This window comes from Silene latifolia, chromosome 9 (genome assembly GCF_048544455.1).
Source record: "Silene latifolia isolate original U9 population chromosome 9, ASM4854445v1, whole genome shotgun sequence".
Taxonomy (NCBI): Eukaryota; Viridiplantae; Streptophyta; class Magnoliopsida; order Caryophyllales; family Caryophyllaceae; genus Silene; species Silene latifolia.
This window is the reverse complement of record NC_133534.1, coordinates 201,442,574-201,514,662: the sequence shown is the minus strand read 5'-3', so window position 1 is coordinate 201,514,662 and position 72,089 is coordinate 201,442,574. Positions and strand designations below refer to the sequence as shown.

General features: G+C 38.4%; 2 protein-coding genes and 1 non-coding gene across 5 annotated transcripts; 2 read left to right on the top strand and 1 right to left on the bottom strand.

Moving 5' to 3' along the window:
• Window positions 1-38,415: 38,415 nt before the first annotated feature.
• LOC141600352 (ABC transporter C family member 2-like) lies at window positions 38,416-62,683 on the top strand. 3 transcript variants are annotated; one of them, XM_074420573.1, is made up of 28 exons: window positions 38,416-38,599; window positions 38,823-39,216; window positions 40,188-40,366; window positions 41,032-41,071; window positions 42,981-43,137; window positions 43,745-43,859; window positions 43,932-44,012; window positions 44,548-44,572; window positions 46,743-46,799; window positions 48,323-48,388; window positions 49,664-49,738; window positions 50,270-50,377; window positions 50,778-50,912; window positions 51,240-51,346; window positions 51,438-51,531; window positions 52,426-52,593; window positions 52,929-53,069; window positions 53,770-53,973; window positions 54,565-54,663; window positions 54,785-54,937; window positions 56,496-56,881; window positions 57,706-57,886; window positions 58,040-58,363; window positions 58,452-59,208; window positions 59,662-59,783; window positions 59,974-60,219; window positions 61,363-61,789; window positions 62,315-62,683. In XM_074420573.1, the coding sequence occupies exons 2-28, from the start codon at window positions 38,884-38,886 to the stop codon at window positions 62,410-62,412; spliced, it is 4,878 nt and encodes a 1,625-aa protein (XP_074276674.1). In that variant the 5' UTR covers window positions 38,416-38,599; window positions 38,823-38,883; the 3' UTR covers window positions 62,413-62,683. The 3 variants fall into 3 exon arrangements, with proteins under 3 accessions (XP_074276674.1, XP_074276676.1, XP_074276675.1); XM_074420575.1 differs by having other exon boundaries at window positions 38,587-38,729; XM_074420574.1 differs by having other exon boundaries at window positions 38,591-38,736.
• A 423-nt stretch (window positions 62,684-63,106) lies between these two features.
• LOC141600351 (putative zinc finger CCHC domain-containing protein At4g19190) lies at window positions 63,107-65,935 on the bottom strand. Its single transcript, XM_074420572.1, has 4 exons — window positions 65,304-65,935; window positions 65,021-65,222; window positions 64,343-64,457; window positions 63,107-64,249 (listed from the first exon to the last, which is right to left on the bottom strand). Exons 1-4 carry the CDS (start codon window positions 65,828-65,830, stop codon window positions 63,651-63,653), a joined length of 1,443 nt encoding a protein of 480 aa, XP_074276673.1. The 5' UTR covers window positions 65,831-65,935; the 3' UTR covers window positions 63,107-63,650.
• A 4,664-nt stretch (window positions 65,936-70,599) lies between these two features.
• On the top strand, window positions 70,600-70,706 carry LOC141604018 (small nucleolar RNA R71). Its single transcript, XR_012525845.1, has one exon. It is a non-coding gene; the product is annotated as a small nucleolar RNA R71 (small nucleolar RNA).
• Window positions 70,707-72,089: the final 1,383 nt, after the last annotated feature.

The window sequence follows — 72,089 nt, the reverse complement described above, 5'->3', positions numbered from 1 at the left end:
TCTCTTTTTCTCATTTTTTCATTTTTTTTCACCTTTCTTTTTCTCTCTTTGAAAATGATCTTCTATTCATTCTCTTAGTCATAAATGGATACACCTTGAAAACTGGGCTTCGCCAACTAATTTGGGTAAGAACTAACAATTTCTTGTTAGAACGGGTTGATATCTTCTCTCTTCGAGATGGGATGATTTTGTTGGGGAAAAGGCTTGCCTTCCATCATCGATAAGGGAAACAAGGAGTTAGTCCGGGTTCGTCATAGAATCATCTAAAAGCTTGTCACAAACATTGGTTCAGATGGAGGTTTTCTACCACCAGACATGGAATAGGTAAAGGAATCAAACACGAGATCCTAGTGTACCTTACATTTTGAAACGGGACATGATTCTACCCCAGGGATGCCTTTGAGTGTGTTGTGCATTTTATCATGTTTTCGGAATGATTGAGGATTGAAAACAAGAGATATTTGGAAATGAAACTGCAACTTTTTATTGGAAAGACAAATGCCTAACAGACTCGAAGGAACGATTCCTAGGACACACCCTAGGTCATCGTGGAACAAACGACTCAACTTCAAGAAAAGAAAGTCCTAGACTCGACTCGACTAAGATAAGAAAACAGATCCCGACTCATAATTTTCAAACATGGTCATGAGCTTTCCCTTGTTCAGCTGTCAGCTTAAATGCTCGGTTCTAGTCCTTGATCCCTTTGATGGTCTGCCTCCATCCTGAGGTAGTCCTCTGAGGATCTACGCCAATGATGAGGGTTGGTGAATTGAATTGTCCTTTATTAACTTCGTTAATGAGACGAGTACATTCTGGAGCAAGACTCCCGACTTGAATTTCATTCTTCGGGTTTGGCAAGAATTCAAAGCAATCCACAAATATTTTCCCGATAAACACCCCTTTCAAGTGACATGGGCGGATAAGATGAGAATAATCGACATTGTCTTCGACAGAAACAAAGTTAGTGTGATCGCCAAATGGATTGGTGATGTTATTAGGTTTAACAGCCGGGATCGGGAGCGTTCCGTTCTCAATCATGTCTTGAATTTCGTGCTTCAGTCGATAGCACCTTTCAGTATCATGGCCTTTCCCTCGATGAAAGGCACAGTAGGCATTTGGTTTATACCATTTACCTTGTTGTTCAGCAGGTGGATCCGGAGTTGGACCAATGGGCTTCAACTTTCCTTGGGCCATGAGCCTTTGGAGAGCATAGGCGTAAGTGCACCCAATATCGGTGAATACCCTCGGAGCTTGGCGCGGAGGCCTTTTTGACTGTCCATCTAAGAGATTGACAGTTTCAACAAAGTGGGCCGCTGCGGGCGCTTTTGCTTTAGATGACGAAGCCCCTTGGTACCCTTTTGGCTTCTCGGCTTGAAAGAATTCGGACATCGTCCTCTACCTTTATCCCGATCCTTATCAATTCTTTGAAAGAACCAAAATTCTGGTATTTTAGAGCATTACGGTAAACAGGTCGTAAATTCTTCACGAACTTATCTACCATTTCAACTTCATCAGGCTTCTTAGCTAGTTTTACGCTTTCAGCGCGCCATCTTGCGAGGAATTCAGTAAAGCCCTCTTTCTCCTTTTGTGTCATAACCTCCAAAGTTCTTATGTTGGTTTGAATCTCAACATTGTCCGCATAGTGCTTACAGAACTCCACCGTAATATCTTCGAAAGTGGGGAAGTTCTTAAGGTCAAGATTGTAGAACCACGCCTTCGGGTGTTCTCCCAGAGATTGGGCGAAAATTTCGAGAGAGCATATCATCGGCGGTACTCCCTTCAGTGCTAAGTACCCTTTATAGGCTTTAACATGGTGAACTGGATCTTCGGTGCCCTTGAACTTTGGGATGTCAGTGAGTACCATGTTCGTGGGCAACTTATCCTGAACTGGGGCATAGGCCCTAGCATTCTCATAGTGAATGTTCTTCCCCTGGGAGAGCTTCAAATGGTCTTCGATGAACTTGAACCGTTTTTCCAGATCAGTCAGTGGTGGAGGGGAATCTTCACACAGCTTGGATTCGATTGTATCCATTCGGGTCATCATGAGGTTCACGGCCTCAGTAAGCTTGTTAACAGCATCTTCCATTGCTTGACGTCGGGTTATTGGCGGCCTTTCTACAAGAAAACCCCGTACTGAGTCAATATTTAAAGTAAGAGCCCCTGTACACTTAAGGACACGACCCCAACTTGACTCAAACAAAGACTCGACTTGAGATTGATTAACAAAGATTCGATTCACGGTTTGATTTAGACATCGGTTCATTTTAGACTCGACAAAACGACATGACTCCAACTGTCATAACCCGATTCTAAACTGGACTTGGTGTGACTAAACCCGTGATTGGGCTAACATAGCCCATGGGTTCGTGTGAAACGTCCATAAGGGCCTAGCTTGGACGTTTTTGTGGACTATTCTAGACCAAAAGGTCGACCAACATGACTCGAAGCCCAAGAGGTGAGCTTGGGTGACCCAACAAGGTCGTGTTCTAGACTCTTGGAATGAAAAAAAAAACGTCTAGCCTAACACGGCCAGGACCCGGACACGACTCGACGCATTTCATGCTTGGTTGAGGTTCGAGAGACATTTTGGATCGGATTTGGAAAAAAGGAAGGATTGATTTGAAAATGAGATTTGAAATGGGCAAAGATGCTGCTATAAAAGCTCATTTTTGGGCCGAAAATTCTAGTCCTATTTGGGCAGCATTCCGCGTTTTTAAAACCATGCTATTTTGAAAGTAAGTTGTTCAAAAGTTCGGTTTTGAAAAGGACATGGGGATTTTCGAAAAAACAAGACTCGGAAAAACAAATTGCACATTGTCATTCTCATGTTATAAGGATGTATGCTCCTAGACATCTCTAAGTCTCGGCAAGTCTTCTATAAGAAGGTCTATGCCCTCCATCCTTTTGCGGTCTTATAAAGCAAGGTGTCTTAAGGTAAAGTACCTAGAAGATCGTCCCCACTCCCAAGAACCGCGCGAGGCGAAGTGGAAGCGAGCAATGTGCAGCTTCCTGGCATAGTGGGACGTCGCCCCCCACGCATCACGAAGAAACGCTGGGACGGCCCGGGTAAGTCCTTAAGGGTTTATGCATGAATCGTAGCACTATGAGTAATGTTTTACTTTCCAACACTTTTTTTTCAAGTTTCACCTCGGAGGAAAATACCCTAGAAACACAGTGTAACTAGTCCTCTTTTCCCAAATGAGTCGCCAAATGGACAAGGCCCTCGGGAACTGCGTCCGAGGGATCCACACCCGGCATAATCGACTCGAGGTTCTTTCGAATCGAATTAAGACATATTAGAGTCGCCACCAAGTTTTTTGGGAACTTGGAACCGTTCAAGTCAACTTTACACCTTTCATCGAAAAGCATAAAGCCAATCGACTACGAGTGATTAAAGATAAAGACTTGTACCCTATATCACTCGATTTGAATGACTCTCGTAATCCAATGGTATTTAGACGGATCCACAAACCATAGATCTTGAGTAAGGGGTGAGGGTACGTGTTGGGAAGCCCATAAGGACACCCAACCCCGCCCGTCAATAACGGCCTCTACTAAGTCAAGTGTCGGATTTCAAACAAGGTCATAGCTACTGCGATGTATGATATGCAAACGTTGTTTTAACCCTATCATGTGACAACAATTTCTATGTCGTTTTAGATGCAACTAAACTAACTTTGTCAAAGTTGTAATTTAGCATGTGGGTTGATTGATCTAACAACATACAAAACAAAGCAAACAAGGCTTAAGGGGGAATAGGGGAGCCGTTGGGATCTACCTATTACAAACCAGGCATTTCATGCCGACACAACAATAAATTAAAGATACAACTCGATCTAAATACAATTGCTACATACAACACTATACCCGACAACACACACGGCCAATCGGCCTAGAAAAGCGTGCACAAGAGGGGTGGCCCACGGCTTACATGACTCACGGCCTTGGGTCACTCCTCGTGATGCGTGCTTTCACTTAATCTCATCGAATTAGACATAGGGCTATGCACCAAAGCATGCATTAGCATAAACCGGGCCATGTTGCTTTAGACAACATGCGGTTTACTACGCTCCTACAAGCATTGGGGAACAACCGTCTAACCAAACAAGACAAAGGTTTTTTGAAAAGGTTTTGACTCAATAAAAGAAAACCAAATCGAAAATTACAACTCGATAAACAAACGGTAAATTACAAACAATGAAACAACGAGAAAACAAACGGTATAGAAACAAAACGAGAAAGGTAAAGAAAACGGCCACCTCACGGCCCAAACCAACGGCCATCCTCACGGCCAAGACAAGGCCAACCTAGTTCCTAAGTTAGGTTCATTAGTTAGATCGAATGATTGCGAAACGGATTAGATAACGAGTTAGAAAACAAGTTGATCGATTGAGAAGAAACGCGCGGGTGTGTTATTCTACACGGCCTAATGGGTCCAATTAGGTCAGATATCTTAAGATTAATGCTTACTCGTCGAGTGTTAATAGGGAGGTGCTAATCACGCACTCCTATGCTAGCGAGAAATCAAGTGATAAGAAAGATGCGTTCAATTATTCACGCGAATTGTTAGTTGATTTTTAAAGCTACGTCGATGTATCCTAATGTGTCTAATTAGGTTATTAAATTAATTTAATGTCATCTAAATACGTCATAGGTTAACAATCAGAGGTTAAACTAACATACAACGGGTCCTAGGGTATGTCGAATTGGCCGAAATAACAAAGGGGTCAAAAGCGAAGAACGAAGTTAAAAACTTGTTTTATTTATGCCCTACCTTGAACACGAGGATATGTAAATGAGACGGGGGTGTACGACCGACAGAAGTAGCGGTTTATTTTCCCATCTCAAGTCAACGCGGGTGTTCATGGTGGTACTTTAACTCATACTCGGACTAACTAGTTTCATAATTAATTAAAACAATTGATAAACAAAACAAAAAACAAACAAAAACAAGACAATAAAAAAAGCATAAAACAAACGAAATAAAAGGGAAAAGAAGAGGATTTGATGCACCCTCAACCTACATGTATCGTTGACACCGTCTTGGGTCGTAATCGATGGTAGATTTTATCTCGAGAGGCCGTCGTCGACGAAGAGCAAAGCAAACACGCGTTTTGGAAACTTTCTGGACAGCGATTTTCAAACAGTGATATCTCCCTCGTTTCACGACGAAAATTTGATTTAAAAGATGTTTTGGAAACTAGAAAGAGAGTAGAACAAGGATCTTAAAGCAACCCCTGCTCTTTTTGGGTTATTGGGCACGAAAAACGAGCACAAACAGAACTGGACAGACAAGAAGAAACCGCGAAAACAGAGTGTTATTTCACTCTGTTTTTCGAGGGATTTCGTGTACTCTCAAGGGCAATTTGGCTCGTAAATCTTTGTCTAATGTGTATATGGATGTTATGTGGTTAATTAGGAACAAGAAACTCGAGTTTTTATGAAGGTTTGATGGAGGAACGAAAGGGTTTTCGAAGAGGACACACAAAACAGTTTCAGTTTGTGTGTCGGTTTTGTTTAGGGTTTTTGGGAGGCAATTAGGGTTTGTTTCTGAGGTTTAAAGCTTGTGTGTGATGCTTGGATGTATGGAGAACTTAGAGTAATGAATGTATGGTGAAGGGGTGGTATTTATAAGGAGTTAAAATAGGTTAAAAGAGAGGAGGAGGCAGTCGGGCTCAATCCCGTATGGCTGCTGTCCATCGATTTTTGTGAGGGTTTGAGGAGGGTTTTCTTGGTGATTAAGCTAGGATAATATGGGTAGGATACTAGGGTATGGGTTAGGGTTAATGGGTACGGGTCTTGGTAGTGTTTGGAGCGGGTTTTGGGCTCGGGATTGAGCTGCCAAAACAGGGGGCTGCTCGGTTTAATGCGGGCTGTTTGGGGCTTGTTTTGGACGAGAATTTGGGCCGTGGTTGGGGGGTTCGAACAAGGGTGGATGGGTATTGGTCTAGGTTGGTTAGTGTACTCGAGATTCGTGCCAATTCGTAAAGGAAACGGGCTCAAAAACCGAGCTAAAATCGAGCTTAAAAACACATGGTTGAAACGAGTTTTCTTCGCTTTTAAAATCGATTTTTCAAATCAATTAACACATTGAAATAAATGATTTTTCAAACCAAATATATTCATAAAATGATTTTTCAAGTCAAATATTTATTTTATTTTCAATAAAATAAACTTGGGAAAATAAATTCAAAATAAAATAAATTAAATTGAAATCACTTTAAAAAAGCTTTAATTTAAATATCATTTAAATTAATAAAATGAACTCACTAAAAAAAACATTAATTTAAATATCATTTAAATTAATAAAATACTTCATCGACGACGCCCATTCTACCTCGTAAAACGAGCTCCAAATAATGACAATGACAACTAACGAATACATGTGTCCTATCATCATCGGGTGTTTGTCGGGTTCTCTATAAATTCCAATATCGACGGATACGGGTATCTACACATGTGTTGCCTATCAAAATGGTTAGGACAAATGCAATATATATAATATAAACAATGCAATATTTTTGAATTTCTGAATTTTTACGCATTTTTGTAATTTTCTCAAATTAACAAGCAAATGTATATACGAATATAAACAATATGCACAAAATGGGTATTTCCCTCCCCACACTTGTAATTTACATTGTCCTCAATGGAACAAAGTATAGGGAGAGAATGGGAAATTAAAGAACATATTTTTGTGTTTTTCAAAATAAAAAACTTGTTTTTGTATTTTTGATATATTCAATTTTTTTGTATTTTTTTTATTTTTTTGAAAGGAAGGTGCAATAAAATAAATAACATGTTTTTTGAGTGTTTTCAATTTTTCAAATTTTTATGGTTTTTATATAATGAATCCCCTCCCCACACTTAAAATGTGACATTGTCCTCAATGGAACAAATGTAAGGAGTGAACTAAAATGCAAGTAAAGTATAAGTAAGTAAGTGAATAGAATATATACAATTTAGTGGTTCTTGAGGAACTCCACCGAACCTCTCATCCAAAATTGTCTTGCTTGAATCTCCAAGTAGCATGGTCCATGTCACTCAAGGCACAGAGTAACCGGTCAGAAGCTTTAGTAAAACCCTTAACTAGATACAAGTAGTGCCACGCTATCGTGAACCACACCCGACTTCTTTTCCAACGCTTCTTCCCGTTCTTTCTCTTACTCCGCTCGGTAGTGTTTCTAGGATCCTCTTGGTGACTAGGATCCTCCATTTCAATGTAGTAGCGAGAAGGAGAGAGGGACGGAATCTCATAAACTTTATAGAATGAGGAAACCTCCTCATGGTCATCAAGATAAGGAGAGTGGTGAAGAATAAGAGGTGGAGGAGTCAACCTCTCAACATTGAGGTTCATAATATCATCATTTTTATCCAAATTCTCTTGACTCTTCAATTGAACCGAATCACTACCAAAGATGAGAGCTTCAATTTCTTCTAAGCTAGAGTCAAAACTACAAATGTCGTATAATAAATCTAGAGAGGCTCATTTCAAGCTATTTGAATCTCAAATAGCTCAATTAGCTGCCGAGTTGGATTTTAGGCACTCAGAAACGGTATATGCTATCTGTACCGAAAGCGGTCTTTCCTATGAAGGACCTGAGTTGCCTATTGACGATGAAGATATGTATGACTCGGAAATTGAAGATGTTATTGAAAACGAAGCATTTCTCAAATACTTTGGTACGGCTCAGCATCAAAAATTCAATCGAACTAGCTACAGTGTTCGATCGAATGGCTTATATGAGGAGGAGCTTGATCGAACAGATTACATCATTCGATCGAACAGTTTACATCATTCGATCGAACAGTTTGTACGAGGAAGACCTCGATCGAACTAGTGCGAGTGTTCGATCGACTAGTTTTGGTGAAGAAATCACTCGATCGAGCACTATTCATTCTCGATCGAGTGATTTAGCTATGAACAACGTTGACTCGTCATTGACGCTTATTCTGGATGACGATAAGAAGGTAATTGAAGACCAATCCTATCAAATTGGAGGTAATGTTATTCCTTCTATTGAGCTTAAAATGTGACATTGTCCTCAATGGAACAAATGTAAGGAGTGAACTAAAATGCAAGTAAAGTATAAGTAAGTAAGGGAAGAGAATAAATACAATTTAGTGGTTCTTGAGGAACTCCACCGAACCTCTCATCCAAAATTGTCTTGCTTGAATTTCCAAGTAGCATGGTCCATGTCACTCAAGGCACGGAGTAACCGGTCAGAAGCTTTAGCAAAACCCTTAACTAGACACAAGTAGTGCCACGCTATCGTGAACCACACCCGACTTCTTTTCCAACGCTTCTTCCCGTTCTTTCTCTTACTCCGCTCGGTAGTGTTTCTAGGATCCTCTTGGTGACTAGTGATGCGTGTCTTTTATATAAGGTTTTTTACCTCATTTTACACGCATTTCTGTACTTTTTATGTAGCATCTGGCTACAAATACCCCCGAATATTCTACTTTGGTTCGTTTTATGTAATTTGCAGGAATTAACCCAAGAGGAGCTAAATCGAGCCTAATTTGTCCCAATTGTATGCATTCATGGAGAATAAGGAACCAGAGCTTGGAAATCCAACACTTGGAAGACGCGTGAGCTAGATTCGGGAAGCATTTCAAGTTTAACGTGCCTATATAGCTCGATCGAGTGGTTTTCTACTCGATCGAATGCTCTATATACTCAAGACTGGTCGATCGACCAGTTTAAGGAGCCAATCGAGGAGTTTTTGCAGGAAGTGCTCGATCGAGAGGTTAGTTCTCACTCGATCAAGTGATTTGGTGATGATATTGTTCGATCGAGTAGATTATTCCTACTCGATCGAGTGGTTTCGTGTGCTTTAGCTGATTTCCGCCTAATCATATTATGGGCCTTTGTAATTAGTCCATAGATTAGGTTTTAGGATGGATTTTTAGTTTAAGACTGAGAGAGTGAACTACGTTACTTCTCTTCTTCGCCTATTACGTTCGTTTTTACTCTAGTGCTTGTGACTGTTCTTTGGATTTACTCTTCCTTTACACTTTACTACTCGGATTTGGATCTCGCGATTGGTACTATCATTCGACTTTTATTCTTAATCTTATTTATTGCTTTGAATTCCTCTCTATTCTTCGTTGTCATAATAATTGCTTTGATTCAATCTTATTTAGTTGTTATAATGTTTAATCCCAATTACCTATTTATCATTATTGTTAATTCAATGGTAATGAGTAGCTAAATTTCCTTGGCTAAGACTATAGGGGATCCATAATCAGGAGGGAACAGTAATCGATTTATTAGGTTAATCTTTGATCTTGTCTTTGTTGGTTAAATGCTACAATTAATTGTAATTGCCTAATTGAGTCGATGCAATTAGACCTTTAATTCTTAGTGATCCTTGACATGGACCGAAAGGTTGGAAAGGGTAGACTAGTAGCGAACAATAGAGTATTGCAGTGAGGGCGAAAGTTAAGCTGTTTACACTTTAGGGTGAATTAAGGACCGAAAGGTGACGTTCGCTACCCCTTAGACCGTGTTAGCATTGACCTGAGACCTAGATTACTTGACCAGATGATTATAGTGAACCGTTGTCTTGGCTGTTTTTCTCTATCTGTTATTTCCTCCCTTTTATTTCTCTTCTCCTTATTCTCTTAGTTTAGAAAATCACATTTATAAACCCCCAATTTGGTTACCTTGACGAACCTAGTTTTAGCCGATAATTTCCTACCTCTCTGTGAATTCGACCCGACTTCCCTAGCTATATTAGTTAGAGCCAGTTGGTATTTTTGACAGGTACGCGACAGACGTGTCAAATTTTGGCGCCGTTGCCGGGGAGGTGGTGCAATTTTGTTACTTTAATTAAGTGTGTCCCTCGTCTCAAGGAATTTATTCCTTGAGGCTGATCTCATTTCTGCAAAGTTTCGACTAGTTTTGCAGGTTAGCTGTTGCTTTGAAGGTTTATTTGCCAAGATGCCTACGATTACAGAGCATACAGAGCCATGTGGTAGATGCGGCATGGAGGGGCACGATCCTATCTTGTGCATGGAAAGTATAGAGAGCGTTCTAGCTTATCAGAAATACAAGCAGGGAGTTCCTTTCTCTCAGCTATATGAAGAAATAAAGAACGTCTTTTCCCCCTCCACGCCAATTCCACTACCGATTCTTCCTTCTGCAAGCGAAGAAATCGCCGAATTAAAATCCATTATGATGAGTATGTCACGGCAATCCGAAACGGTTATATCGGAATTGAAAGAACAAGTCGCGCAGTTAACACTCGCGACAGACCAAGCCAAGCTTCTTCCAATATGCGATCCAGTCAGTGCAATGAATTTTCAAAATGACCTTACTCATGAAGAAGACGAGGTTTTGATAGCTGACGATAACTCGGATGATGATTTAGACGAGTTTTTGGAGGAAATATTTGCTGCGTGTGCTGTAAACACTCGATCGAGTGACTTTTCTACTTGATCGAGTAGTTTAACTCATCCTTTTACTCGATCGAGTAAAAATAGTGGTCGACCGAGAAGGGCAGAATTCAATGTTGGTCGATCGAGTGACAATCTTACTTGATCGAGTAACTATGCTGAAGAAATCACTCGATCGAGTGATAAACAAGGTCGATCGAGTGAAACAGAAGAAGCAATTGGTCGATCGATTGATAAAAGTACTCGATCCAGTACTTTAAGTGGCGGGGATCCTAATTTACTGTCTAATACCGCCACCGTGTCATCTTCCCCTGCTGTGAAGATGACACGCATTGATAAGGGTAAAGAAAAAGTTGCGGGGCCACTAATCGCTACCAGGGTGCCCTTCCCAAGTCATCTGAAGGACGCAAAGATCGAGAAACAGTACGGTAAGTTTGTGGACGTCGTGAAGAACCTCCAGGTAACTGTCCCTTTTTCCGAACTTGTTACTCAGATACCCACTTACGCCAAGTTTATGAAAGACATTTTGACGCGTAAGAGAAATTTGAGTGAATTTGAGACGATTTCACTCATGGAAGAGTCCAGTAACTTACTTTTGAATAAGAGTCCACCTAAAATGAAAGACCCGGGCAGCTTTACTATTACTTGTGTTATAGGCAACATGGTTATTGATAAGGCCCTTTGCGACTTAGGTGCCAGTGTTAGTGTCATGCCCCTTCTTGTCTGTAAGAAACTGAACATGAGTCATCTTAAGGTGACTAACATTACCCTACAGATGGCCGATAGATCTGTTAGGAGGCCTTTAGGTGTCTTAGAGGACGTGCCTGTGAAAATAGGCAAGCTCTTTATCCCAGTAGATTTCGTTGTTTTGGATATAGCTGAGGACACCCGGACCCAAATTATCTTAGGAAGACCATTCCTTTGTACAGCTGGGGCCGTGATCGATGTCAGACAAGGCCGTTTGACTCTTGCAGTAGGGGATGACGCTATCACCTTCAGTCTGCCTAGCACTTTGGCTCGCCCAATGATAGAGGACACTTGCTATTCAGTCGATATCATTGACGAGTCTATTTATGACTTCTGGTCGGGTTCTTTTATGAAGGACCCACTAGAAGCTCTTATGCTTTTTGATGAGTGTGCAGATAGCCCAGACGACGATGACACTGCATTGGATTTGCTTGTTGATGATTTAGATGAGCATGAGGGAGAGCAAGTGGAACAAATGATTAGCACTCTTTGCTCCATTGAGGTAAAGGTACCGGAACGTAAGCCTCTCCCTTCTCATCTTAAATATGTTTTCTTAGACGATACAGAGCAATATACAGTCATTGTTAGTGCCAAGCTTAATGATGATCAGCTGACCTCTTTGTTAGCTGTACTTAAGAAAAACAAGAAAGCAATGGGCTATTCACTGGACGATATCACGGGGATTAGTCCCGATATTTGTATGCACAGGATAGAGCTGGAGGAGGATCACAAACCTTGCGAGACGGGTCGGCGCAAGGTGAACCGAAGATGCGAGGATGTCGTGATGGCCGAGGTAATGAAGGCTGCTGGATGCAGGTATTATTTATTCTGTCGGTAATTCTAAATGGGTGAGTCCAGTACAGGTAGTCCCGAAGAAAGGAGGGACAACTGTAGTTAAGAATGAGAAGAATGAATTAATACCTACTCGAGTAGTGACTGGTTGGCGGATGTGCATAGATTACAGACAGCTGAATGCCGCCACTAAGAAAGATCACTTTCCCCTTCCTTTTATTGATCAAATGGTAGAAAGGTTAGCTTCTCATAAATTTTTCTGCTATTGAGACGGGTATTCAGGGTTCTTTCAGATCCCTATCCACCCAGACGATCAGGCTAAGACTACATTTACCTGTCCTAAGGGCGTTTTTGCGTATCGCAGAATGCCTTTTGGTTTGTGCAATGCCCCTGCCACCTTCCAAAGGTGTATGATGGGGATATTTTCAGAGTATATTGAGTCTATCATGGAAGTTTTTATGGACGATTTCAGTGTATATGGAAGTGATTTTTCTAACTGTCTGTCTAACCTTGAGAAAGTGTTGCGTACTGTATTGAGGTTAACCTTGTCTTTGAATCGGGAAGTGCCACTTTATGGTCAACGAGGGAGTTGTCTTAGGGCACTTAGTTTCTGATAGGGGAATAGAAGTTGACAAAGCAAAGGTGGAAGTGATTCAGCAATTACCACCTCCTGTTAATGTTAAGGGGGTGAGGAGCTTCCTTGGTCACGCCGGCTTTTATCGCCGGTTTATCAAGGACTTCTCCAAAATTGCTAAGCCACTTACACAGCTGTTGCTTAAAGATGCCCCTTTTGTGTTTAATGATGCTTGTCTTTCTGCTTTTAATAGGTTAAAGCAGGCTTTAGTCTCTGCGCCGATCATACAGCCTCCCAACTGCGACTTGCCGTTTGAGATTATGTGTGACGCGAGTGACTATGCACTAGGAGCGGTGCTAGGCCAAAGGAAAGATAAAGCTTTGAATGCTATCTACTATGCGAGCCGAACTCTGGATGAGGCTCAAGTGAAGTACACTACCACTGAGAAGGAGCTGTTAGCTGTAGTTTATGCCTTAGAGAAGTTTCGTACTTATTTAGTTGGGTCGAAGTCACCGTTTTTTCCGACCATGCAGGCTTTGAGGCATCTCCTTGCTAAGAAGGAGGCTAAACCACGGCTATCGAGATGGATACTCCTTCTTCAGGAGTTTGATTTGCAGATTAAGGATAAGAAAGGAGCCGAGAACGTTGTATCGATCACTTGTCGCGATCGATGCGACAAGAAGGGAAGATTCTCTACCCATTGATGATTCTTTTCCGACGATACTTTAATTGTCTTTGTTATTTCGTCTATTGTTAACCAAGAACCCTGGTATGCGAGATATAGCTAACTTCGTTGTCGGTGGAAAGCCGCCGCCGACCTTTCTCATCGCCAGAAGAAGCGTTTTACGTATAACGCTAAGCGATATTTCAGGATAATCCTTACTTGTTTAAGGAATGTGCAGACGGTCTCTACAGACGGTGTATTCCGCAGTGGGAGACCAAAATAGTCCTGGAAGGCTGTCACTCCTCTTCATATGGTGGTCACCACGGTCCATCGCGCACCGTGGCTAAGGTACTTCATCTTTTTACTTGGCCTTCTTTGTTTCTTGACGACGCTAAATCTTTTGTTTCAGCTTGTGATGCTTGCCAACGATCAGGGAACATTTCAAAGAGACATGAGATGCCACAGAACGGTATCTTAGAGGTTGAGGTTTTCGATGTCTGGGGCATTTATTTCCAAGGACCGTTCCCCTCCAGTAAAGGTAACAGGTATATCTTAGTAGCTGTAGACTATGTGTCAAAATGGGTTGAGGCGATTGCTTCACCTCATTGTGATGCTAAGACCGTGATAAAGATGTTTAAAAAGATCATATTCCCCCGTTTTGGTGTCCCTAGGGTCGTCATTAGTGATGGGGGGATGCATTTTAAAGAAAAGAAACTAACTTTCATACTGTCTAGAGTTGGTGTCCAACACCGGCGTGGTTTGGGGTATCATCCCCAAACTAGTGGTCAGGTAGAGGTCTCTAATCGCGAGTTGAAAGAGATCTTGTCTAAGGTAGTTTCTAAATCACGGAAGGACTGGAGTCTTAAGCTAGATGACACATTATGGGCTTATAGAACTGCCTTTAAGACACCAATTGGTGCATCACCTTATAGGCTAGTTTATGGGAAATCGTGTCACTTACCTGTTGAATTGGAATGTAAGGCCTGGTGGGCAATTCGTGAGCTTAATTATGATCCTAAGTTGTGTGGTGAGAATCGTCTTTTGCAGCTAGATGAATTGGAAGAATTTAGGCTTAATGCCTATGACAGCTCGCGCATTTACAAGGAAAAGACGAAGAGATGGCATGACAAGAGAATCTTACCTCGTGAGTTTCATGTTGGGCAAAAGGTGTCTTGTTCAATGCCCTATTGAGATTATTTCTGGCAAGTCAAGTCCAGATGGAGTGGTCCTTATACGGTGACAGCTGTTACCAAATTTGGATCCGTGAAGCTTAAAGATTCCGAGGGTCATAGGTTCAAGGTGAATGGCCAATATGTGAAGCATTACCACGAGGCGAATGAAGCAGACAATCGTGTTGAAGTCTTGCGCTTCGACGAGCTTGACGCGCCAGTTAATTGATGCCAGAAAGGTCGTGCGGGACCTCTTAAACCAGCGCTCTCCAGGAGGCAGCCCGGACTATTTTATTGTACTTTTGTTGAACTATTTATTTTTCCTTAGCCTTACGTTGAACTTTAGACGCTGTTTTACGAACTTCCCATGAATTTCCTTGCTTTATATGCGTGTTTTGCAGGTCAAAGTACTCGATCGAACAATATTATGCTCGATCGAGCGCTTTTTGAGGCAGATTTCACTCGATCGAGTGATATAGTTCTCGATCGACCAAAACCGAAACCAAGCTTACTCGATCGAGTGGTGTTTTGCTCGATCGAGTCCTTCCCTGCAGCAGTTCACTCGATCGAGCTGTTCCAAGTGCTCGATCGAATGGTTATGACCTCCAGCCACTGTTTTACGTCTATGGAGCCACTGCTTGACTTTTCTTGACCTCCCATGTTCATGGTCGGTTTGGGGAGGTCCCTCCTTATGACGTTTTGTAAGTTTTCCGACTCCATTTATCCTTTTCTCCTTAGTTTGCATTTCTTTCCCTATTTTTGGTACAATGAGGGCATTGTACGGTTTGGTTTGGGGAGGTATGCATCCATATCTGTTCTGCATGTTTTCTTGCATTTCTGCTTGCACGTTTATTTATCTCCGCATGCATTGTTGTTTTAATTAATTCCAAAAATCATAAAAATCAAAAAAAACTCAAAAATTTCATGTTTAATTTGAGTCGGAACGTTTGAACATTGACGCTACTTTAAACCCTCACTTGAGCCTTGCATATTCTTGACATTTAGTTGGCATGATTATGTGCACAATCTACGAGTTTTTGTTTCTCTCTTATCTGAACGAATAGACTTGATTCCTTATGTCGGCAAGCTACATTACATTCTGAGGTTAGAGCTTATTAAACTGGTGACATTCATGACCGGTTTCATTTAGGATGTGAGTAGTACTCTCTTTAAGACATGTAACATCAATTTGCATAAGCATGAGTCTAGTCTTCTTAATACCTGTATGCATTCGGTCTGTGGATGGTGACACATGTTAGGAGAGGCAGTCCTCTTTATTTCATTCTACCCATGAGCCTCACATAGCCAAATTGCCTTTTTGTCCTGTCAACTACTTTCTATAATACTTCCTACCCTAGCTGAGCTAGTAACGAGTAGTTCTTGGAAATGTTTTATTGCAATATGGTTATTTCATCTGATTTCAGAAGATGGTGGAAGAATTGAAGGGAAAGAAAGAAAAAATTGTTGAATTGTTGAAAAAATGAGACGAAAAAAAAATGCGAAAAAAAAAGAAGAAGAAAAAGAAAGAAAAATCACATATGAAAAAAATTGAATTGGATAATGATTTTCACTCCCATGTCTTATTTATATCTTATGGGGAGTTGACGATTTTTGGTGTTTCGCGAGCTTAGTGCATGGTTTTGCACCGTTTCATCTTGCTTTATTGAGTACGAAGTTGGGATGCAGTTTATATTTGGATCCGTTGTTGCTAGCCTAGCTATTAACTCCACATATCCAAATTCATTTTAGCCCCTTCTTACCCGTTACCTCACTTACCCAAATGTAAGTCCTCGGCACGTGTCTTGGTCATTAGTATGGTTGGAATGCATATGTACAGTTGTAGAGACTTTATTCATGTTAACTGCATGCATGTTCTTATAGGTCGAGTTAGGTGAGTGACTTACTTCTTCCTATCTTTTACATATATACTCACCTTGTTCCTGATATTGAGTGACGAGCGACCCGTGAGAGTCCGACATCTTTTGAGTCTTGCAAGGTCAACGGTTCAGTAAGTTTGAAACATTGATTTAACTCGTTTGCACTTCTCATTTGCCACTTCGTCATTTTGTTGCATTAAATTGGTTTTAGTTGGTGATTTGTAGCTGATGCGTTAGTCCCGTTCCACTGTTATTTCTTAGTTGCATTCATTTTTTGCTTGGGGACAAGCAACGGTTTGGTTTGGGGAGATTTGATGCGTGTCTTTTATATAAGGTTTTTTACCTCATTTTACACGCATTTCTGTACTTTTTATGTAGCATCTGGCTACAAATACCCCCGAATATTCTACTTTGGTTCGTTTTATGTAATTTGCAGGAATTAACCCAAGAGGAGCTAAATCGAGCCTAATTTGTCCCGATTGTATGCATTCATGGAGAATAAGGAACCGGAGCTTGGAAATCCAACACTTGGAAGACGCGTGAGCTAGATTCGGGAAGCATTTCAAGTTTAACGTGCCTATATAGCTCGATCGAGTGGTTTTCTACTCGATCGAATGCTCTATATACTCAAGACTGGTCGATCGACCAGTTTAAGGAGCCAATCGAGGAATTTTTGCAGGAAGTGCTCGATCGAGAGGTTAGTTCTCACTCGATCGAGTGATTTGGTGATGATATTGTTCGATCGAGTAGATTATTCCTACTCGATCGAGTGGTTTCGTGTGCTTTAGCTGATTTCCGCCTAATCATATTATGGGCTTTTGTAATTAGTCCATAGATTAGGTTTTAGGATGGATTTTTAGTATAAGACTGAGAGAGTGAACTACGTTACTTCTCTTCTTCGCCTATTACGTTCGTTTTTACTCTAGTGCTTGTGACTGTTCTTTGGATTTACTCTTCCTTTACACTTTACTACTCGGATTTGGATCTCGCGATTGGTACTATCATTCGACTTTTATTCTTAATCTTATTTATTGCTTTGAATTCCTCTCTATTCTTCGTTGTCATAATAATTGCTTTGATTCAATCTTATTTAGTTGTTATAATGTTTAATCCCAATTACCTATTTATCATTATTGTTAATTCAATGGTAATGAGTAGCTAAATTTCCTTGGCTAAGACTATAGGGGATCCATAATCAGGAGGGAACAGTAATCGATTTATTAGGTTAATGCTGGTACTGTCTTTGTTGGTTAAATGCTACAATTAATTGTAATTGCCTAATTGAGTCGACGCAATTAGACCTTTAATTCTTAGTGATCCTTGACATGGACCGAAAGGTTGGAAAGGGTAGACTAGTAGCGAACAATGGAGTATTGCAGTGAGGGCGAAAGTTAAGCTGTTTACACTTTAGGGTGAATTAAGGACCGAAAGGTGATGTTCGCTACCCCTTAGACCGTGTTAGCATTGACCTGAGACCTAGATTACTTGACCAGATGATTATGGTGAACCGTTGTCTTGGCTGTTTTTCTCTATCTGTTATTTCCTCCCTTTTATTTCTCTTCTCCTTATTCTCTTAGTTTAGAAAATCACATTTATAAACCCCCAATTTGGTTACCTTGACGAACCTAGTTTTAGCCGACAATTTCCTACCTCTCTGTGGATTCGACCCGACTTCCCTAGCTATATTAGTTAGAGCCAGTTGGTATTTTTGACAGGTACGCGACAGACGTGTCAACTAGGATCCTCCATTTCAATGTAGTAGCGAGAAGGAGAGAGGGACGGAATCTCATAAACTTTATAGAATGAGGAAACCTCCTCATGGTCATCAAGATAAGGAGAGTGGTGAAGAATAAGAGGTGGAGGAGTCAACCTCTCAACATTGAGGTTCATAATATCATCATTTTTATCCAAATTCTCTTGACTCTTCAATTGAACCGAATCACTACCAAAGATGAGAGCTTCCATTTCTTCTAAGCTAGAGTCAAAACTACAAATGTCGTATAATAAATATAGAGAGGCTCATTTCAAGCTATTTGAATCTCAAATAGCTCAATTAGCTGCCGAGTTGGATTTTAGGCACTCAGAAACGGTATATGCTATCTGTACCGAAAGCGGTCTTTCCTATGAAGGACCTGAGTTGCCTATTGACGATGAAGATATGTATGACTCGGAAATTGAAGATGCTATTGAAAACGAAGCATTTCTCAAATACTTCGGTACGGCTGAGCATCAAAAATTCGATCGAACTAGCTACAGTGTTCGATCGAATGGCTTATATGAGGAGGAGCTTGATCGAACAGATTACATCATTCGATCGAACAGTTTACATCATTCGATCGAATAGTTTGTACGAGGAAGACCTCGATCGAACTAGTGCAAGTGTTCGATCGAGTAGTTTTGGTGAAGAAATCACTCGATCGAGCACTATTCATTCTCGATCGAGTGATTTGGCTATGAACAGCGTTGACTCGTCATTGACGCTTATTCTGGATGACGATAAGAAGGTAATTGAAGACCAATCCTATCAAATTGGAGGTAATGTTATTCCTTCTATTGAGCTCAATGGGATTCCTTCTATTCCTTCCGTTAAATCATATACTGATGTTGATTTGACGCCTCCGCTCCAGTTTGGGAGCAAGTTGGAGGAATATCGTCTTGTTTCTTCTTATACAGGTCTTGATTGGTTAGAAGACCCGGGAGGAGGATTTGAAGATTCCATCCCACATAATAGGAGGGCGTGGGATATGGCCAAGAGAAGACGCGACATAGTTGATGCTGTAAAGAGTCGATGTTCTTCCAATGCTTTGTTGTGGAGGCCGAAGGTAAAAGTCATGGATGGTGAGGGGACTTCTTTAGTCAGAAGCCTTGTTGTGGGCCATTAATTCTTGTTCGTGGATGAAGAAAAGAAGGTCGAGCTGAGACCTATCTGAAACTAGCGCTGACCGGAAGGCAACCCGGAGTTTAAAACTTTTCAATTGATTTTCAAACATTTTAGTTTTCGTTGTGTGTGTACTAATTGGTTTTTACAACCACAGACTGCGAAACAACATAGGCTTGGTTTTTGGTCATTTTTGTGGTCGTTATTTGCCTCTTTTCAGGTGCTTCACTAACGCCTAGAAGTTTGCGCAATAAGGAGCTCTCGATCGAGCACTATTCTACTCGATTGAGTGTTTGACTCCCTCGATCGAATGCTTATCTTTCTCGATCGGGCACCCACAGAAGTTGACATCTCGATTGAGTACCTTTGTCCACTCGATCGACCACTTTCGAAGTCCATTGATCTTGATCGAGCACTTTACCCTCTCGATCGAGTGGGCTTGTTTTGATTCGCTTCCAGTAACGTTGTTATGAAGCTACTAGCGACCTCCCTTGTTGATGGCTGGTTTGGGGAGGTCCCTACTTCGCGTTATCTTGTAAGTTTTCCGAAGCTTCACTCTTCTTTTCAGTTTGCATTTCCTTTCCCTATTTTTGAGTACAATGAGGGCATTGTATAGTTTAGTTTGGGGAGGGTATGCATCCAAATCTGTGTCTGCATATTGTTTTTTTTTTTGCATTTATGTCTGCTTATTCATTTTCGCATACATTGTTTATTTTAATTACAAAAATCCTATAAAAATTGAAAAAATATCGAAAAATTCAAAATTTCACGGTTATTTTTGCATTTAGGTTGAGTCGGAAAGTTGGAACTTTTATGCTATTTTGCGTCTTTTACCCTTCCCGTGCACATTCTTAACATTTTGTTGGCATGGTAATTTGCATAATCTACGAGTTTTTGGTTTAAAGTTATCTGAACAAATAGACTTGACTCTAATATTGACAAGCTACATTTACATTCTAAGATTTAGAGCTTGATAAACTTGTGACATTCATGACCAGTTTCATTTAGGATGTGAGTAGTACTCTCTATAAGACATGTAACATCAATCTGCACGAGCATGACATTCTTTTCTTAGTACCTGTATGCATTCGGTTTGCGGTGGTGACACACACGGAGAGGTAACTTACAACCCTTTTTTCTTTACTACCAATTAACTTCACATTAGCCAAATTTGCCTTTTAACCCCCTAACTACATCCAAATTTAGCCTGCCTTGTCAAGCTAGTTGAGTGGTTTTTGTGGGTATGCTATTATCCATGTCATATTTGTTCGCTTTGAAAGATTTGTAAGTTGGTAGCACGAATGAAGAAGAAAAAAATGAATTGGAAAAATGAAATGAATAAGTTCAAAAAAAATGGAAGAATGATGAAAGAAAGAAAGAAAAAGAAAAGAATCGTATGAAAAAGTAATAGATAATGACTCCCATGCTCTTCATTATTCTTTATGGGGAGTCTTTCGATGGTGTGAGTGATGTTTTGCCACAATGGCACGGTTTTACGTTTTGTATTTAGTAGTGAAGCGGAATGAGTTTGCTATTTGGTTATGGTTGTACTAGCTTGGCTTTACCTCCACTTATCCAAATATATTTTGCCCCTTCTTACACAATTGCCTCACCTCACATTATATGTAAGTCATCGGCGTGTGTCTTGGCCCTGATAGGTTGGAATGCATATGTACAGTCGGTAGAAATCGGTTTCATGTTAGCTGCATGCATGTTCTTATAGGTGGAGTTAGGTGAGCGTCTTTACTTCTTCCTATCTCATAAATTTATACTCACCTTATGCTTAATTTGTGTGAAGAGTGACCCCTGAGAGTCCGATGTATATGAGTCTTACAAGGTCGACGATTCAGTAGTTTAAAACATTGATTTAACTCATTTTCACTTACCCTTTGCCACTTTGTTAGTTGTTGCATTAAATTAGTTTGGGTGGACAATTTGTAGCTGGTAAGTTGGTCCCGTTCCACTAGTTCTCTTTAGTTGCATTTATAGTTTGCTTGGGGACATGCAACGGTTTGGTTTGGGGAGATTTGATACGTGCATTTTATATAGTCTCTTTGAGCCTCTTATGCACGTATTTATATGCGATTCTCATAGTTTTGTGCTACGAAATGCCCCGAATATTCGACTTTGGTTCGCTTGGCTTTAATTGCAGGAATGGACCTGAAAGAAGCGGAATTGAGCTTGGAACTGTCCCTTTAGCTTGCATTTAGGAGATGAGCGGAATTGGAGCGGAAATACTGATGCCTTGGGATGCGTGAAGTCGCTTTGGAAGTAAATCAAACGTCCGAATGAATTGGTGCAGTGGTAGTTGATCGATCGAAGGCTTTTCTGACATACTCTACTCGATTGATTAGATTTCCTGTGATAAGACCTCGTTCGAATTCTTTTCCTTGCTCGATCGAAAGATGGAATTTGGAGGTTCCTCGATCGAGTAGTTTATCTACTCGATCGAGAGGTTTTTGGTTGGAGTTGCTCGATCGAGGAGTCTCAAAGTACTCGATCGAGTGTTTTGTTATCTGACGTGAGATTTTCTCGCGTAAACTTATTTGCTTAATATCTTAATTACGTTTTAGGTTAATAAAATATCTTCACTATATAAAGGGAAGACAAAAACTAGGTTTAATTATCTTGCACTCAGCACTAATCAGTTGGTTACTTTCATCCTCCGGATCTGAACTTTTGTAATTTTCTTTCTCTCTTTTATGTTATTTCTCTTTTACACACCTCTTTGTATCGTGTTGCTTATTATTTCTTTATCTTTTATTGTTTTACTAGTTATTATGCATAGTTAATTCTCTAGTGCTAGGATTAGGGTAGCCATGATAGTAAAACAATGATGCTTTAATTGGTTTAGGAGGTTTCGTTGTGATAATTGTTGCATAGCAATATAACTGTAATTATTAGGTTGAATGCATGCAACTGAATTAATTAAACTGGTAAAATTCGGACCTAGATCGAGAGATTGGAATGAATAGGCCTGTTATGAACAATAGACTACACTAATGAGGGTGAAAGCTAAGTTAGTAGTATTTTAGGGCAGATAGCGGACCGAGAGGACCTTTCCACTACCCTTCTCACATCAGACCAATTGACCTACCTTTAGCTGATTTGTGTAATATCATGGTGAACCGACATCCTGGCATCTTTCTCTCCTTTTTTATTTTAATCCTTTTCGCTCTTGCCTTTTTAACTTGTATTGCTTTAATTTAATTAAACAACTCAAACCCCCTGTTTTGTGACCTTAGACAGACTAGATAACGAGTAGATAGTCACCGCCTCCCTGTGGATACGATACCCGACTTACCTCTGCTGCATAAGTTAGAGCCAGTTGGTTTTATTTTTGATAGGGTTGCGACAGCCGTGTCATAATGCATGATATAATGTGTTGTTTTATATGAAGGAAATCTTTGTTGTATTTGTTGTTGTATTTGTTGTTGTTGTTGTTGTTGTTGTTGTTGTTGTTGTTGTTGTTGTTGTTGTTGTTGTTGTTGTTGAATTAGATTTAGATGAAGGAAAATATCAAATTTTGATGAATATTTGATTAATGTTGGAAACTTAAATTTAAAACTAATGTTATCAAAATATTCCTTGCATATGTTTAGGGTTTTTACACATTAACTTAAACTTCAAACAACTTCAAACAAATCTTATCACAGATGATCAATTATCAACTTTGTACAAGGTTTGATTATTCAATGCAAAGCAATGGTTTATTGATAAATATACAATATGTTCAATGCAAAGGAAAACTGACGTACACTAACCATATGTTAAATGGGTAATGTCAATTTAAATGCCAACTGAAAAGTTTTTACAGTTATTCAGTAATATATGTGACCATTTTAGCTTACAGTGTGACCAGTTTAGAGTTTATGTTACCATTTTAACCAAAGCTATAAATTTATTGATTGTCAGGTACTGATCTTTTAGGCAGTTTACTTGAAATAAAAGCTACAAAATGGGAACACATTTACAACTTGTATCAGAAACATTCGTAACTGAAGGGATTCAGCATCAAGAAATCTACATCTCATAGGGCCGACGTGAAAGATAGACCTTTGATTGAGAGATACTTTAGATGCTCTTGCAAAGGCGAACATGGGAACGGGAGTAGAGTTGTTTTGAATGGCGTCCCTGAAGTCTCTAATAGCAATGTCAGGAATGCTTCAATTACTCGATGTATATGCGAAGCTTGTGTTAGGACGCAAGTAAATAAGGACAGAAATATGGGAGGTAGTGCAGCATGTTGTCGAACATAATCACCCTTTCACCCCCTCTAAGTGGCATCGTCATCATATATCGGAGCGAAAAATTACAGAAGCGGAGGGTTAGGTAATAAAGGCAATGACTGAAGCGCATGTGCCCCCTTCTGTCCCATTCAGGGTTGTTGCGGCATGGGCTGGTGGTGATGCGTTTGTCGGGCACACAAAGCGAGACCATATTAACTATGTTAACAGATTGAAGATGAAATCAATAGAAGGTGGTGATGCAGCAACATTAATCAACCTCATGACCAGAAGGCAAACGAAGGAGCCGGGGTTCTTATTCTGTGTTCAATTTGACAAAGAAGGGCAACTAAGTAACCTATTCTGGCGGGATGAGATGATGAGAGAGGACTATTTGTTATACGGATATGTTAAATTATTTGATACGACGTATCGCACAAATAAGTACAATCTTATATGTGGAGCATTTGTGGGTATTAACAATCATTGGTCGAACGAATGTTTGGTTGTGCTTTCCTGTCGAACGAGAAGGAAGAATCATTTGAGTGGTTGTTCAACATTTTCAATGAATCCAGAAGTGAGGATGTCCGCTCTGTCTCAATTTTCACTGACCAAGACCAAGCAATAGCAAACGCCATTGAAAAGGTTTGACATTTGTGACTAAATTATTAAACAATCTGCGGGAATCACTATGTGACCATATTTGAGCATATATGTTATTACTTTAAGCTAAGATGATATAGTGATTATTTCTACTGTGACCACCTTAGCTGACAACTGTTATGTTTTCAATTTTTCTTAACATCTAAACATAACAAAAAAACATGGTAACATTAAATTGAATTTTGATAATGTCATCACCTTAACAAGGATATGTGACTGCTGAAAATGTAAACATGGACACTTATATATGACTATTGAAAATGTGATCACCTTATCAAAGATATGTAGCTATGTTTGAGGAATGTACCAATATTATTAACTTGTTAACATAATTGGTGAATGTGACCACCTTATCATACATATGTACCTATCTTAGTGTGATTATACAATTGTTTCTACTGTGACCACCTTAGTCGACAATTGTTATGTTTTAAATTTTTCTTAACATCTAAACATAATAAACAAAACATGGTGACATGTAATTGGATTTTGATAATGTCACCATCTTAACAAGGATATTTGGATAATTGGTGAATGTCACCACCTTCTCATACATATGTACCTATCTTAGTGTGATTATACAATTGTCACCATAACAACATATTTGCATTAACTAACATATAAACATGGTTACTTACTTGGTTAAACATGGTCACATATTTGTTTAAAGGAGAACGTGTCACAATGTTACCATTTTAGTGTGTAGCAACATAAGCTAACATGGTTGCATTTGTCATATTGTCTTATGTCACCAGGTTCCTACATCAATGTTGCCTTTTAGTTTGTAGCAACATAAGCTAGCATGGTTACATTGTGTCATATTCTCTCAAGTCACCACATTCTTACATAAATGTTGCCATCTTACAGTGTACCAACATAAGTTAACATGGTCACATTGTGCTATATTGTCTTAAGCCATATTTATCCTTGTTATTATGGATACATTTTCTCCTCAGGGTGGTAACATTTAGGACATATAGTGTATATGTTACCATTTATTTTCATGCAGAAATGCATATGTTTTAATGCTAATAATGGTAAACTACTGACAAGTTTATCCAGAAACGAGACATCGTCTATGTTAGTTACACATTCAACAAAACGCCATATCTCATTTTGGGAAATTAAAGGGTGATCAGCCATTCCAAAACTTATTCAACAAATGCCTCAACGGTTGTTATAATGAGACTGAATTTGAAGAAACATGGCAGAAAATGTTGACAGAATATGGGTTAGTGAACCATTCATGGTTTAAGAGATTGTACACACATAGAGCAAAATGGAGCACTGCCTTTAACAATCAATACTTTTCAGCCGGGATTTTATCGTCCTAGAAGAGTGAGAGCGCAAACCATGTGATGGGTTTCCAAGCTTCAAAGACAACCTCAGTGAATTCTTTTTTTGGAATATTTGAAAACACGGTCAAAAGATAGAGAGGTGAGGAAGAGTGAAAAGAATTCAACGGTATAAGCTCTACACCCACCTCTGTGTACCCTCTAGTGGATTTGATACTACACGCATCCCAGGTGTACACATTGGAGCTCGTTCGAGTATTTGAGAAAGAATTCGCTGCTACCATGGGAACCCGTGCTCTGATCCTCCCGATTGATGACCCCGAGGTTTGTATCATGTCCATCTTGCGGGGCACGAGGAGGACGCACATCATGTGATGTACTCTTGTAACAACACTTTAATAGAATGCACTTGTCGAAAGTTCCAGGTTATGGGTATGCTTTTTAGTCACAACATCCGTGTCCTTCACATGCATTCTGTTGTGGAGATTCCGGACAAGTACATACTACGGAGATGGACCAAATTTTCAAAAACCACAGTGTGGGAGAAGTTCCTCCCAAGCGACATCCGCAGAACCACCGCTCACGACGCCATAAATTAGCGTTGTTCAATGTTGATAGCTATGAACTATCTTATCATAAAATGTCAGGATGTTGCTGATGCAAGAGTTGTTGTGGATAAGCTGTTTGTTAAGGCTAATGAAGAGGTAGCATTGTTGCTTTCTAATATTAATATGGAGGAACAGCAAACAACCATAGATGTCACCGTGCCTCCTATTCTTGACCCCTTACGTTGTACGACAAAGGGCTCCAGCTGTGCCACAATAACGTTATCAGAACCACTTCCTCTCTTACTACCTCTGGGGTTGCCATACTCAGCTGTGTGAGTAGCTATTTGATCAATCAACTTCCAAGCATTACCGTCATTATTATTATCCTGGAATATTCCAGTGGCAGCTGAATCAAGCAAAGCTCTGTGATCATCATACAACCCGTTGTAAAACTGGTTGCAAAGGAACCAAATCTGAAAGCCATGATGGGGGACGGATTGAACTAGCCTTTTGAAACGAACCCAGGCTTTATTAAAATCCTCAGTAGGACCTTGTTTAATACTTGTAATCTGGCTTCTAAGAGCATTAGTCTTCTGCGGTGGAAAATACCTCTTGTAGAATGCAAGAGCTAGTGAAGTCCAGTTAGTGATTGAATCAGCCTCCATATCTAAGTCACGTAGCCACTCTGCTGCATCATCTCTCAAAGAGAAAGGAAAGAGAGTCTGCTTGACTTGATCTTGGGTCACCCCAGCTGTCAAAGGAATAGAACAACAATATGTAACAAATTTCTCCATGTGCTTGGAGGGGTCCTCTCCAGCTTTTCCTCCAAATAAATTTCTCTGTACTAGGATTATATAGGAAGGTTTGATCTCAAAAGTCCCTTTATCAGTGGTAGGGAGCTTAAATCCTTTAGAAATAGAATCAACCGTGGGTTCGGAAGGACTTGCCAAGGTCGGCATCTTCAGTGTTGTAGGAGTAACTGGTGCATAAATAAGTGTGTCCTCTTTTAAGGACGAATCTTCTGCGAAAGTATACCGCTCGTAGTCAAGTGTACTCAAGTCTTCCACCTGAGTTACTTCTCTTTGAAATTTTCGTCTGTAGCGAAAAGTCTTCTCTGGCTCGAGATCAAAAGGTATAATCTCTAACCTGTGAGACCTGGGCATACACGAAAAAAACAAGAAAAGATCAAACTGTCTCAAGGAATTGATGCTCCCTGAGACAAAAGACAAAAATAAACAAAAACAAACAGAAAAATTGTTGCCTCCACGACAACGGCGCCAAATTTAATAAGGTTGTTTTCAGTCGTTGGCCTTAATCAAAATAAATCCTAAATTACTACTAATTGGTAACTAGTGACAAGAAATGGTCAAATCTACAGGGAGGCGAGTTAATTGTTCTAGTTTGCTAATATTTAGATTCGTCTTAAAGGTAACAATTTTGTGGGATTTTGTTTGTTTGATTTCTAAACTAATTGCAAGGTAAATAAAACAAATTCAAATATATTAAAAGAGTCTAGGGATCGGGTTCACTAGGTAGTAATCCAAGGGTAAGGTCTAATTCATTGATTGAGCAATTTATATTGTTGAAAGTCATATGATCGGACGATTCTAATATGTCTTTTTAGATCTAAACTTAACATGCAATCGCTATTATTAAGTCGGTCTAATTCAATTATCGTGGCCTATACTAGTCTTAACCCGGTCAGTGAAAATCCTAGTTTATGCAAGACTAATTAACCAATTATGATCAATAATTAATTAACTAGATGTAAGACGATAATTAAACAACAATCAAAAGCAATTTAACAATCAATTCATTAATATCCCTTTTCTAACAACCTAGATCCCATTTCACCCTAGATTTTGAAATTAGCTACTCATGATAAAGGGAATAACAACAATAAGATTAATGAATGACATGATTAAAAGCATAATAAGATGAACAAAATAATTGAATGAAATAGAACTTGAATTAATAATAACTAAAGAAAGATTAGAGAGTACCGTAATTAAAGAGCAATAGATCCGAAGCAAAACTAATGTAAACTAATCTAAGAGTAATCTAAGAGAGTTTTTTAGATAAACTATGCGTAAGTAGGTAAAATAAGACGTAAAATAAACTAGGGTACGATTTAAGATTTATAGTAAAACATAACTTACTTAAGGAAATTTGCGGAAAATATTGGAAACAATGGTTCCTCGATCGAGCCTGTTGTCACTCGATCGAGTACACTATATCCTCGATCGAGCCTGATCGCAGTTGATCGAGGCACCACTTTGTTTCAACTCTTTTCTTCGTGTTGTCTTCTTTACCTCTCTTCTTGCATTCTTATGGATTCCCGTGCCATACTTCGTGTATTCCTTCATGCCCACTCGGCGATGCCCATTTCATTCCTTTGCTCCTCAAATGCATCATTCCTTCATTAAACATTAAATAGCAGAAGTTTCAACGTTCTAACATAAAAGGCATGTATTTAATATAAATTAGCACGAAAACCGTATTAAAAGTAATCAGGGGGAGGCATAAATATGCATATAATTATGACTCAACAAACTATGGCAATCAGAATGTCACCATCTTTAGTGAGGATATCACCAACTTAATAAGATCATCAAATTTAGACACACCTATATATCACAGCTAGGATGGTTACATTTTAACACTAATATATAACAATCTCAAACTGAAGCTAGGGAATCAGAATGTCACCATCTTTATTAAGAATGTCACCAAATTAATAAAGATCATCACATTTAAACACATTTACATATCACAGCTATGATGGTCACATTTTACCACTAAAATATAACAATCCCAAAATGAAGGTAAAGCAGTCAAAATGTCATTATCTTTAGTGAGGATGTCACTATATTTAGTGATAATGTCACCAACTTAATAAGATCATCACATTTCAACACACCTACATATCACAACTGTGATGGTCAAATTTTAACATTTGAGCATACAACATCAATTCTAAGAGAAGAAAAGGTATTCTAAGTCACCATCTAAAGTACAATATGTAACCATTTTAAGTTGTAAACACACTCAACAATTCTAAGTGAACAATAGATACTTTGAAGGACTTACGTCTTTATACTTCTTGCAGAGTTCCTCATCAGTAGGGAGGTCATCTGGTAGCAGAAGCGACAAACACCTAGGCCCTTTATTCTTTGTAGTAGTCATTTTCTCAGCTCTTTTCTCCTCCTGCACGACAACTTCCATTTCAGCACTCGCACTTTCAACCTGGAGCCTGTAGAATGACTTCTCCAGATTAATGGAGATCGGGTACGTCTTCAGATCCCAGATCCATATACCAAATCCCCTATAGACAGTGTAAGCCTTGCATTCCTCCTTAACCCGCGCCTTCATCGCGTCATAGCTCCAATGTCTTATCAAGGGTAGGGTAGATAAGGCAGGCTCACCCCTCCAAATCAGCCGATGAAAATAGAGCAACTGAAAGAACATTAGGCAGCCACCCATGCTTTTGCTATCGTTGTTCTTCCATGAATCCACGACATAATCAAAACGACCAAGCACGTAAGATCCCATTCCATGTTTGGAATGGCAGCTACATCCTCCACCGCCCCAATCAACCTCAAGTCAACACGATTGTGGACTGTTGGGACCAAGAATGATCCCATTGCAAACAATATAAACAATTTTTTTTTAAATTTGGTCCACCTTGAACCAATTTCAGCATTTCACCTTTCACCTTGTCCAAAGATATATCTTTTTTCGACAAAGCACCGAACTTCTCTCTCCAGAATTACACCATCTCTTTATCGTCTGTTACCGCTAGTACCGACTGACCCGTACACAGTAACATGAAGACATCATAAACATCATGTTTACTTCCTGTGAAATGGACAAACCTATTGAATAAGAACAACCTTGTATGCGTATCATAACGCTTCAATAACCAATCAACTATAGTATGAAGAAACTTAGATGCCTTCGGCTCTAGAAGGCCTCCGAGCCCAATATCTTCAACGTCCTTCCTCTGAGCTGTTGATAAGTGCTCAATAACATACAGTAGTGCAGCTGGTGACCCATATCCCTCGACCTCCTTCAATTTCTTATTTCCGGACACAATTATTTAGTCGTTAAAGAATAATATGAATTAACTATCATGGAGAGAAACAGTTGGTGGACACACAATTAAATGGTCACAAAGTTTAGAACTGTAGGCAACTTACGTTCCTTCCTTTCTCTGTCTTTTTTTAATCACTTTTTGATCCTCTGCACTTGTAGTTGACTTTATCTTTAAGCTTTGGCCAACCTCCACCTCCTTCGAGCATTCTCCAACAGTGGCTTTTTTCCTGTCCACATTCAAAGGCTCTAGTTGCAAATGAATATCCGCGGGATCAAAATCGGCTTATAAAATTGCTAAAGAAAATAGTCATGTCACCATTAATTCCAATAATGATACCATTTCCGTATGTCCCAACACAATTATAGATGTCACCATATTATTAACAAACATAATGACATTTTAGATGCTTTCACAACAATCAAGCACATAAAAAAATAGGTGTCTCAGCTTACAAACATGATGACATTTTTACTATTAACAAACATGTCACCATTTTAGAAGAATAGATGTCACCATATTAACCTAAGCTTATTACATTACTCCAATGTTCAACTCATTTAAACACCTGTACATATTACAACTAAGGTGGTTACATTTTAATACTAAAAACTATGTCATCATTATTCCTACTTATTGTTACCATTATAAATGCTTTCACATACATTCAACCACATCAACAAATAGGTACATCAGCTAACAAAGATGGCGATAATTTTAGTACCAACAAACATGTCCATTTTAGAAGCATAGATGTCACCATATTAAACTAAATTTATGACACTACTATAATGTTCATCTCAATTAAACACATGTACATATTACAACTTAGATGGTCACATTTTAGAACTATAAAATATGCCATCATTCTTCCTACATATTGTTACCTTTTTTAATGCTTTCACATTCAATCAACCACATCCTAAAATAGGTACCTCAGCTAACAAAGATGGTCACTTTTTTTTTTACTATTAACAGACATGTCACCATTTTAGAAGCATAGATATCACCAGATTAAACAAATCTGATAACACTAATTTAAAGTTCAACTCACTTAAACATACCTACATATAACAACTAAGATGGTCACATCTTAACACTCAAACATATGTCATCATACTTCCTAATTATGGTTACCATTTCACATGTTGTTACCTATAATCAACCACATCCTAAAATTCCTTATATATTAAATGAATAGGAAAAACTCAAAGTTTTCCCGTCTAAAATATTTCCCCTATTTTGATATACGGAGTAATATCTTATTTTCTTTCCTATTCCAATATAGTTTCCTATTTAAGATTTGCTTCTAGGTTTTTTATTATAAAAAATCCGTTCTTGATAAGATAAGTTGTAGCTAAAAGATATGCTATTAAAAAAGTTATAAAACAATATCATTAAATTTGTGTAAAAACTTGTTTTCTTTAAAATACACATTTCATGCTATGAGTATTACTTAAATTGTTTTTTTCTCTCAAATCAAAATACAATGATGAAAAACGTTAAAAAATAATGAATTGTCTATTTACACTCTATAAATATAGTATACTAAAAAAGTAAAATTCTATAAACATCGTGCATGCATTGCACGGGGCCTATACTAGTGGGTACATCAATTGAATAATTATCATGTTCACATATTCACCACTAATATACATGTCACCATTTTAGAAGCATATATGTCACCATATTAAACAAATCCAATAACACTAATATAATGTTCAACTCACTTAAACATACCTACATATAACAACTAAGATAGTCACATCTTAACACTCAAACATATGTCATCATACTTCCTAATTATGGTTGCCATTTTCAGATGATGTTACCTATAAACAACCACATCCTAAAATGGGTACATCAACTGAATAACATTATGACATATTCACCCCTAATATATATGACACCATATTAAGCTCATTTTTAAGCACGTATGTTATATTTAATTGTCAAAGTGGTGACATTTTAAAGATGACAACATATGTGACCAATTTTAAGCTTAGATGTTACCATGTTAAGTTCACATCAAACCACGCAAACAAAGGTAAAAAAACCCTGATAAGAAGGTTACATTTTCAACTTAACCTATATATGAACATTTTTCAGATGACATGGTCACATTTTCAGCTTACCATCTAGTGTGCTTGCATGTTCCTTGCTTTTCTTTTTTCCACCAATTGCAGGTGCCATTTTCACAACTTTTTCAAACGCACCTGCATGCCAGCATAAGCCATTACTAGTATGCAACAAACATAACAAATCTAATATCAATCAAACAACAAATTTGTTAAGCTTCGCACCTTGCAAATCAGCATCTTCGGATTCCGTACTGCCTCACCACTGATTTCCCCTTCCTTTTCACTATCTTCCCTTTCCTCATCGTCACTGCCTTCCGTCTCCTCCGAAATCTCGTCTGAACCATCACTTGCTTCACTTTCATCATTCTCCACCATCGGCTCTACAAATGTCACCTTACCTTTACTTTTCAAAAAAATATGATAAATTCAACACAATACATTCCACTGACTACATGAATTAAACAACACCATACATTCCATGCTTCTTATTTATTCAAGCATGCATTGTAACCATTTATTGAAGCATTGTCAGCAATAAAACGAAATTTAAATACCAAAAAATGATAAATGCCCAAAAAATATTGGTTTACATTAAATAAATTACACTAATGTCAGCATTTTCTAGTATTAATTACTAAACAAAAATTACCACCATCAAATTAACATCTTGAACAATACCACAATACCTTCCATTTTTTTTCAGGGGTGTCCTTTTAGCCATTTGTTTTTTTCCCATCCTCTTCAAGAAGCTTGAAAATGGTGACAACACTTTTTTTCGGCGATTCGGAGCTTGAAAATGGTGATGAAGTAGGTGATTAAAATGAAATTTATTATTTTTTGAAGAGAGAGGTGAGGTTGAGAGAGAGTTGAGGTTGATGAGTGAAGAGTGAAGAGAGAGGGTGAGGTTGAAAGGTCGTATCTTTTCTACATACCGCCGTATTACATTGGGAGCTCCCCAATTTTTTTTATTTTTTTTTTGCATTTGTCAAAACAACAAAATTATATAATACTCCCTCCAATCCCCTATTTTCTTCCCTCTTGTTTTGAGGGCCAAAATTAAGAAACATGGTAAATTTACCCATTTGCCCTCATGTTACCCCATAGTCACATGTCTCTCACCCTTCACCAAACATCATCGACGACCTCTACTCTTCTCCTTCCTTTTCCCTCACCGGCGAGCTCTCCTCGGCAGGCCCAACCGACCTTCCCTTCCCGCCGAATCTATTCATTTATGTCGCCGCCTTGTTCTTTCTCCACGGCAGGCCCAATCGACCTCCACAGCAGGCCCAACCAACCTTTCTGTCGCCGCCTTCTCCTTCCTCCTCTCCCCCTTTCTGTAGATACCTCATTTCTGCACCTCCCGCAAGCCACCCGGTGATGATTGAGCCGCATGTTTGGTACACAGAACGATTTATGACAATTCGTAAGTTTATCGTCAAGTGATAGCTCAAATACTTGTGTCTACCCCTTGGTCGTCATCTACGCGTCGTTACGGTCGTTTTGACAGTAATTAGAGTACATTTGGAGTCCGGGTCAAAAACCGTCTTCATTTTCTGATAACCGTTTAAAATGCCGAGTCGGAATATTCTGGAATGTTCCGGATATTTCTATTCCATATTTCAATCTTTTAATCTTTTGGTAAAGTATTTTCCGAAATTATATTTTAAATAATAAGGAAATTAAGATCAACCGCAATTCCATAATAGAAAACACGGAAAATCTTTCTTCCGCATGAGGAAACCTCTGGGGAAAGGACGCAGCACCTGCTGCGCCTCTTCCAAGAGCCGTAGTGGTTGCTGCGCCTCTTCCCCAGATCCTTTCTGCGTATTTTAAGATCTTTTCGAGATTTACTTCCAAAGTTTTATCGAAACCCTAATTCCTCCGTGTGATTAGTATAAATAGGGACCTTCGTTCCTCATATTTCTCACGCGAGTGTCCGCCCTTTTCTTCTCCCTTTGCATTCTAAGACCGTGCTCCTTGCTTTTTGACGCCTACGTGCTTGAACTTCAGACCACGTAAGCTCGGATCCTTCTAAGTACCAGCCTCGTTTTGCATGACCGGCCAATTTGACCAACTCCACTCAATCAACTTAATCAATCTTGTTTAAATTCCTCTTACGAGGGCACTTTCGTCGTACATTCGAGTCGAGCAATCACTAATCGTTAACTTAGTTAATCTCGTTTCGTCAAACATGTAAGTCTGAGGGTGTAAATCCCATCTTTTATTATTGTATTTTATTTTTGTATTAATCATTGTAAGGTTTACGTCGAAAGCACGTTTAAAAACTGATTTATAAAACCTTTATTCAAACCTTTTTTACGGATTAACGGGAGATTGATGTCGAAAAGGAACGCAAAGAATCGCTGCGCCTCTTGAAGGGCGCGAGATCTGCGCGCGCTCTTCCTGAGGTTGCCGCAGTTCCTGCTTTCCTTCTTCTTCCTTCGTCTTCTGTCAATTCGTCTATTTTCTTTCGTGTTTTCTTGTTTACTTCTTATTTTGTTCGTATACTAATTTTAATACATATTTCATTAATAATTCATCACTTTTAATTCCCGACTTAAATCCCAAGTAATTAATATTTGCGGGTTTTCGTCATTAATTCAAATCCGGGTTTTAAAGATTCGATTAATCAATATCAAGTCTCTAGAATTCGATCTTTGGTATATCTTCATCTGTTTGTCGTCATCATCATCATTAGTTTAACGTTAATTAATCTAATTAGTTAGTTTTAATAAATCCAATTCATAATTAGTCTTGTAATTAGTAATTAATTTGTTCTAATTAATTTGAGTCCGTCTTTTATCGTTTTTATGACCAATTTGCATGTAAATAATCTATTAAACCACTTCTATCCGAGTCAAATATTTTTAATCGATCATTAATTAACCAACGAATATTAACAATTTGCAGTTCCGGCTTCACAGCCAGAACTCACTTCAGGAACAGACGCAGTGAGCACTGCGCCTGTTCCGGGTTGAGTTCTGTCTCTGAACTTCCGTTCTTGCTTTGACCTAGTTTATTAGCTTACGTATTATCACCCGTATGAGCACTGCGCCTCTTCCAAGGGACGCAGCATTGCTGCGCCTGTTCCGGGTTGAGTTCTGTCTCTGAACTTCCGTTCTTGCTTTGACCTAGTTTATTAGCTTACGTATTAATTGACTATTACCCGTATTATCACCTCTAATCTGTTCTTTAATTTATTTTCCCTTTCTTTTCTAAAATTATCCGTTTTAAATGTATTTTCGACGTAAATCATCAAACCATTGTAATTATTGTAATTTTCAATTATTGTATCTTTATTCTATTTGTTATTATCATATTGTTTGTATGTTTTCACATGTAATCAACATTAAATTCCTACTTCGACCCAATTGTATGCTAAAATTACATGTTCACCGACTTAGTTTAATTCTCACATGCTAGGATTAAAACGTTGTTTGTTGCATTGCATGCATATAACCAACAACATATCGAGTATAGATGATTTTCCCTAATCATTAGTAGAGGCCGCTATCGAGGCGAGCGAGATTAGGTGTTCATTAAAAGGACTTCCTAATACGTACCCTCACCCCTTACTCCAGATCTCTGTGAACATCCGTGTTCATTGGCATCCACGAGAGTCATTCTAGACATAGAATGCTAAGGGTAACGAGTTCTTAGTATTCATGTCATTACTTTGTGTCTTGACATGACGCGAAGTATTCGAACGGTTTCCAATTTTCCACAATAAATTGGTGGCGACTCCACAAATACAAAAGCTTGTTTTCCCAAGCGAACCCGTGGGCCCGCGTCCACACTTTCTCCTTCTCCCCTTTATTCTCCGACCAAATCTACAAGAAACGGCGACGTTGGTGGTTGGTTGTCAGATTTAAACTATTTTTTTGCAATTGAAATTGTAGTGGTTGGTGGTGGTGAAAAAGGCGGTTGTCAGAGGTGCGGTGGTAATGCGGTGGCCAGATCTTGTTTTATCTTGGGTTTTGTGGGGTCAAAGTGGTGGTGGTGGTTGGTTGTTGGTGGTGGCTGCAAGAGGGAGAACGACGGGAGAAGGGAGGAGTTGTTGGAGTGGTGGTGCGTGGTTGAAGGAAGGGTATCTGTGGTTGTGATAGTGTTGGTGGTGGGGCGTAACAAGGTGATCCAAAAATGGAAGTGTTTAAAAATTCATTAATTTATTTTCTAGTTTAGTTATCTCCTTATCTCAGTTTTTAGGAAGTTTACTAGTTTTTAGGAAGTTTACTTATTTCTGCTTTCTGTTATTTCTTTCCTAAAGTTAGTTTTCTTATTATACAAGAATAATATCTCCTAAAGGTACTAGGGTTAGATGATTGTAAGCCTATATAAGGCATAGGGTGTGCTACGTTTTAAAAACCAATTGAGAATTAATAAAAGTAAAAGTTGTTGCTTTGTTTGGTGTTTACAAGTTCTGTAAACCCTAGGATCGACGCGTTTTGTTCCATCCCTGTTATTGTTTGACGCGTTTCAGACATTAACACGATTGATAGCAATAGGTCTTGCGACTCAATCACCATTGTTTGAATTTTAGGTCTAATTCGAGCGAATATCCCATTGTTTCAAGATCTTGACAGGTTTTCAAACAAATATCCTATTTTCATTGTTGTTCGTTATTCTTTAAAATTGCTTCCGCGCAATTTTCGTATCATAAGTGGTATCAGAGCTTCTGCTCTTGATTTTCCTAAATCTAGACAGTCCTAGGCGTGTCAAAGCCAAGTTGTTAGTTGAATTTCTGATTGCGATTGGAGTTCAAGGGTTAAACTCAAGCAGGTAGTTTGAGGGTTAATCCGTTTTGATCCAAGGAGCACGGTTCTAGTAACTTGCTACTCAAGGCGTGAAGGTTGCAAAAAAAAAAGTTACTGTTCACGACGTGGTACTATTCATCCGCGAAAAACTGAAGAAAAAAAGGGCAAAAAGAAGAAGACATGTCGGGAGTATTCTCAAGTCAAAGCACCTATGAGGAGAATTTTAAGTTTGATCCGATATCACCTCCTATTTTTGACGATTATGATGAGGAGGAGCCAGTGGAAGGTATCGATTTTCAAGTTACAAAATCTGTTAATTCTTCTGTTGATAATCATCAAGAAGACAAGCTTGGAAGAACTCTTGAAGGGGCGAAATTTGAATGTAAAACTGAAGTGGTTCGTGGTAGAATTTCAAGACTTGTGCAAGGAGGGTGGAGGGGTGGAAGGCACAGGCTGCTATGGCACGAGTGGGTCTGGAACTTTAAAAAGGTAAACGAGCTGCAGGATAGCATCAAAGATGGTTCGACTATGTGTTCGAGTTTGTTCGAGTTTGTAATATTCATCTTTGATCCCGGCATATTGAGGCTACAAGAATTGAGGTCAATTCCTTTCGAAGAGGGAGGGGATGATCCAAAAATGGAAGTGTTTAAAAATTCATTAATTTATTTCCTAGTTTAGTTATCTCCTTATCTCAGTTTTTAGGAAGTTTACTTATTTCTGCTTTCTGTTATTTCTTTCCTAAAGTTAGTTTTCTTATTGTACAAGAATAATATCTCCTAAAGGTACTAGGGTTAGATGATTGTAAGCCTATATAAGGCATAGGGTGTGCTACGTTTTAAAAATCAATTGGGAATTAATAAAGTAAAAGCTGTTGCTTTGTTTGGTGTTTACAAGTTATGTAAACCCTAGGATCGACGTGTTTCGTTCCATCCTCGTTATTGTTTGACGCGTTTCAGACATTAACACGATTGATAGCAATAGGTCTTACGACTCAATCACCATTGTTCGAATTATAGGTCTAATTCGAGCAAATATCCCATTGTTTCAAGATCTTGACAGGTTTTCAAACAAATATCTTATTTTCATTGTTGTTCGTTATTCTTTAAAACCGCTTCCGCGCAATTTTTGTATCACAAGGGCACGAGGTTGAGAACTTGAGATTGGGACGGGTATATAACAGACTATTTAGAGAGAAATTTATGTTCAAATAAGGAAATAAGGAAGAAAACTTGAATAACTAAATAAGGAAATATGGAAGAATATGGTGAATTTGAGGGAGTAATAATAACCACACCTACTTCCCTAGTATCCATATTAGTCTAAATGGTATCGATTCGTCCCGTATTCACGTTGTGATGAATAGCGTCAGTCACAATTGTTGATGGATAGACTTTTAAAAAGCAATTAGTCTTGCTGAAGACGGGTCGGAGCAAATGACGGATAATGCCACTCACAAAACGGATAGGGGGACAAGGTGGAGCACCCCCATGTGCTTCCCTCTCTCCTCTATTTGGGTCATTTGTAAGGGAAAATGGTATCCGTCACTCCACAAATGAGATTTTGTGTTTAAAAAGTCTCTAAAATAAGAGTTTAACACCACAATTGGAGAATTTGGTGAAAGTACAAAACTCATTATTAGCAAAAAGGGTATTCATTCATTTCAAAGTAAAGATTCCAAAAACGTGGGGCGAGACGGACATATTCCAAGATAACATCGTAAGGGGTGACGTTGCAAGATCTAAGGCATTCACCTTCCAAGTTGTCAGTATTATACTCCACTTTTTCACTTGATCATTCAATTCAATTGAATTGAATCAATAACAAAGTCGCCAACAAGGTAGGACCTAACTTTTCATTTTATCATTCTATAATCATCATCATCTCATCAAAAACCAATCTCTGGCCCAGAACCAACAACTTCACTTGCAAATATTCTTCCTTCCATTCTTATTATTACTTGGTCATTGGTAAATGGTACTTGTATTTATGTAGTTTCCATATTTGTTTTGATTTAATTATCTGTTTATATATGCTAAAATATGATTTTACCTTTCTCTTAGGTTTTCATATAATTCAACAAGCTCTGCTGACTGCTGAGTGAAGAAGGTGCTGTGATTAGCGATGGCTATAAAGCCATTGGATTGGTATTGTGAACCAGTGGCTGACGGAGTTTGGGGATCAGCAGTCAATAATGCTTTAGGCGCTTTCACACCATGTGCCACTCAAAGTATTGTCGTTGGTGTATCTTATTTGCTTCTCATCTGTCTTTGTGTCTACCGGATATGGCTAACTTACAAAGACCTTACAGTCAAGAAATATTCTTTGAGGTCCAAATACTATAATTACTTCCTCGGTTTTTTGGCCGCTTACTGCACTGCTGAGCCTTTTGTCAGGTTGATTATGCGCATTTCTGTCTTCAATTTGGACGGCCAAGCTGGTCTCGCACCTTATGAGGTTCCATCTTCTTTGAAATGCGCATTTCTGTCTTCAATTTACAGATATTAATGAGCTTTGAATCTTGTAATGCCGTATTTGTTACTCCCTCTATACCACTGAATTCGACACAACTTTAAGGGTGTGTTTGGATTGAGGGATTCCTCTATGCCGTATTTAAAATCCCTTGTTTGGATAGCAAATAAGGGTGGAGGGAAATGAAGGGGGAAAGATTTGGAGGGATCCATTTTCCCTCCTTCAAAGCAAATCAAAATCTCTTTACAATAGGCAAGATTTGGAGAGAAATTGTATCCAAACACCCACACCCCATTTCCCCTCCCCTCCCCTTCCCTCCCTTTCTCTTCCTTCCTTCCCCCTCCCCTCCTTTCCCTCCACTTTTGTTATCCAAACACACCCTAAGGGTGTGTTTGGATAGGAAAAATGAAGGGAAAGGGAGGGGAGGGGGAAGGAGGGAAGAGAAAGGGAGGGAAGGGAAGGGGAGGGGAAATGGGGGTGTGGGTGTTTGGATACAATTCCCTCCAAATCTTGCCTATTGTGGAGAGATTTTAATTTGCCTTGGACGAGGGAGAATGGATCGCTCCAAATCTTTTCCCCTTCAGTTCCCTCCACACTCATTTGCTATCCAAACAAGGGATTTTAAATCCCCTACTCTCCCTCCTTTTCTTTTCTCTCCAATTCCTTCAATCCAAACACACCCTAAGAGTACAAATGGATGGAAAAAATGTCAATTGTTTGCCAATAATACAAGTGTAACTAACAAAAATGAAACAACCCATTGAACAAAGTATAAACAACCCAATGGAGAAGAGTTACTATTGGAGATGTACCTTGGGGAGACATAGGATGTAATGCCGGGAGATCAGTGGTCCATTGCTGGCCATTAGTTCATGTTTGCTGCATAAAACTCTGTAACAGCTGCTACTTTAGCTTTTAATTTGACATGCTTTCTGTCGTTCAATATCTTCCTGAAGGTCGTCTCATTGATAATTGAGAGTCTGGCCTGGCTCTCCGTGTTGATCATGATTGGAGTAGAAAACAAAGTGTACATTTGTGAATTCAGATGGTTTGTCAGATTTGCTCTCATTTATGCTCTGGTTGGAGATGCTGTCATGCTTAATCTTGTGATCTCTGTGAAAGAATATTATGAGAGGTTGGTTCTTCTTGTTACGTTTAGTTTGATTCTTAGGTCACTCGTTTCAATTCCTCATTGATTATATTTATGATGGTTGATGTTCTATTTTTCTTTTCGTTTTTTCCCAAGTGTTTTTTCAACTATTTTTTGTGTAACATACTAACATTCGTTTTAATTATCTCTCTGTCTCGTTACATTGATCACCCCAATAACAAGTGAAAGTAGGTCTAGAGAAAGGCTTGAAACAATGACAACATATGCATAGGATGCCTCGAAATCTGTCATTCTCATAAAATATTAAACAAAAGGAATGACAAGACTTGGTTAAAACTATCTTACCACTAACTATGGGTAGACCGTGTTTATTTTGAGGTTCTAGTGTGGGTCTGTACTCACTAACAAAATAAGTTTTAGTGATGGAATATCTACCATTACCATGCATTTTTTGAGCTTATTAGGACCATATGACGATTATTTGTGGCTTTTAAAATTCTCAGAGTCTACACTTTTAATACAGCATTGTGTTTAAAGATAGAATGCAATATTTCTTGGAGAAAGGCGTTACATGAGAAAAAAAGCTGTCTACTTGGCCCTTTTTCTTATTCATGTATATTTCTCCTTTCGCTATTTTGGAATATTTCTCCGTACCTTAACATAATTGGGAGTTGCTTTTTGCACTGCAGGTCTGTGCTGTACTTGTACCTCAGTGAGGTAGTTATCCAGGTTAGTGTACTTCAGCCTTTTCCCATAATGCATTAATTTTCATATTTAGTGTTCTATGAATTTGCAAAGAGATTAGAGCTAGCATATATATCGCACAGTCTTTAAACATTGTGATAATTTCTGCGCTTCAACCATAACTTCGTAGTTGCTCTGTCCTGAACAAGTTTTTACTGTTGTGAAAAGCACATTAAACTGGCTTATGTTAGATGGAAGGAGAGAGTCGTCAAACATGTTAGGAATTTGGCTTAGTACAACTTTTCAATTGCTGAGGACTAAATAGATCCTAGAAAGTGAAGGGTGAGGACTTTGTTATATTAGAGAAAATAAACGACCTAATCAAGTTTTGCCTGCCTTAAATTTTTTTATGGTGATAAATATCGGCGGGTACAAGCATCCCCCCCGATATGTGAAGGCTTTTCTCCTTGCCTCAACGATATATACGATATGATATATGTTTGGACAATTTGGCCTAAATATGCTCGATATGACTGCTACTTTCCTACTATTTGACTGATATAGTGTGAGTCGTGTGACCCGTTGCCAACTAACCAAATATAAGAATGATGCGAGAATTTGACCGACTAAAATTTAGACACTCAGACCACTACATTTAAGCATTATAGTGATAAGGTTCCGCCCTTTGATTAGTAGGTAATTGAGTTGTTTGATTGTCAAGAAAACTGTTTTATTTTTTTAGTATTACCAGTGAACATGAGAAGCTTGCTTGGCTGCTTGGTAACCGAGCAAGTATTGCTGGCTATAAAATAATCGAAGCATTTGGGCAGCTTAAATTTTTGTGATTACATGATATAGGTAGAACTTCATTGATGATTCCCTCGAACTGGTACAAAATTATACTACTTCCGATTATTTGGACATGCTCCACTACGATTAAAGTTGTGAGCGGCGTGGTGGATCTCACCAATAAGTAGTGGTGATTTTACCAACAAAAACATGCTCAAAATGGAGAGACAATTCTAGTTAAAACATCTTCTTGAAAAAGAGTTGGAATCAAAAGGTTGCTCCACATGGGTTTCTTATAAATGCAGGCATTTGACTTATCTTTAAACTTAACTCAGGAACGTTGACACAATATTTTGCTTTCGTTGTAACTTACAGGGATGGCAATGGGTGGGATATGGATGGGGTGAAGCCACATCCATATCCATTTAATAATATTTCATCCATCTATATCCATTTAATAGTTTTTTCGTTCATCCATATACAGTTAATTTTTATTCGTCCATCCATATCCATATCCATATCCATATCCACAGGGTCAAGCGGGTGGAACGGATATCTGCTGGATATTTTAATCAGTAACTTCAATATTATTCATTAATTTTTTTTCGAGATTCAACAAATCGTAAACTTAAATCAAGTTAAATTAGTTGCTAAAGATATAATAACCATCAAATTTCTAATAAATTGTGCATACTTTTGTAAGTTGAAAATAATTTAGGATTAACCGTGAAAAGATAAAACCAATAAGATATAAAGTGTGAGAAATCAATGAATGAGAGATTTAAATACGGATAGAAACAAATAAATAGTTATTCTAAAAGTTGGATTTCTTAAGTTTTTTTAAAAAAATTGTTAATGTATAAAAAAATCATTCTCATGATTAAAAAAAGAATTAAAGTGTATTAACTTAGGGTGGATTCCGGTCGGTAATAAATGGATGATGATTTGATATCCATATCCACATGGAAAGGTTGAGATTGTCATCCATACTTGCAAGTTGCAAGTGCATTTATCAAAAGTGTTCTTACTATAAGAATATGGGTAATTGGTGATGTATCCACGGTCACACAGTCCCCGTTTGACATCCCCGTGGAGAAAATATTGTCAATAAAAGTAGTTATGGAATTGCTCCTGACAAATGAAAATGTTCTTTGTTTATATGTAGGGCCTCTTTGGGGTACTTCTTCTGTTTTATATTCCAAGTCTTGACCCTTTTCCGGGATACACAACGTTAAGAGATGAATCAATCGACGACAGTGAGTATGTAGAACTTCCGGGAGGAGAGCAAATCTGTCCGGAGAGGCATGCTAACATAATTGCCAGTATGGTTCTGTTACTTTTGCTTTCAGTATATGAGTATGAGTATTTTTAAAGGATGACTCATGTCAGCCAACCCCAATCATTTTTGGGATTGAAGCTCTGATATTTTCCCTAGGTGTCATCTTCTTAGTGTTCTTTGATTGATATTGACCTCACACAATCTCCATTCAACCTTTTGAACATTTTTTACTTAAATATTACATTTTTTTTTAAATATAAACTTGTGGAAGCGTTTTGATGACAGTATATATTACTTTAAAGTCTTTAACTGTTTTTTGGTTGGAAAATATATTACCGTATCACAATTTTTTTTGTTATGTTACTTTAAGTCTTTAACTGTTTAACATGTGCGGTCAAAGGCTTGAAATTCAAACCTCCAAAAGTCAAATGGAAGGAACATTATGAAACAGCGCAAATATTTCTTGTAAACAACTTCATTCGTCGAGATGCTGGATCAGATGATATATGTTCAAATTTGGCAATATAAACAGTCCAACTGAAAGCTAGTTACCAAATTTTAAATTTTATGATTTTAAGCGATATAGCTCCTAAATTGAAGTTACACATCTGAAAGCTAATTTTCGTGCTATTTTTTCTTATGAATGTTAGAAATTTTCTTTTCATGGATGAACCCCATCATGGAATTGGGTTATAAAAGGCCCTTGACGGAAAAAGATGTATGGAAGCTGGACACGTGGGACCAGACTGAGACATTGTTTAGCAGGTATGTTTGGTTCCCTTGAATTGTTCTGACATCTATACAGTCTATAATTTTCTATATTTCTTTGTCTTGTAGCTTTGACAAGTGTTGGGTTGAAGAATCTCAGAAGCCGAAACCATGGATATTAAGGCCGCTAAATCGTAGTCTTGGGGGAAGGTATGTTCGTGCTTCTTTTAGTTTTATCTTCTACTTGCTTTATTCCTTTGATCCCCTACCCCACAATTTGCGGGAGCCATTAAGACATTGAGGTAATTTCGTTTTTGTTATTGGTTGTGTATAGTCAATTTTAACCTCTAAGGGATCACGTGTTGTATGTGGACTGGCACATACCATTTCTAATTCTGTAGATGCTCTATGGTACTGTACAGACTAATAGGAATATTTATAATAGTTGGGCCTCAACCATCACCTTAAGGTTTTGGTTGAGTTGGTTCATCTATCACAGACGTGGTTGTTTGTTGTGTTTAACCCTTCTTGAAAATGGGTACCATCCATTGGTGCCATTCAACATAATATGCTTTTTACATTTTGAAGCCAAAAAGACTCTGTTTGAATTTAGAAGATTAGGTTCCTTGAACTATCTCTGTTCCAGAAATTTGAAACTGGAAATATCCGTGGTATTTGTGGCTTTGTGCTTTTGAATATTCACAAATTTGTATGTTATTTGACAATTTCATCTTTTGGTGTGTAGGTTTTGGTGGGGCGGTTTCTGGAAGGTAATAATTTCCTTCTCTCATGCGGGATTAGTATTAGTATTGGTTACTGTGATTTGTTTACATCAAGCCATATGGGATAAACATTGTACAGGCTTCAAATTTTTCTTTCCTCTGTAGATATCTTTTCTTACTTGATTCTATGTATGATAGAACAAAACTAACAGGTGTCTCATAGGATCCTGCCTATAATGGGGTGAAGGGGTGGGGTATGTGAAACCTTACACATATGTGTATGATACAAATAAGCTGTTTCCAAATGACCTATATTGAAAATTGCGCTAAGATTTGCGCAAAACAAGTCCCACTTCACAATGTAAGAAACATAAACACTTTAGTAAAGCCATTTTGCACCATTCAATCATATCCAAAATATAGACGCGGACAATTTAGTAAGAAAGCTTGACAGAATAATTTAATGTCCCATGCAGAAGAGAAACTGTTGTCATCCAATTATTTTTTCTTAAATGCATAGATTTTATGAAAAAGTTTCTAAGTCAGCTTCCATATTTCATGTTATTGACCACTTTTTCTGAAAAAAATTCCTCTTATATACTTGCCTTAAATTTACATGTGTTGGCAACACGTTATGAACGCCTATATTTTTCAAAATAAAATAATAAATAAAGATATATGGTTACAAATTTGAATGTTGTGTAAAAGTCAACTTTTGAGTTGTATCTGAAGTTTGCCTTCTGAAAATTGTGCAAGATCTGTGCTTCATTCAAGCAAATAGTCTCAAGAGATAGACATGGTATTTGCACAGGATAAATGTTACTCCCTCCGTCCCATTGAAATGTTATCTATTGTATTTGGCACAAAGACCAAGGAAAGTAATGAAATTCCCCATTTCCCCTTCTCTCGTACTCCGGATTTTTTTCTGCCTTTCCCTGTGACTTTTTTTTCCTGTCTTCACTCTTCATTACTCATCGTTCCTCAAACTTTAAACTTCTGGATTTTTTTTTTTGCCAAACTTCCCCATCCAAAGACCATGTTCAATCAACCTACTCCGAAAATCAAATGAACACGCCTGCATTAAAATTCTCATCATTTTTTTTATTTTCAGTTTTTTTTTTCTTTCTTGACAATTTAGCCAGACTTGAGATTATTCAATTGATCAAAGGTTATGGTGGTAGATATTGGGCAACTAGAGCTTTGTGGTGGTCATTCGTGGTCAAGATACTTTGATGGTAAAGAGTTGTGGCGAGTTTCTCAATTTGGATCTGGAATTGAGTTGGTTCTAGACTTAGGGTGATTTTGGTTGGTCGGAGATGGGCCGAGGTCAGGATGGTGGTGGTTGTGGTGACTCGTAAGAATTGGTGGTTGAGATAAGGACAATGGTAAGGACTGTGGTCAGGAATGAGTTAGGGTGGGGCCGGTCGGAGTTGACTATTGGTAAAAACAGTGGTGGCTGGAGCGAGGATAACGGTGGTAGCAGATATCGGGATAACATGGGTGGTTGCCGGTTAGTAATGGTAGGGATGGGTGAAACTAACCAGTAGCGATTTATAATGGTAGATTGGTTGGGGAGGGTGGGGTTAAGAAGTTAAGGGTAGTATTGTCACTACTCATTTCGCAAAGACAAAATGTTACCCAAAAAGGAAATAGATAACTATTGACCGATACACCCCAAAATGGAAATAGATAAGTAATGACCGGGACGGAGGGAGTACTTTCTTGGATATGTGATGAGGGTTTGGATACAACTATAAACGTAAACATGGGTTTTAGACTTTGAGTAGATAATTTTTTACATGCTATTGAAGTTCCTAAGTAGTTTTCACGAGGAGTCATCTTAAATCAGCATGAGTCTGTTTTCATTATAAGATTAGGGTTGCATACATCCTCGGCTCCTTTTACCCTGCCATCAATGGCGTAATGAGGAAATTTGGGGGAGTGAATCATGAATGCAAAGTTCAAGAACCACTAGTAAAAATGATTGGGGTTCGTATATAATAAACTCAGTAAAATCATGCACAAAGTCACAACTTATTCAGTGATTATTACTAAAATCTGTGGGGTCTTGTGATCCCACTCCCATAACATTCCGTATGCCACTGTCTGCCGTAGGCCGGATCCTCTGAGGAATTGGGTAATATTGTTGTTCTGTTGTTGGTTGTTGTTGTTACTGAGATTTGTAAGTATTTGACACACTCTGTATTCTGACTTATAGATTGGCAACGATCTTTCACAATTTGTCGGCCCACTTTTGCTCAACAGCCTTCTAAAGGTAAAAGCTCCCATCTTTACTCTACCCTTACCCATTAAGGGAATGCATTGCATCTTTCTCTGGTTCTACATGATTGCTATCGGCTTTTATTATTCACGGTTGTTCTATTCTTTTGCTTAGGCTGCATAAATGTACAATTTAATGTAATGAGTCGCTTTCTTACAGTAGCAGTAAATCCCTGTTCTTACCAAAGAACTCATTTCTGATTTTCTATGCTCCTTAAACTTGGCTATTAGTGTAGGAGTAGGCCTCAAGTGTGAGTCAAGGTTTTTCTTTGTAACCTGTTTCATATTTTTGGCCTAAACAGAATTTCCCAAGTTCTATTGCTATATGCCTGGTGCATGAGAAGTCAGAATAATAGGAGTGTTTTTGGCTTATAGAGAGAACTTGCCAAATAACATGATAATTCTCACTGGTCTCCACATTAAACCCACAGTTTTGAGTGGTCTTTTCAAATCACAATACAATTTGTCCACTGGCAAAGGGAGCTTGAATAGTGGTAAAGACACACACACACACACACACACACACACACACACACACACAAGGAAGACAATGCATCAATATAAACTACAGAGTGGAGAGTGACAGCGTGAAACCCATGTACAAAACGAAGCTACTGGAGTGAATAGTTGTAAATATCATAACTGCAAAGAACAAAATTTAGAGCTATTGAAGAAATTCTTTCTTCCAAAGAATATTATGCCCTTGTCTATCAAACCATTTAGTCACTCTAAGCACTATTCTCATGTTCCTTCTGAGTCAGGTTTACAACAAAAAAATTATGTAGTACTCCCTCCGTCCCGATCATTTGTTTACCTTTGGTTTTGGCACAAAGACCAAGGAAAGAGGAGGGGGCCAATTATTAGATGACAAGTGGACCAAATTGAGTGTGGAAGATAAAATTGCCCATCAAAGGTATTCCTAAAATAGAAAGGTAAACAATTGACTGAGACACCCAAAAAATGGAAAAGGTAAACAAATGACCAGGACGGAGGGAGTAATATATTCCTCTCATGTGTGTGAAAAAAAATTAAGGTCAGACCAATCTTTAGACAACAGGTATTAGTTTTGCCCTACGCAGTGTGTGAACATGACCATGGGCACACTCAATTTAAGGATGCTAACAACTCTTAGATTGCTTCCCTGTTTTTTTTGGAACATATTCTGGTAGTTAATTCTTAGCTCCTTAAATGTAACCTCATATTTACCCCAAACATTATTATGGCTTTGCTAAGTTGGCAAGAGTTGCATACATAATTTTTAAAGTCACATCTGGTCACTCAGACCGGCGCAGGACATGAAAGGATCATAATTGTAATGAACTTTTCCTTGATGACTTAGAAGAATAATAGTCTTGGTTTTATGTGGTTTCTAATTGTTTCTACTTTTTTTTTTTTTATTTGATTAGAATGGTGTTGCTTTTTTTTTGCACACGCTGTTAGCTAGTTACTTTGTTTGTTTCTACAGCCATTTTCCCCCCCTGTGTATGAGCTAAATATTGTTGGTATATGAATTGACAGTCCATGCAACGAGGTGATCCAGCTTGGATAGGCTACATCTACGCATTTTCGATCTTTGTTGGTGTGGTATGACTTCAGCCCTATAAGCTCATGTGTCTTATACGGAGTACTATCTTCCACCATGATATCAGTTGCCGTGAAATATCTCTTGTTTGTTCTTTTGATTATTAAATTATTTATTTTGATATGGTTATTAGTGTAAATTATGTACATATTTTACTTCAGTAACAGCTCCAGTGATGGGAATCTGATATTTTTCTGTTTTGCCATGCCATATTTTGTCTCAATTGTTAGAGAATTGGATAATCTGATAATTGCTTCCCTTAAGGGCACTGATGTAGAATGGTGATAGAGTAGTTGCTGGTGTTGCAATCTCACTGTACAATGGACGGAATTTAGCAGCCGTGAGTCTTATATTGTTTATGTCTCTATGATACTCGTGAGATTTTTGGGCAACTAAAGAAACCAACTAGAAAAAAAGCAGAGGGGTTGGGATTGGAACATTTCTCTTCACCTTGTTTATCGTGCGGGCTTCTTCTCTCTCTCATTCATATTTTGAATTTTCCTAGAAAGAGCATGTTTACTTTTGAATTTTGATAGTCTGTTTAGGGATCGATTCTATTTGCTCAATTGTAGTTGGCAGAGCCATTTGAAGTCTTGAGATTGAGCTGCTCTAAGTTATCTTCTTTTGCTATCGCAAATCTTCAGATAGTTCTATGGAACAATAAATTTTCTAAGATTAGTTTTGGTTTGTTTGATATAAGTAGCATATTTTTTTCCTTGAGTCTTGTCTTTGTGGCATCTATCAATGTATTTTTTGGTGTGTGGTTCATTTGAGCAAGTACAAAGATGTCCTAATGAATTGGATAAGAAGGATGAAGAAGGTCTGGTTCCAAAGTTTGAAAGATGCTTCCATTGGTGATTTGGTGGTGCACATCGAAAGAAATCATCGTATTTTTTTTATGATAGTTCTTCCGCTTGGCAAGTGTTTAAACAACAGTTTCTGAAGTTGACATATAGTTGGAGTCAAGTTCTTCACTCGGATCAACACTTGACTTTTCTTTCTTTCACATATAAGGTTAATCATGATAGTGAGAGCATAAATTCTTTGGTTCATTTTGCATATGGGTGTCACTTATGGTGTCCTTTTTTGTATGGCATCACTCTGTGTATTTTTTTTTTATTTGAACGTCACCCCCTTGGTGTCCGTTGATCACTGCTACTATTTCTCAATTATCTAAAATTTGTAAGTAGCATTTTATGCTCAATAAAAACGTAATGCTATGTCACCTTCATTGGTGTCTTTTTGTATTAATCCTCTCTAAATTACTTTGTTGTCAGGTATTGGGGGTCTTGTGTGAAGCACAGTATTTCCAAAATGTTATGCGTGTTGGTTACCGGCTTCGATCAACATTGGTATACCAGATTCTGAGATCCTTGCATATGATTATAAGCATGTGCCTTTTTTTTTTCTCTTCAAAAATCTGAAAATCATCTGGACCTTCATGTCACTTATTCATTGTTAAACTTTGATGGGTCGATGCAAGTGCATTTGGTCCTCATCAAGGACTATTTTACCATTGTCATTGCAACGCTGCCTTTTGTTTTGAATCACAGGTCTCTTTTCTTTTAGTGTTTTCCTTCAAATCTGACTTTGTAATTGTATATCCGTGTCTGCTGTGTCTGGAAAGGAATAATAGATCTTGCGGTAAGGGTTTTTCGAATCGTTATTACCCATGAGAATATGTTTCTTATCAACCTCTATTACTTTTTTGGTCTTTCAAGATTTTTATCTTTGTCTGAAGAACTTGCTTTGCACAAAATAATCATCTCTCTTTTTTTTTATTGTGGTGAGAGATTGTCATGGTGTATTTGGCATTAAGCATTGGAACTACACTCTGCATTCCTGTATTTGACATTATTTATCTTGATTTCCTTCTCATGTAGATTGCTTCGGTGTTTCGCAAGTCTCTAAGACTAACTCATGAGAGTCGAAAAAAATTTCCTAGTGGGAAAATTACAAACATGATGACAACTGATGCTGAATCCCTCCAGGCATGTGACCTTTTATCCTTTTGAAGCATTATTATTGCAATAATCATTTGTGAAAAATGTTGTTTTTCTGCATTCTATTTTTGGCTACTGACTGAAGTAGGAATTAGCCAATATGTTGATTGGGTTAATCTGGTATCTGCTCTAGAACTTCAGTTGCTGTCATAAGTGGAAACTGAAACTTTTTTCTTTATGTGCTAAAGATTTTTTTCAATGTATGCTCTTTTTTCTGTCCTTTCTTTCTTCACTTGTGTTGTGTACTCTCCTCTTTTCACCTTTTTATTGCTTTACAATTCCAAATTGATGGTTTCATTTGATATTTAACATTTCTTACTTATTTTATGGTCTTTTATTTGTGCTTTCAGTGCACTAATTCTCATATGTATTTGAACTGTTGCTGCAGCAAGTTTGCCAGTCACTTCACACGCTGTGGTCTGCTCCATTTCGTATTGTTATTGCTATGGTCCTTCTATTCAGAGAGCTCGGAATGGCCTCCATCATTGGTGCTCTAATGCTTGTTTTGCTTTTCCCTTTACAGGTAAGATTAACTTCTTTTTGAAGTCCGATCCCCTCAGCTTTTAAGGTTTTTGTGAGAGCATTTTATCATACAATAACGTTATTCCTCAATCATATACAAATTTCCATAAATACCCTTCCCTTAGAACTTCTTGATAATCGATAGAGCTATTAGTATGAAAAACCAAATCACTTCTTAGTTAAACTTTGGCCTCAGTTGCGGCTTCTTAAATTATGAGGGATCCAAAGATGCATGTTTGTTTCTGTTGAATAATGCTGTCGATGTAGAAGTTTCGCTGCCTGGCTTGCTGAATTTAAATGTTGACTCTGTTTCTCTTGTTGGTGCTAGACGTATATCATCAGCAAGATGCAGAAGTTGACCAAAGAGGGTTTACAGCGCACTGACAAGAGAATTGGCCTTATGAATGAAATATTGGCTGCTATGGATACTGTAAAGTATGTTAATCAATTCATATGAGCTCTTTAGTTTGGTCCGGTGAGACATCTGGTAGCTAATAAAAGACCCTCGCCTGCTAATCATGCGCAGATGCTATGCATGGGAGGATAGTTTCCAATCAAAGGTCCAAAGCATACGAGGGGAGGAGCTATCATGGTTTCGCAAGAGTCAACTACTAGCAGCGGTATGTATGTTTTTAATTGAGAAACATATGTAGCTTGTGTTAATTTGATACCGAGTATTCAGTTTGCTGATACGAGGTTATTGTCAATTTATTGTTATTCCTTGCTTCTTCCTGCCATGGGACGTTATTGACATTTAGTTATATTTAGCTAAGTGCCTCTGACCTAATTTTTAGGGTGTCTAATGATAAGAGACCTCATAATTATTGAAAGAACGCTATGGTTGAACCCAAATGCGTCTTTTAAGTTGCATTCATTGTTTTTTCATCCTTGTTTTTTCTTTCCTTTTAGGATCGAAAATTCACGATCATTAGGCTTTGGCATATAATGGAATAAATGCAATTGGCTCACTAAACTATTGCTTTTCTTACATTGTGATGTAGCAATGATTGACACATTTCTCGACACAATTTCCACGGAGAGTCATCCAGAAATTAAGTGGGTTATCAATTTTTCGTTGTATGATTGCTGCAGGGCTGTATATCAAACACCCTACCTCGCTATAGAAAGGAGCCTTTACGGCACTAGGATAATTTATCATTATATAAATTACATGGGTTTTCAATTTTTCATCATATGATTGCTGCAGGTTGTATACTGTAGTATCCAGGATAATATAGTATGTACCTGAGGTTTAATGTCAGTTGCTATTAATCAAAAGTCTTTTCTCTTTTGGTATCTGGTATTGAGTATTTATCACTTATCAGGGTATGTAGGTGAGATGTGATACTTGATAGTACTAATGCTGATTGTTTGTATATATCTACTCATGTTTCATGCCTATGTTACGAATCAGTATACTGTGCTATGAGGTATCCTTTTCTAGTATCGGATGTGTTTTGAGTGCATGCATGTCAAGCTAAATTTCTGAATACTTTTCTTGCTTGAATTTGCAGTGCAACAGCTTTCTTTTAAACAGTATACCTGTCGTGGTGACTGTTGTATCTTTTGGAGTGTTCTCTTTGCTTGGAGGTGATTTGACGCCAGCAAGAGCATTTACATCGCTCTCATTATTTGCAGTTCTCCGGTTTCCTCTGTTTATGCTCCCGAACGTTATAACTCAGGTACTGTAAGTTCATGTAGTCTTTTGGTGGGAAATCTATTTACAAATGCAGTGGTGCTCAGTGTCATTATTCGAGACTGAGCTGTTTTGTTATTGTACTTTACTAGTCTTGTCATTTTCTAATTTAGTGCTTTCTGCAGTTCCCTTATAGTTTGTCATATTTGTACTACATAGCGTGTTATTTAGTTTCAGTATGGTTTCTTACTAACTTGAAGCGCTGTACTATTTGTTTGAATATTTTATCATGGTGGTTCGAGTATCAAGGGTCCCATTTAGTATGATACGTTAAGGGAGTTTCTTTTGTCATTTTACGTTCAATTTATGGTCTGCTGACAGGTAGTGAATGCAAACGTATCATTGAAGCGGTTAGAAGAACTTTTGCTTGCCGAGGACAGAGTTCTTTTGCCAAATCCCCCTTCTGAACCTGGATTGCCAGCTGTCTCAATAAGAAACGGGAAGTTTGCATGGGATTCCAAGGTTAGCTGTTGTGTGATCTATAGTTGTTTAATCCTGTTGCTGCCAAATTTTTCTGCATCAATTCATACAAGAGCACCAGACATCTTGTTAAAGTAATTTTGCTAGATTATCTTCAGAGTGTAATTTTAATGGCATTTAGTAAGGTTTGCAGTTCTTTAATTCCAATTAAGACATGTGAAGCTTAAAAGAATTTTTAAAATAATCAATATGCTTTCAAGAGGTTGTTTCTTAAGCCAATAATTGAAGTGGAAAACATGGCAGTGGCCATTCATTGTTTCTCATTTCTACTTGAAAACAGCTAACAAGTGCCTCTTTGCTTCGGATAATTGATTTCCTCTTGCTGAATTGTTTCATAGACCTATTGGTTATCCGGTGTCTAGTAGTTTGCTCCTTGCCTTTCCTTAAATACCTTTGACCAGGTGTCATTTACCCAACATTTGTCCATGGCCTGATTTTCTCATTTTGATTTTTTTTGGTAAAAGTTGTCTGAAATTTTTGAGGAAACGTTGTTCATGCTTGAGTAATAGTTTTCTTGACAAAAAGCAAGAATTTTTCTAGTTTTAGGAAGCACAAGCTGCAATTGGTGGTGGTTGGATGGGTGTGGTTGGATGTTGTGTAAGAACATGGCAATTAGCATCTGTAATTTTGTATAGTAGAGGTTTAATATATGGCTGGTTGATTTGTCTGTTGTCTTTTTCAGGCGGAGAAGCCGACACTGACTGAGGTGAACTTGGATATATCCAGTGGCAGTTTGGTTGCCGTGGTTGGCGGAACTGGAGAGGGAAAGACATCACTGATATCTGCAATGCTTGGAGAGCTTCCACCATTATCTTCTGACACAAGTGCAGTAATTAGAGGCACAGCTGCTTATGTGCCTCAAGTTTCATGGATTTTCAATGCAACTGTGAGTTGTTTATCTATGTTTTTTAGTCCCTACATATAGATAATGTCTGGTTGCTATTGGATTTTACCATCTTTGTATCTGAAGATAACTAATAGGGGGTGTTTCCAGTTTGGAAAGATTATTTACTAGCGTCATGTTGTATGTGCATCTCTGTTTTCAGTTTATAATTTTGTGTTTGCAAGATATATGTCGTGCATCCTCTGTTTCCAATTTCTCCTTTTCCATTGTACCATTGAATATTGTAAAGATTTTATTAACAAAGAAAAAAAATGTAGATTTTAATTTCTCAGACCATTTGCCTACAAAGTTCTCACACGTAGTTTTTCTTTTTTTATTTTTTTTTTTATTTTTTTTGTTTTCTTTGGTGTTTGGGTACCTCGAGTCATTATAGAGGAACTAGGGCAAGGTAGGGTTGCTTACCCTACCGATAAACACGGTCTTAAGAATTGATCATCAATGCATTCCTTGTTAGGGCTGGTCATTTTGACGTGGTTGTGTTAAACATATAATTTCCACCGGGTCTCATATGTGACATCCTTCATATTAGAATTTAGAAGTATGTTCACTTTTGCTAAATCTCAACTCTTGCAGGTGCGCGACAATATTTTATTTGGAGCTCCTTTTGATTCAGCTAGATATGAGAGGGCTTTAGATGTGGCTGCCTTGCGGCATGACTTGGAATTACTTCCTGTGAGTATGCAACAACTTAAAAGACACAATGGTTGCTTTGTATGGAGTTTGTTCTCACCTTTGTATGCATCGTCTTTTATTGGGTTTATGTTTCAAGCTCCTCTCTTTGTTCGACTCCTAGGGTGGTGATCTTACTGAGATTGGTGAAAGAGGAGTTAACATCAGTGGCGGGCAAAAACAAAGAGTTTCAATGGCTCGGGCTGTTTATTCGAATTCAGAAGTTTACATATTTGATGACCCTTTAAGTGCTTTAGATGCTCATGTGGGTCGGCAGGTAATTGATCGCTCCGACACTATTATTTCTTTGATTTTTTGTCTCTATTATGAATTTCATATGCCTTTTGTAGTTGTGATAGTAACTAATCTGTTGGAGGGCAATAAAGCCATGTTAGGTCCTTGTTGATGTAACATTTTTGTTAATCGTAGTTTATGTGGACAAGTGGTTTGTGTATCAACTCCTGTATTCTTATGGTCTGGCTGAGTCAAATAGTATTCAGTTTGAAGGACACCAAAAGGATTCACCTATGAACAGAGCAATGTTAGAGCCCAGAATGTAGGTGCAATTGTTGGAAGGAAAAGATGTTTATGCCCTCTTCATCAAGCTTTAGTTTTAATATATAATGGGATGCTCCATTGTCTTATGTAATATATATCCTCTCCGCATTTCTTTCTTATTCTGAGTTGCAGTGCAACAGTCCCATTTTTGGTGTCCATTAAAACTTGAAAATATAGGCTAATATATGTATATTAATATTCTATATTTTCTCCTGTTCAGTCAAAGATCACGAGTATATAGAAGGGGCAATAAGGGATGACACCCATTTGCAAAATAAGTCTATAGTTCTGATGGCAAGCAAGAGTAGAAAATTATCAAATGAGAATGAGATTTGCGTAGCATCCTCTTTCTTATCAGTCTTCTCTCTATTATAAAATTGTTATGATGTGTGTATGGGTTCACTTTATATTGCCCCGCGATAGACATTCAAACTATTTGTCTTCTACATCTCTGACAACTTTATTATTATCACCTCCTAAACTTGAACTGTTGGATAAAAATAAAAGATATCATGTGACCCTTCAGGCAAATGATCTAACCACCTCCAGCAGTTCTGTAAAAAATTTCAGCTACATCCTATGCGTTGTACTGCCAAAACAGTTCGATGACCGCTACAACTCTTCCCCCTTTATCTCTATAGATGTCCCAATGACAAATAATTAACCAAGTACCGGATCTGAGCCTATAGTGAGTGTCACTCTGAATTAATAGCAGTAAAAAAGAATACTAGACTTCAGATTTTTTGAGTGTCATTCCACTTTTAGGTTATGTTCTTTTCAAGCAGGGAAACTTGAGATGATTTGTTTTTTCATTGCGGTGTAGTATCTATCTTCTGAAGGTGGTTATTTATAATCATATGCATAAAATTTTCGTCCAGTATACAACTGTACTTGTTAGATATATGTTGTCTTTGGGATGAATATGGAACAATAGTTCTTAGTTTTGACACTACAGATAAATCATTGAACCTTCTATGACTAGGGATCACGAGGCCTTGTGACTTGTGACTTTGTGAGTGATTGAGGTCGCTTTCATGTGGTATCACTTTCTGTGCGGGTTTCCTGTTTTTGCATCAGCGATATATTGTGATCCGTGTTGTTTTTCCTTTGAATTTTTTTCCAGGAAAGCTTATCCCCTGCTACGTATACATTTGTCCGTTATGTAATGTTAATGAAAATATATGCCTACGGGTTCTGTTATCTATTGGAAGTCTTTGATATAGTATTTGGTGAAAACGTTCTAAGCGCTAATTCTTGCCATTGTGAACATTGTACAGGTTTTTGAGAAATGTATCAAGGGAGAACTGAGCGGAAAAACTAGGATTCTTGTCACAAACCAATTGCATTTTCTGTCACAAGTTGATAGAATCATTTTGGTCCATGATGGCACTATTATGGAAGAAGGGACTTTTGAGGAGTTATCTGAAAATGGGTTAATGTTCCAAAAGTTAATGGAAAATGCGGGAAAAATGGAAGATTATTCAGAAGAGAACCAAGATGTTGAGAACAATGACGAAAAGGCCCAAAAACCTGTAGCAAATGGCATCTTGGATGAAAAATTAAAAGATTCATCTCATTCTAAAAAATCAAGTGATGGAAAATCTGTTTTGATCAAGAAGGAAGAACGGGAGACTGGTGTTGTTAGTTGGAATGTCTTGATGAGGTAACACAATGTTATGCTAGAATGGGTAAATCCTGCATGGCTGCTTACTGTGTTTTTTTAAAAAAAAATCCATAAAAGTGTTCTACACTTATCCTGTCTTTTGTAAATATCTATCTGGTGTGTTTACAGTTTCCGAAATATCGACTTCCTTCCATATTGTATAATATAAGCTGTTGAGAGGAAATTTTGAACATCTACTATGTTATCTGAAAAGGACACTTGGATAGTAGAATGCATCAAAGGGCATTGGCATTTGACGAATCTTTTTGTTAATCTTATACTATAGCATGACATTTCTGGGCATGAGCATTGTTGGTTTGTCCACTTCTTTTTCTCCAGTAGGCTGTTGGGTTTTCGATGTAGACATCCAAGGTATATGTGATTATTGTGATATGCATATAAATGATTTCACATCCTAAATTTAAAGGAAAAGTTTGTCGTTTAGATGTAAGTGGTTTATCATATCAAATCACTAGGGCATCCCATTTCAATGGGTAACGTTCTCTATCCTGGTCGGTCAAGATGTCATGGTATTAGGATGACACAGATGTATCGTTGTGGGTCACGGTCAATTTGGCCGGAATTTCAAAACACAATAATCAGATGTGTTTGTCCCAAACTTTTAATTTCTGGAAATAGGAGTATTGGGTTGATTTTCCATGTAAGTCGTTTATGTTATCTCCCTTTTTTTACTCAAATACATACACGATTTGCAAATAGCCAGTTTATGAATCTTTTTTTTTTTTCTTTTTTTCTTTTGTCTGTAAGGTAACTTGATTGCTGGATTTGGTCAAGTTAAATTTTTGGTTTGTGGGTAAATGCAGGTACAAGAATGCGCTTGGAGGGACATGGGTGGTTATGATTCTACTGTCATGCTATGTCTTGACAGAAGTGTTGCGTGTTTCAAGTAGCACATGGTTGAGTGCTTGGACAGATCAAAGCTCCTCAACACGTTATTCTCCATTGTTTTACAACGCTATCTATGCACTGTTATCATTTGGCCAGGTACGTTTACATTTTGTTGTCTTTGGTTGCTCAGTAATAAATTCATCCTATGAAAATTGACAATAGAGTTTGATAGCCCGGGCATTTGCATTGGGTATTTGTAAAACTTAATTTACTTGTTCTGTTTATCAGTAATGCTTTATTGGGTTCCAGGTCCTTGTCACCTTGTTGAATTCTTATTGGTTGATCACTTCAAGTCTTTATGCTGCTAAGAAACTTCATGATGCTATGCTTGGCTCTATTTTACGGGCTCCTATGGTCTTCTTCCACACCAATCCCCTTGGACGAGTGATCAACAGATTTGCGAAAGACCTTGGTGATATAGATCGAAATGTTGCTGTATTTGGAAACATGTTCCTCAACCAAGTATCACAACTTCTTTCCACTTTTGTACTTATTGGAATCGTGAGCACTATGTCCCTCTGGGCAATAATGCCTCTTCTTGTCTTGTTCTATGGTGCCTATCTATACTATCAGGTATGATTTGCCTTTCTTTTTCTCCTCGCTACTGATCTGGTTTAAATAATTTGAAAATGCGGCAAAATAATATTTTTGTATTTCACAGAGCACCGCCCGAGAGGTCAAACGACTAGATTCTATTACCAGATCACCTGTTTATGCTCAATTTGGAGAAGCATTAAATGGGCTATCAACCATCCGAGCTTACAAGGCTTATGATAGAATGGCCAGAATCAACGGGAAGTCCATGGATAATAACATTAGATTCACTCTGGTGAACATGAGTGGGAACCGGTGGCTTGGTATCCGTTTAGAAACGATAGGGGGTCTTATGATATGGCTTACGGCAACTTTTGCTGTCATGCAGAATGGAAGGGCAGAGAACCAAGAGGCATTTGCCTCTACTATGGGTTTGCTCCTAAGCTATTCCCTTAATATCACAAGTCTGTTAACCGGTGTACTGAGGCTTGCTAGTCTCGCAGAAAATAGTTTTAATGCCGTTGAACGGGCGGGGACCTATATTGATTTGCCATCTGAGGCACCAGCCGTTATTGAAAGCAATCGGCCACCTCCTGCATGGCCTTCCTCCGGGTCTATCAAGTTTGAGGATGTGGTGATGCGTTACCGACCTGAACTCCCTCCTGTACTTCATGGTGTTTCATTTTCAGTACCCCCTAGTGATAAAGTTGGCATAGTTGGGCGAACAGGTGCTGGAAAATCTAGCATGCTCAATGCGTTATTTCGTATAGTAGAACTTGAAAGAGGGAGGATACTGATTGATGACTATGATATTGCCAACTTTGGACTGACTGATCTTCGTCGAGTGCTTGGTATCATACCTCAAGCGCCTGTTTTGTTCTCAGGTATTTTTAAACAGATTTTGGCTGCAATTTTCTTGGTACTACTTGAATAGTTGGTCTCCTGCACTTGTGATTTTTGTTCCTGGTTGGGGTCATGGTTTTTATATTGGGGTGACGTGGTAATATCAGACTACAATCGCGTTTTAAATGTTAGGAAAGTTACCTTGCCACGTACTGAAACGATATGAGACACATTCATGATGCAACGACCTAGATCAGGCCATGTGAGATCAAGAATGAGATCGAAATTAATATCATGATAATAAATTTGAGATGCAACACTGCTCTGACTGCGGTTTAAAGGTTTTGACATATATAAAACCAATTGTCTGCTGCCAATTAAATCACATGAAACGAATTTCCCTGAGAATTTTGATATCGTTTACGAATTTTATCACATTATTTAATGTAAAAAAAAATCTAATCTAACAATTTATCTACTCTCTTTACACCCAGGATCTGTACGATTTAATCTTGATCCTTTTGCTGAACACAATGATGCTGATCTGTGGGAAGCTTTGGAAAGGGCCCATCTGAAGGAGGTCATCAGGAGGAATCCTTTAGGTCTGGAGTTTGAGGTAAGCTGTTTTCCAATATTTGAATTTATTTTTGAGCTACTTTCTCAATCGTTATTTTAATAGTGATTCAGAACTTTTTCAAAAAGACAGTCATGCTGTACTACCTGGCCTTCTTTTGCACAAATGCCATTAAACTCCTAGGGAGTTAGAAACAAAGCTGTTGAATTAATTTTTCTTTTTCTGTTTTAAGGTCTCAGAAGCTGGGGAAAACTTCAGTGTTGGGCAGCGGCAACTGCTTAGTCTTGCAAGGGCTTTGCTCCGAAGGTCAAAAATTTTAGTTCTTGATGAAGCAACTGCCGCAGTTGATGTTAGAACCGATGCTCTAATCCAGAAGACAATTCGAGAAGAATTTAAATCATGTACTATGCTCATCATTGCACATAGATTGAACACTATAATTGACTGTGACCGCGTCCTTCTACTCGAAGCTGGCAAGGTAATGTATTCTTTGTTTTAATCTTTCTTCTGTTTACTAAGTACTTGAAAAGCATAAATTATACTGAATGCATCTCTGAAAGGCGATTTCACTTTCCAAAGGAGAGATTTCCACTAATGAAATTTAAAACGTGAGAATAGACATTCTTATGTAATACAGGTGTACTCTTAAAATAATGTAAATCATTCATCAAAGAGACACACATATACCCATATACCGTTAAGTTCTTGATTTGGTCAAATTACAAGCGGCTTAACTATAATATGTAAAACCGTCTTACGCAAATATTTTTGATTTCAAAACTGATTTATCTAAAAGAAAATAGACTTTGATATTTCTTCGCAAAATTGTCAAAGATGCCTGTATATGTGTATAGAAATAAAGTGCCTGGAGTCAAATTTAATGTAATCCTTTGCATTCAAGTGGGCACTACAAAACATACCTCTGTTTTCTCGATGTTGAACTGATTGCATCCTTGCTGAGTTACAGAGGAAACGTTTTGTCTTTTAAGACAATACTACTAATTATTGCCAAGGAAACAAATTTCTGAGATAGAGAGCACTTTATCGAATTAGACAGTTCTCCTATCAGAGACAAAAGAGAGGCAAATTAGAGGAAGAGACATTTTGTACGAATCACTTCGTATGATTATGACGGTTTTAAGCCTCGTCTTTCAAACATCTCTATTCACTATAAACTTTAATCATATAGTCTCTTCTTTTATTTCATTTCCATACGTTTGTTCAAAACATTTGAGATTTTGAACAAATGCATAGAAATGATATGAATAGAGGGAGTATTTGTTTTGAAGACGCGTGTACCCTCATCCTAAGGCAGTTATCGCGTCTTAAAGTATTGATTCCTAACTTGTCCAACTCTTCGATATGTACTTGTGTCCAACACCTGTACCCAAGTTCTAGTAACGTATCCATCACCAGATAAGAAATAAACTGAAACTACAACCACGTGACCAGCCTAAGAAGTACAAGGGATGGTGTCAGGTCAATTTGGAAATTAAATCGAACTCTAAGTTGGATTATTTGTGAAGTCAATCAAGCCATTGTCTGAATTCCAAGATTGGAAATTTGTGTGATATTTCTCTGGAATGCCTTTTGGTTAAAGTTTGTATTCATCCTTTCCCAGGTGGTGGAATACGATACACCAGAGAGGCTTCTGATGAAGGAAGAAAGTGCTTTCTCTAAGATGGTTCAAAGTACAGGAGCCGCAAATGCGCAGTATTTGCGCAGCCTAGCATTCGGTGGTGAAAGAGAGAGTAGGTCAATTGGAGATGAGACTAATAAGCTTGATGGAGAAAGGAGGTGGTTAGCATCTTCAAGGTGGGCAGCCGCAGCTCAGTTTGCCCTAGCCGTCAGCCTAACGTCATCGCAAAATGACCTTCAGCGGTTAGAGATCGATGATGAGGATAATATCCTGAGGAAGACGAAGGAGGCCGTCATAACACTACAGGGGGTTTTAGAAGGAAAGCATGACAAAGTTATTGAGGAGACACTTGAGCAATACCAAGTACCTAAAGATCGATGGTGGTCATCTCTATATAAAGTAGTTGAAGGTAAGTTCTTGCTCATCCTTTCATCTCTTATTATCTTCACTCTTTCTTGTGCCCGAGATTAAGATGGCTTTTGAGTCTTGATTATTAATAACGCCAATGTCTCGCCACAAAGGTTTTGGCCAAACCTAATACTCCCTCCTCTCAAATGAATTCCATATATATTTTAATCAAACGTATGAAATTCATTTGAAACGAGGGAGTAGGTTTTAAGATGTACCTTGTATTTAAGAGCACACAATATTTACATGTTTGTTTTCCAAAACATCGTGATTCATCAAATTAATCAGTGGATTTTCTAAACTAACATCATTATTTGACCCTTGGGCGTTGGTTATATTCAAAAGTCTTACAAGTTTTACCCGATTTACTTACTTTCTTATTTCCGTCCTGTGGTCCAATTTCTACTTACTTTCGTATTCGCAAGAACATATTTTCGTCTCTAAATAGTTGAATTACATGCTTTTGAAAAGCCCTAGTGCTTCAGTTTTATAAGTTTACCTTAAGTGAGCTCTCTTGCATTCACAGGTCTTGCCGTGATGGGTAGGTTGTCGAAAAGTAGGCTTCATCATCCTGACTACAATTTTGATGACAAGACGATTGACTGGGATCGTGTTGAAAATTAAACAAGTTTTGGAGCTGTCCTTCCACATTGTGATTCTTCTATATGATCTCTTATTTTTCCTTGTAATTAGGGAATGAGGGTTTTATCTGTAACACTTATTAATTTGTGATACTTCAAGTTCGTGAAATAAACAACTTGAAGTGGGTTTTGCCACATTTGTAAGTTCCCATGTAGAAGAGTTATGTAGACCAGCAACGATATTAATGTATGAGATTCGTACTGTAACAAAAGCTTTGCTAAAATTAAAAATAACCGAATTGGGGTTCATGTATCACGACATTAGCTGATTTTTTTTTTCCACAATTAGCGAGATGTGTATGTACTGAAGCTTATAAAAGACTCATGCAGTGCTGGATGAGTTGATTACTGCCTTGATTTGGGTTCAATGCTGGGTAACTATGGTATTGAGTTTTTGTACAGATCGACATGCCAAATCAACATAATATAACCGATACAAATAGACTGTCTTTATTTTTCAACATTATATCGTAAAAAAAGTTCAAAATTCACCAGGTTTCCTATGACGGACAGAGCTCAAGTAAGTTCATTACTGATTTTATGAATGTCCGCTAATATGATGTAGGCGACGTTTTCCTGGGAAATATATAGTGGGCTATTTTATTTCACATTCATACAAAACACGGCGTATGCACCAAATCACCCTTGAGGCTTGTTTGTAGCTATGATTCAGAGACTTGCTTAAGGTACAGCTGAAATATTTAAATAGAACCTGATAAAGAGTACACAGGCATGAAAACCAGACAAGTTTCTGGATTTTACGTTTTAAGTTCATAACTTCGTTGATTAGTTCAACGGAACATTAGGAGATTTCATGAACTAATCAAGCATAAAAACCTGATAAAGAGGGCAACATTGCGTTCACAGTCAAGAGGCACACATCACACTTAAGGAGCTTCCGCTCTCCCTAAAATTTGAATAGCAGCCAAACCTATTGGTTAAAAAGGAACTTATATATCACAGCCAAACCTCCTGTCGCTTTCCCCTCATTTATACACGAACAGATCATCCCATACTCCGAAATGTGCTCTTTATCCATTGCATCAGTCGAGCTTTCTTCCAGCGCTGTGATAACGTGTCTCCAGCGATTCCAAGTAGTACCCTCTGGGTAACTGTTGAGGGCCCTCTCTATTGGCCATAACTTCACTGATCGACTACTCCAAAGTCCAAACATCCTTCATTCCATCGTCTACAGCTTAACAAGCAAATAACTACGAACAATCAATGCCTTCTTCCTCTCCGATATCTATCTGACTCCAGTTTCTCTGACAATATACTCTCAGAATATCTATGTTTCCGTCTACGTCTCTCTGTTTCTGAATTGTCTGATGAACTGAATCCAGCATCATTCTTAGTGGTCTTGTAATTGCTGCTTCTCTTGCCTTTGCTGCTCAGCTTCCTCTCGAAGTCGGACAATCTATCATTATGTGTCGCCCTGTATTTACTGGAATCCATATTGTCAGCTTTATGTGAGCAGTTGTGTCGGTTCTTTGAGTAATATCTCTCATCACCAGACCCATCTGATAAAGACTTTTTGCTCTTCTCCCTCTTCTGCCTGTGTTCTTTCCTTGATTTCTTGTATTTATCACTATCACTATCTTCATCACTGTCGGTGGGTAATTTTGTTTTACTCTTGCTCTTTTTCGAATTCTTTCGATCATAGTCACTATCAGTATCACCACCAGAGCTAGTGTCTTCACAACTAGATGTGGAAGATCGCCGTTTCTTATGCTTGCTTTTCCTTCCAGACTTCTTCTTTTTGTGCTTTTTGGAGGAGAAATTAGTCAGCAACTCTGGTATGCTCCCGCCACTAAGAAACCCTGCGGAGATTTTTTGATCAATAACCTGGACATTTTAGACAATATGTCGGCAGGGTATAGCAACAAACATTAAACTGAAAATAATATTTTTACCACCATACTCATCAAAAATGTCCTCGGCAACTATTTGCTGGTTAGGATCATCAGGCTGAAAGCCACCACGAGGAGGGCTTATGCCAGGTTTTTGTTTCAATTCCCACTTGAGTGGCTGAGAATATCCATAAGAAAATGTATTAATGCAAAGAACTACCTTCAAGAGATACCAGAAAAGGTACTGCTCTTGTCTTCCAAGACTGCCTACGATGGGCAATAGGACTGACTGCCTACGATAGGACGATAGGACTAACTGCCTACGATAGGACGATAGGACTAAGAATGTTGTATCATTGCTTCACCAAGTTTGCACATTGAGTGAAGCCAGGGGATTGAAAAGGGTATCATAGTGTGGTCAGCTAGCTACTTTACACAGCATCTAACATACTCCCTCCGTCTCAGTCAATTGTTGTCCTTTAGTTTTGGCACAAAGACCAAGGGAAGAGGAAGGGGCTAATTACTAAATGACAAGTGGAACAAACTGAGTGTGAATGATCAAATTGCTCATCAAGTTTATTCTTAAAATAGAAATGACAACAATTGACTGAGACACCCCAATATGGAAAATGACAACAAATGACCACCAGGACAGAGGGAGTACATGTTTTGACACATAGGTTTGACAGAAGAGGGCAAGCATAAATTGCAAAGTATGATAGGGGAAGTAAGAAGACGAACCTCAGTTGAATCGATGTGAGCCATGATAGTTGTCAAAGGATCATCTCTTTTGAGCCTACTCTCCTCATTAGGCATTATAACATCCTTCAATGGACAGTCACGATCACCGCTTTGGTGACCGAAATTTCCACACCTTGCACATTTGACATTTCGAATTTCAACAGCAAAAGGTTTAGCCCTACCAGCAACTCCAGTCTCCAACCTGAAATATGATAATGATGAGATTGCAATTACAATGCCTAATAGTTTATTCAATTCCTGAATTGCAACCATAGGATGATACCTGGGTGCATTCTTGAGGACAGCAAATTGTTCTTCAGTTGGCAAAGAACGACCAAACACATCTTTGGGCCTCGCTTTCTTTTTATCTTCCCTGACAGGTCCTTCAATGTCAGCAGCAGCAGCAGTAGCAGCAGTAGTAGCAGTAGAATCTAGAATCTCAGCAGCTTTAGCACTTTCAGCATTATACCCAGGTGGACGAACATACATAAAACTAACAGCTTGCATAAGATCCACCTTTTGTTTCTCCTTTTGAGAAAGAAGAGATGTCTGACGAAGGAAGTCTTGTTCTTGGGCATACTCGCGAGCGACTTCATCAGTACGGCGTTCGCGCTGAGCATGTGTTTGTTCAGCGATCCATTTACGTCTTTGATTAGGGTATGATAATGGATGCCATGGTTTTTGATTTAGAAAATTGTGACTCCAAGCTGTTCCTGATGTCGTCTTGTAATCAACTTCTCCTCCTTTCTCTGTTAATCTCTTCCTTAGATTTGATACTCCTCCTCCTCCTCCTCCTTCTTCGTCTTCCATTCTTCTGCTTTACCCCCTTTTGCCCCCCGTCTTCTTCCCCTTCTTTCTTTGTCTTCCTTTTTAGAGCCACCAATACCAACCCCACATATTTCCAAACCAAACATCACCGGTTCACCCGTTTCCAACTCTATTTAGTATTTACCACCCGTTTTTTTAATTTAGTTTAATCCTAGACCATTTTCCGGTAACATGTAAATTTTTTTCGGCGCAAATTTTACCTGAATATCTCTGATTGGGCTTAATTGCATATGGGGTACAAACTAATGGGTCAATTTGCAGTAGTAGAAAATTATGAGGCTAATTTGCATATTGTGTCAAACGTATGTGGCTTATTTGGCACTCCCCCGTTTACTACTACACCGTCTAAGCCACATCACAATTTTATTTTCCGAGGTGTCCATTTTTGTAACACCCCCATACTCCAAGTGCCTTACCAGGACCACCCAGGTATAAGGATGTTACCATCTCGGTTACCCGAGGCAATGATAATCAAATAAACAATAGAGAAACAACGTTTAAATAGAAATACTTAGTGACAGGTTACAATCTCAAAACCAAAACCAAAAGTACAATACATGTTCTCAAACTGTCTGTTTACTGATCTAACTGAAATGTCATGAAAACTACTAAGCTACAGCGGAAGACTTCTATCATCATGTCGTGGCACACCCCAGCTATCCCAACTCTCTCATCTCATACCCGCTCAATATCTGCTCACCATCCCCGAATGGATCACCGCAGTTTTAAAACAATAATCGGTCGAGACTATTTACATAAATCACATAACCAATCAATAGAAAACAATGCAAATCATACAATCATACACAATCATCCACTCCACTCCATCTCCGTCACCGATCGTCCACCGGACCAGCCACGCGATGGGGGGACCGCACCGTTCCCACCTAAGCCCCGCTCATCATACCGAGCGATAACCCTGTCCCATTAATGTGCACATCCCCTCCCGTGGCGGGTTCCACGGAGGGCGAAATTAGGGCGTGAAGCCACTCCCGCAAGTGACTCCACTCAGCCGAGAACGCATCTCGAGAACCAAAGACAAACAATCACATCCATCAACAACAATCAATCAACAACCGTTACGAAACCAAACAACAAGTACTAATTACAGCACAATCACTACACATTATGTAACTAATACTGAGTAGGGAAACCCTACCCGGAAAGCACAACAATCAGACGATCTCACAGCTGATATAAAAAAGCTTCCTCTACGAATCCTCCTCCTACCATACAAACATATAATCACTACCAAGCATAACATACTACAAAACCCCCAATTCCCAAATTAGGGTTTAACCAACTTTAAAGAAACATTATAAAAAAAAGGTATATAGGTCTTACCCTTGACGCAAGGATCACAACGGTATAAAGAACGATGAAATCCGACCTTCCAAACTCCGGGATTTGTTAACAATGCGATTAAGGTGATGAACGTACTTTGCTTTCTCTCTTAATCAGTAAATTAGGTTTTGAAAAGTGTTTAGAACAATGACGGAAAAGATTATATACCTTAATCGCATAATTAACAAAACCCGAGAAATAACTCCCCGTAAACCGGCTACTCGATCGAGTAGCTAAGGTACTCCTCTTCCTCCTCCTCCTCCTTCTTCGTCTTCCATTCTTCTGCTTTCCCCCCTTTTGCCCTCCGTCTTCTTCCCCTTCTTTCTTTGTCTTCCTTTTTAGAGCCACCAATACCAACCCCACATATTTCCAAACCAAACATCACCGGTTCACCCGTTTCCAACTCTATTTAGTATTTACCACCCGTTTTTTAATTTAGTTTAATCCTAGTCCATTTTTCGGTAACATGTAAATTTTTTTCGGCGCAAATTTTACCTGAATATCTCTGATTGGGCTTAATTACATATGGGGTACAAACTAATGGGTCAATTTGCAGTAATAGAAAATTATGAGGCTAATTTGCAGATTGTGTCAAACGTATGTGGCTTATTTGGCACTCCCCCGTTTACTACTACACCGTCTAAGCCACATCACAATTTTATTTTCCGAGGTGTCCATTTTACCCTTGAAATTCCATTTTTGTGCCCATTATACCTCTGAAATCTTCACTTATTAATGCATTGGGGTGCATAACGTTCCACGCTTAATCTTTTTCTCTTTGCTATAGTTATGGATGAGCATGGCAGCACTCAATCGAGTACTCATCTGGCGAGCAAATTCCTGCATTTAAAATAAATGTCCAAACAAAGCACAATCAATACAACCTAAAACACGTAATAGTAAAACAAAAAGTAGCGCATGTGCTACACACAAACATAAGTAGCACCAATAAATAGTCCAAACAAAGAAAAGAAACGATGAATAAAATTCTGGCTCATCAAACTCAAAATCTAATACTCCCTCCAATTCATTTATTGTTCCTGTTTCCCTTTTTATCCATTTTCTTTATTATCCCTCTTTCCTTTTTTGGACAACTTTGTGTGGTCCAAAATCAATTTGATGTGGGGTCATGTGTATTGTGTGGTCCAAATTGATTTCCTTATTTCTTATGTCAAAAAGAAAAGGGAATAATAAATGAAATTGGAGGGAGTATAAAATATGAGCAAGTATGTTCATCGCTCTTCAAGTCATCATCACGAGGAAGGAGATGGGGCACTTCATCCGTCATAGGAGCTTGCTTCATCTCATAAATTCCGACGGCTCATCTCTGAATATCTCTGCTTCCAAAGCATCCAATTCAGCTTTTATGTCAACACTCTCATCACGGGTGTAAACCATCTCAGGAGGAGGTTCATTTTCATAAATCAACCTCTAAATCTCATCCACTTCCTTACTCCATGGATATAACGCAGCAACAGGGGCATCAGATTGATCCCTGTCCAAACATAAAGTAAGGGAATCATGAATAAGTGGATCAAAGTCATGAAGCATATATTAAGGAGCTACTGAAAGGGGTCGCTTTAAAACATCATCAAGAACAAATTTAATAGTGTCATTGCCAACTCTTAGTGTCATATTGTCATCCCTAACATCTATGAGTGCTCCAGCGACGTGAAGGAATGGTATACCAAGAATGATGGGTACTTGAGAGTCCTCAGCCATATCCATAACGATAAAGTCAACTGGAATGAAATACTTCCCTACTTTAACTAGCACATCCTCTAAGACACCCATAGACCTCTTTAAAGATCTATCAGCCATTTGCAAGGTCATATTAGTGACACGTAGTTGACCTATATTTAACTGTTTGCATATAGAATATGGCATGACACTAACACTAGCCCCTAAATCGCAAAGGGCTTTATCAATAGCTATACTACCAATATGACAAGGAATAGAAAAACTCCCTGGATCTTTTAGCTTTGGTGGTGAGTTAGCTTGTAATGCGGTCGCACACTCTTGTGTGAATGCTACCGTCTCAATTTCATCAAAAGACCGCTTCTTTGATAAGATCTCTTTCAAAACCTTAGCATACGCCGACACTTGAGTGATCAATTCAGTAAATGGCACACTCACTTGGAGATTCTTCACTACCTCCATGAACCTCCTAAACTGTTGTTCAAGCTTAGATTTCTGCAATCTTTGTGGAAAAGGTAGTTGAATTTTAATTGGCTCGGCTTCTTTTGCTTTTGTAGCCGGTTTGGAAACATCGTCGTCAGTTACAGGGGTGACTCGATCGAGTCTAGTAGTCACTCGATCGAAGATCCCATTTTATTCCAATGCCGTAGCTGAAACACGCGGAAATTTTTCAACTGGGGGGGTGTCTCGATCGAGCCCGTGATGTACTCGATCGAGTGCGGTTGTTCCTCGATCAATCCCGTGCTTACTCGATCGAGGAACCAAGCTGTTCCTCTTTTTTTCGTCTGTTTGCTTATCTCATGTTTGATCTTTGCTTAATTCTTTCTCGTCATCGCTTAGCTCGAGATTACCCAATCCCTTAGAAAGCATGTAAGGGACTTCATCTTCAATAAGGGGCACATCCGGACTTTGATAAGTGGTACCGCTCCTCAAAGAAATAGCATTAACTTGTTCATGTGCTTGTTTACCTTGAGGAGGAAGATTGCCGGACTGTTTTGAAGGATTTTGAGCCGCCATTTGAGCAACTTGAGTATCCAACATCTTGTTGTGAGCTATTAGTTCGGAAATCCGAGCCGTTTGCTTTTGTTGAATCATCAAACTTTGTTACAAAAAAGCTTTCATCTCTGCCATCTCATTACTTGAAGCTTGAGGAGGAGGTTGCATTTGTTGAAAACCTCCTTGATTTGGCCGAACAAAATTTTCTTGTGGTTGATTACCACGATTTGGAGGAATAATATAAGTATTCTGCTGCGGGGCTTGAGCAAAAACATTGTGACTCCTTTCATGGAAGAAGTTAGAATAAGGAGTACGTTGCTTGAAAGACTGGAAAACATGGACTTGTTCATTGGTACTCATACAATTGGCCGCAGTGTGGCCAACTATCCCACATCTCTCGTAGGACACCTCTTTGTTGAACCATATGAACTGTTTCTTGCTTATTACCCAAAGACTAAGATGTCTTTAATTTGGCTATTTGAGCCGTTACGGCCTCCAACTGTGCCGCAATAACATTGTCTGAACCACTTCCTCTCTTACTTCCTCTGGGGTTACCATACTCAGCAGTGTGAGTAGTTATCTAATCAATCAACTTCCAAGCATTACCATCATTAGTATTATCCTGGAATCTCCCATTGGCAACGGAATCAAGCAAAGCTCTGTGATCGTCATACAACCCGTTGTAAAACTAGTTGCAAAGGAACCAAATCTGGAAGCCATGATGAGGGACGGATCGAACTAGCCTTTTAAAACGAATCCAGACTTCATTAAAGTCTTCAGTAGGACCTTGTTTAAAACTCGTAATCTGGCTTCTAAGAGCATTAGTCTTCTGCAGTGGGAAATACCTCTTGTAAAATGCAAGAGCTAGTGAAGTTCAGTTAGTGATTGCGTCGGTCTCCATATCCAAGTCACATAGCCATTCTGCTTCATCATCTCTCAGAGAGAAAGGAAAAAGAGTCTGTTTGACTTGATCTTGAGTCACCCCAACAGTTAAAGTAATAGAACAACAATATGTGACAAATTTCTCCATATGCTTGGCGGGATCCTCTCCATCTTTTCCTCCAAATAAATTTCTCTCTACGAGGCTTATATATAAGACGGTTTGATCTCAAAGGTCCCTTTATCAGTGGTAGGGAGATTAAAGCCTTTAGGAATGGAATCAATGGTAAATTCGAAGTTACTTGCCAATGTCGGCATCTTCGATGTTGTAGGATTAAGTGGTGTATAAATAAGTGTGTCCTCTTTAAAGGACGAATCTTCTGTGAAAGTAAACCGCTCTTAGTCAAGTGTACTCAAGTCTTCCACCTGACTTACTTCTCTTTGAAATTTTCGTCTATAGCGAAAAATCTTCTCTGGCTTGGGATCAAAAGGTACATTCTCTGACATGTGAGACCTGGGCATACACGAAAACAACAAGAAAATATCAAACTGTCTCAAGGAACTGATGCTCCCTGAGACAAAAGACAAAAATAAACAATAACAAACAGACAAATTGTTGCCTCCCCGGCAACGATGCCAAATTTGATAAGGTTATTTTCAGTCGTTGGCCTATCAAAATAAATCATATTCTCAACTAACTAGTAGCTAGCAGTAAGAAAGGGTCGAATCCACAGGGAGGCGAGTTAATTAATCTAGTTTGTTTATATTTAAATTCGTCTTAAAGGTAACCGTTTTTTTCTTGGGTTGATTGTTTGATTTCTACTAACTAATTGCGATGTAAATAAAGACAAATTCAATCATATTAAAAGAGTCTAGGGATCGGGTTCACTAGGTAGTCATCCAAGGGTGAGGTTTAGTTCATTGATTGAGCAATTTATATTGTTGAAAGTCATATGATCGATCGATTCTAATATGTCTTTTTAGATCTAAGCTTAACATGCGATCGCTATTATTAAGTCAGTCTAATTCAATTATCGTGGCCTATACTAGTCTTAACTCTGTCGGTGAAAATCCTAGTTTGCAAGACTAATTAACCAATTCTGATCAGTAATTAATTAACTAGATGTAAGACGATAATTAAACAACAATCAAAAGCAATTTAATATTCAATTCATTAACAACCCATTTTCTAACAACCTAGATCCCCTTTCACCCTAGATTATGAAATTAGTTACTCCTGATAAAGGGAATAACAACAATAAGATTAATGAACAACATAATTAAAAACATAATAAGATGAACAAAACAATAATTGAATAAACTA

Coding starts and splice junctions, on each gene's coding strand:
- LOC141600352 (XM_074420573.1), top strand. CDS start 38,884: ATGGCTATAAAGCCATTGGATTGGTATTGTGAACCAGTGGCTGACGGA. Junction 40,367..41,031: donor GTGAAAGAATATTATGAGAG/GTTGGTTCTTCT, acceptor TTTGCACTGCAG/GTCTGTGCTGTACTTGTACC. Junction 59,209..59,661: donor AGCGCCTGTTTTGTTCTCAG/GTATTTTTAAAC, acceptor CTTTACACCCAG/GATCTGTACGATTTAATCTT.
- LOC141600351 (XM_074420572.1), bottom strand. CDS start 65,830: ATGGAAGACGAAGAAGGAGGAGGAGGAGGAGGAGTATCAAATCTAAGG. Junction 64,458..65,020: donor CTCACATCGATTCAACTGAG/GTTCGTCTTCTT, acceptor GGATATTCTCAG/CCACTCAAGTGGGAATTGAA. Junction 64,250..64,342: donor CATTTTTGATGAGTATGGTG/GTAAAAATATTA, acceptor AAATCTCCGCAG/GGTTTCTTAGTGGCGGGAGC.